This window comes from Bidens hawaiensis, unplaced genomic scaffold (assembly GCF_021521415.1).
Source record: "Bidens hawaiensis isolate Kalapana, Puna unplaced genomic scaffold, B.hawaiensis_p1.1 tig00008539_1, whole genome shotgun sequence".
NCBI lineage: Eukaryota > Viridiplantae > Streptophyta > Magnoliopsida > Asterales > Asteraceae > Bidens > Bidens hawaiensis.
In genome coordinates, this window is record NW_027491612.1 from 72584 (window position 1) to 144672 (window position 72089).

A 72089-nucleotide genomic window follows, 5' to 3' on the forward strand; every position below is an offset into this window, starting at 1 on the left:
TACCTAAAATGACCGTTGTGCCCCCCAACACTTTCGTGAACTTCATTAGCCTAGCGGTATCTGTAGCCCGAGCACCCATCACAAACCGTGGAGCTTCATTTGACCTATCTTCAGGATTTGACATTGACGGTTTCAACTTATTACCACTTGTACTAGCATTTGGTTTATTTACATGAATTCGGTCCTACACAAAATATTAGAAATTAAACAATGAAAAAGTAAGAATCTAACAAACAAACAAACAAACAAACAAAGTACCAAGTATAATCCCACTCATAGCAAAGCTATTGGCAGGGTATGTGGAGAATTAGGGGCGTAAACGAGCCAAGCCGTAGCGAGCTACTCAAGATTAGCTCGGTAAAAGCTCAAGTCGAGCCGAGCTTAAACAAGCATGAGCCTAAAAATAAGCTTGTTTATAAAACAAGTTCGAGCTCGAGCTGACTTGCAAGCCTAAACGAGCGAAGCCCGAGCCGATCTCAAGCTTAAAAAAACTAGTCACAAACCGGACTCAAGCTTTAGATATAAAGCTTGAGACGAGCTGAATCTCTCTCTCTCTCTCTCTCTCTCTCTCTCTCGTATGTTAAACGAACCAAAACCTTTCTTTAAATGGCCTTCATATACCAATATCAAATAAACCTAAATATCATTCATTACAAAGTTACCTCGCCAGGATCATCCATGTGCTTATCTGGCGGGCTATCGATTTCTGACGGGCTTCGACTAACACCAGGAGAGCCCAAGATTGCACCATCGGGGGGATCCGATCTTCTTGTTATCAACACTTTACCCGGGAAGCTACGACCTTTTAACAGCCTGTTTACACACAAATTAAATATAAAGCATAATCAGAATGCGACATCTTTGACCATCAAAAGTCAAATGTAGACTCTTGAAACAAATACAGTATAATGCAAGATTGCAAGCCCTAGAACTCAAAATCAATTAGCCACCCAGCAAACTAATACAAACAATAAATGGTACATCTAGTGGTAATATTACAAATTGAATAATAAGTAGAGTCAAAATACAACATGTTTGACCGTCAAAAGTCAAATGTGTACAAGCCCTAGAACTCAAAATCAATTAATCACTGATGAAACAGCAGAAGTAATTTATATTTTGATTTGCAGATTAATTAGAAAAACAAGCAAACAAACAATTCACACATTCACATTAATAATAAAAAGTCACCAGTTTTAACCTGCAGATCCAAAATTACTGATCATAGAACAAAAGTCATTCAATTGGATCCAATAATCAAACACCCAAATGGGTATTGAACAAGATCAGCTAAAAAGTAATAAAAATGAAAATTTTGTAGCAAAAAAGAAACATACATACATACATACCCTTGAACATCTCTTAGGGTTTGATTGAATCTTGAATCAAGGGTTGAGTTATTAGGGGATGTGAGATCTTCTGGTTGTTCTTTGCTGTGACTGTTGTTCTTCATGGTTTTGGTTTGATGGGGACAACCATGGTGGTTCTTTCTCTCTCACTCGGCCCTTTGTTTTAGACCCAAAAGCATTCATTCAACTTCAACATTGTCGTGGTTGATGCTCAATTATGATCCCTCATGTTTCAAGGAGTTGTTGTTAACGCCCCCTCATTGTATTTGTTGGTATGTAGGTTGTAGTTATACTTGTATAGAGGTGCACAAACCAGTTTAAAACTTAAAACCGGTTCGGGTTAAAACCGGTTTGGTTTGGTCAACAAAAGTCAAAACCGGCTTATGCTCGGTTTCGGTTCGGGTTGAAACCGGTTTCTTACCGTGTTACGATCGGTTTCGGTTCGGGTTTTGATCGGATTCGGTTCGGGTTTTGACCAGTTTTTGCCTGGTTTTGGTGGAGAAAATTACAAAACGGTTCCGAACCTACGGTTTCAATCGATTCCAAACCGGTTTCTACATAATCGGTTTCAAACCGGTTCTGTTTCGGTTCAGTTTTCGAGGCGGTTCGGTTAACCAGTTTATTTGCCCACCTCTATAGTTGTACACTTCTTGATACATCAATGAATGCTGGATTGGTCATGACTCATGAGACCTGTGTGTATGATTGATAATCAATTAAGGTCCCTCGTGTATGGATCTAGTTACAAATAGAAACAAGTTGTTTGATATGCATTGTTTTTATAGTTAGATTGAGCCAAAAATTGTTCATGTAATCATCGGTTGAGTTATCTTGAGTGGTTGAGCCTGATTTAATGGAGCAGATCGGTTATGCGTCAGTCCGTTGAGCAGGAGGACCAGATCTGTGGTTATCATACTAAAAAGAATCCTTTAAAATTCTCATTTATGGCTTCATGTTATATATTTTGGGATTCTATTTTGTTAACATTGCAAATTCACGTCAAAAGATAAATGTGACATTCGTCAATTTTCGATTCGTTTTCGTATTTGTAAACCTGACCCGTTAGGTCGTTTCGATGTATTAAATATTTTAATAAAGTGATTCTCGACATTTAATGTTCATTATTCGTTGTTCGTTGTTATTCAATTGTTTATAATTCCCGAGCCTTAACGTACGAATAAACGCATAAATAATCCAAAACCGAACACTATTTAATTCGATTATTAAGTTTAGGGTTAAAAGTGTAAAATTTGAAAACTTTATTTAACTTAGAAGATATTTATATTATCATTTAAAGGTTCTTGAAAGTTTAGAGGCTAAAACTGTAAATTCTATTTAAATTATAATATTATAATAACCAAACCCTACCCCGCCCCGAGTAAATATACCAAAATGATTCTCCGTCAATATTAAGCAATAACCAACTAATTAATTGTGATTCCTTACCGTAAAACACCCCGTAATCGACGCCGGATTTCACGGGATTCACCATTAATGCAATAACCGCGTCCACGCTTCTCCTACTAGTATAAATAGGACCCTAACCTTCATTATAACTCGCTCACTTCTCAATCCCCCTCTACACCGAATGTTCTGTAATTGGGAGCTTCTTTAATTTATTTTTCGGCAACCGGGTTTCGACCAAAACAACACGTTTAAAGGTAATTCTTATATGTATATTAACGGCGCGTGACCACTGAACAAAGCCCCTAAGTTTGATTGATCATACATGGAACCAATCTTCTCCAATTGAATCCTAGGGTTTCTTTGGAGAAGATGAAGTTGATTATTATGTTTATATATAATTCTTTCTTATAACTAAACGAATGAAATCCATAGTCCAACTGGTAACTCGTTAACGTCCTAAACAATTGACCCGGGTTCGAAACCCGGGTCAGCCGCGTTTTTTTTGTTGTTTTGTTTGGTTTAATATAATCTATTTATTATTATTATTATTATTATTATTATTATTATTATTATTGAAGGATCTCATGACCCAACAGTTTTGCCCTCCAAATGAGCTTATGAATTTGGAGGTTGAGTTTTGGAACCTTAAACAAGAGGGTGGTAAGCACTCTGCTTACACCTCTCGTTTCAAAGAGCTTAGTGTGTTGGTGCCGCATCTTGTTACCCCTACCTCGCGTGCCATCGATAAGTATATTAGGGGACTACCGAGACAGATCCAATACAGTGTTTTCAGTAGTTTGCCTAAGGAACTTGGCGACGCAATCAATCTGGCCGCTACATTAACCGACAACCATGTCAAAGCCGGGACTTTGACACTGAAATCATTCAAGAAACCGATCGAAAAACCTGCTGCTAAACCAAAAGAAACCAAGCCCGGACCATCCAAACCCGCTTACTCTTCCACCCATCACCGCGAAAGGAAGCGCAAGAACTACGCGCTAACCCAACAAGCCGCACCTCAACCCAAAACCAACCCTGCACCACCTTTCAAGAAGCCTTATAATGGACCCCATCCCCATTGCACCACTTGCCTTCGTCACCATTCGGTGAATACCACTTGCCGTCAATGCAACCGTTGTAACCGTTTCGGGCATTTTAGTACCACCTGTCGTGAAACCACCATAGCGGCTCCCCCGAGGGCCGCTCAGCCAAATCCCCGACCCGTGCCGTATGTCCAACCCGTTAACCAAATACGGGCTTGCTATAATTGTGGTGAGCTTGGCCATTTTCGTAGTGCGTGTCCACGACTCACAATTGTTAACACACTTTGGCTGGCTCCTGCTCCGCAATTCTAGCTCCAAGCCTACCAAGCCATTCAGCCACAAGTTCCTCAATTGATGGCTAATCAAGCTCCACCACTGCTAGCTATTCAAGCACCTGCACCTCAAGAGGCTCAAGCCGCTCAAGTCGCTCAAGCCGTTCAAGCTCCTCAAGATAACTGTGGGCGTGCTTTCATGATGAATGCCCACCAAGCGCAACAAAACAGCGATGTGGTGAACGGTACGTTTCTTATGGACGACCACTTTGCAACCATTTTATTTGATACCGGTGCCGATATGAGTTTTGTGTCTTTTGAATTTGAGTCCTTGCTTGCTAAACCTCGATCTAAACTTAAGAGCTCGTACACTGTTGAAGTAGCGAATGGTAAATCCGTGACAATTGATTCCGTTATTCGAAGTTGCAAGATGAATCTTAATGGCCACACGTTCTCAATCGACCTTATCCCGATGCAATTGGGAAGTTTCGACATCATAGTAGGCATGGATTGGTTGTCCTCTCACCGTGCTGAAATCATTTGCTTCGAGAAGATTATTCGTATTCCGATTACCGATGGTCAAACTCTACGTGTTATTGGTGAAAAGCCCTCTCCTTCGAGCCTTAACCTCATAACTTGCTTTCAAGCCCAAACGTACTTACGCAAGAAGTATGTAGCATTCATGGCTCACGTTGTTGAAAAGAAGGAGCAAAAGATTGAAGACATTCCGGTTGTTCGCGAGTATCCCAAAGTGTTTCCTGATGACGTTTCTGGTTTTCCTTCCATTCGAGAAGTTAAGTTCCGCATCGATCTTGTGCCTGGTGCAACTCCGATTGCGGAGGCTCCTTACCGTCTTGCACCCTTCGAGATGCAAGAATTGTCTACCCAACTCCAAGAACTTTCGGAAAAAGGGTTCATTCGCCCTAATTCGTCTCCATGGGTCGCACCTGTGTTGTTCGTCAAGAAGAAAGATGGTTCCTTCCGTATGTGTATCGACTACCGCGATCTCAACAAGCTTACGGTCAAGAATCGTTACCCCTTGCCTCGCATCGACGATCTCTTCAATCAACTTCAAGGAGCTTCTTGCTTCTCCAAGATTGATCTTCGTTCGGGTTATCATCAACTACACGTGCATGAAGATGATGTACCCAAGACCGCCTTTCGGACTCGATATGGACATTACGAGTTTAGGGTTATGCCCTTTGGGTTAACCAATGCACCCACGGTATTCATGGACCTCATGAACCGCGTGTGCAAGCCATACTTAGATAAATTCGTGATTGTCTTTATTGATGATATCCTCATATATTCTAAGTCCAAAATCAAGCATACAAAGCACCTTCATTCCATCCTTGATCTCTTGAGGAAGGAACAACTTTGCGCGAAGTTCTCGAAATGTGAATTCTGGTTGAGCGAAATTCCGTTCTTGGAGCACATAGTAAACGAAAAGGGTATTCACGTTGACCCCGCCAAAATCGAAGCCATTAAGAATTGGAAAATTCCAACCTCTCCTACCGAAGTTCATTCGTTTCTTGGTCTTGCAGGTTATTATCGTCGCTTCATTCTCAATTTTTCCAAGATCGCTTTGCCCCTAACCGCTTTGACTCACAAGGATAAGCCTTTCGTGTGGGGATCAAAGCAAGATGAAGCCTTCCAAACTCTCAAACGTATGCTTTGCGATGTGCCGATCCTTGCTCTTCCCGAGGGCAACGAGGACTTTGTTGTCTATTGCGATGCTTCTAATCAAGGCCTCGGTTGTGTCCTTATGCAACGAGGTAAAGTCATCGCCTACGCTTCACGGCAACTAAAAGTTCATGAAAGGAATTACACGATGCATGATCTCGAGCTCGGTGCTGTTGTTTTTGCGTTGAAAATTTGGAGACATTACCTTTATGGCACAAAATGTGTGGTATTTACCGACCACAAGAGTCTTCAACACATTTTTGACCAAAATGATTTGAACATGCGGCAACGTCGATGGGCCGAATTACTTAGTGATTACGACTGCGAAATTCGCTACCACCCCGGTAAAGCGAATGTTGTAGCCGATGCCCTTAGCCGAAAAACTCATGTGAAATCTATCTTGCTTCATAGTGTGACCGTCCAAACCGATCTCCAACTCGAAACTAAGCGTGATGGTTTGTTGTATTACCTTAATCGTTTGTGGGTTCCCAATCGTGACGATCTTCGTACTTTCATCACGGACGAAGCTTATAAGTCGCGATACTCCATTCATCCCGGTGCGGATAAGCTGTATTTCGACTTACGGTCCACATTTTGGTGGCCCGGTATGAAGAAAGACATTGCATTATACGTTGCAAAGTGCCTTACTTGCGCTAAAGTTAAGGCCGAGCATCAGCGACCATCTGGTTTACTTGTGCAACCGCACATCCCGATTTGGAAATGGGAAGATGTAACCATGGATTTCGTGTTTAAACTCCCAACCACTCGAAACAATCACGACGGAATTTGGGTTATTGTTGACCGTTTGACTAAGTCCGCGCACTTCGTTCCGATCAATGAAAAGTTCTCGGTTGATCAACTCGCTCAAATCTATGTTCAACGTATCGTGTGTCGTCATGGTGTACCCTTGCGTATTATTTCCGATCATGATAGTCGTTTTACTTCTCACTTATGTCATCCTTGCAAACCGCGTTGGGAACTCGTTCGGACCTTAGCACCGCCTATCACCCTCAAACTGATGGGCAATCCAAGCGAATGATTCAGACGCTTGAGGATATGCTTAGGTCTTGTGGTTTGGATTTTGGTGGAAACTGGGACTCTCACCTCCATTTGATCGAGTTTTCCTATAACAATAGTTTCCACACAAGCATCGGTATGGCTCCATTCAAAGCACTCTATGGTTGTAAGTGTCGTTCTCCGATTTGTTGGAACGAGATTGGTGAAACCCAAATCACCGGTCCCGAACTTGTCCAAGAGACCACCGATCGAATTGCGCAAATTCGAGAAAATCTTTTAGCCTCTCGTAGTCGTCAAAAGAGCTATGCGAATAATCGTCGACGACCTCTTGAGTTCAACGTTGGTGATCGTGTTCTTCTCAAGGTATCCCCTTGGAAGGGTGTTGTTCATTTCGGTAAGAAGGAAAAACTATCTCCTCGATATGTTGGACCTTTCAAAATTCTCAATCATGTTGGTAGCGTGGCCTATACTCTTGAACTTTCGCAAGAACTCGCGAATATTCATCCGACGTTCCATGTGTCGAACCTTAAGAAATGCTTAGCCGAGGAAAATCTCCACATACCACTTAACGAAGTGTGCATCGATGAATCTATGCACTTTGTTGAGAAGCCGGTGGAAATCATGGACCGCATGGACAAAGAGACCAAACGTAGCCGCATACCTTTGGTAAAGGTTCGTTGGGAATCTAAACGAGGCGCTGAATTTACTTGGGAGCGGGAAGACCAAATGCGAACTAAGTATACCCATTTGTTTGATACGAATTCTTTAAACTAATTTCGAGACGAAATTTTCAAAAGTAGGGAATGCTGTGACATTCGTCAATTTTCGATTCGTTTTCGTATTTGTAAACCTAACCCGTTGGGTCGTTTCAATGTATTAAATATTTTAATAAAGTGATTCTTGACATTTAATGTTCATTATTCGTTGTTTGTTGTTATTCAATTGTTTATAAATTCCCGAGCCTTAACGTACGAATAAACGCGTAAATAATCCAAAACCGAACACTATTTAATTCGATTATTAAGTTTAGGGTTAAAAGTGTAAAACTTGAAATCTTTATTTAACTTAGAAGATATTTATATTATCATTTAAAGGTTCTTGAAAGTTTAGGGGCTAAAACTGTAAATTCTATTTAAATTATAATATAATAATAACCAAACCCTACCCCGCCTCCCCCCCCCCCCCCCCGGTTACCCGTTTTCCCGGCGAACCTCCGGTGGCCGGAATCGGCGCCGGAGGTAGCCGAAACCTTGTATAACGCGTGTTTTAACCCCGAGTAAATATACCAAAATGATTCTCCGTCAATATTAAGCAATAGCCAACTAATTAATTATGATTCCTTGCCGTAAAACACCCCGTAATCGACACCGGATTTCACGGGATTCACCATTAATGCAATAACCGCGTCCACGCTCCTCCTACTAGTATAAATAGGACCCTAACCATCATTATAACTCGCTCACTTCTCAATCCCCCTCTAATACACCGAATGTTCTGTAATTGGGAGCTTCTTTAATTTATTTTTCGGCAACCGAGTTTCGACCAAAACAACACGTTTATAGGTAATTCTTATATGTATATTAACGGCACGTGACCACTGAACAAAACCCCTAAGTTTGATTGATCATACATGGAACCAATCTTCTCCAATTGTATCCTAGGGTTTCTTTGGAGAAGATGAAGTTGATTATTATGTTTATATATCATTCTTTCTTATAACTAAACGAATGAAATCCATAGTCCAACTGGTAACTCGTTAACATCCTAAACAATTGACCCGGGTTTGAAACCCGGGTCAGTCGCGTTTTTTTGTTGTTTTGTTTGGTTTAATATAATCTGTTTATTATTATTATTATTATTAAAAACTAATACTATATATATATAATTGAAACCATGTTTATGATGAATATGAAGCCTAGCTCAGTTGGTTAAACACAAAATTAATAACCTCCAGACTCGGGTTCGAAACCCTGGTCAGTCACATTTTTTTATATTATAATAGCAGTTTATTAATATCTATTTTATCTTTTTAATCATTAAAAAATCATAATAAATTTATAAAAACCTTTTCAAATTAAATAAAAATTATGTAAATTTATTATAAAATATATCTCACCATTTTATATGTAAAAAATCGAGTTTCTCGTTTTCGTAAGTCGTTATTAAAAATCGTTTAATAAAGGTAACGTTAACTTTAAATTTCTAGAAATCGTTTAGTCAACACAATAAATATAGTTATAACTTATAATTAATAGTTCAAGCTTTTCGAACATATAAACTTTGTTTTCTTGCCATTAAAGTGCTTAAATTGTACTAATAACCAAATTGCCGTTAAAACAAAAATAATAATATAATAATCTAAGGGCCATAAAATTTGTAATGAATTACTATAAAATGATAACTAACTTTTAAAATTATTCATGCAATTAATCAACTTTAAAATCCTGTTAGAATAGTCGTTAAAAAAGTCGTGTTTATTCTTATTTATAGTTCGTATGGATTGACCGCTTCGGTTTCCTTTGACGCTTTCGAGTTATCTTATTCCTTTTTCACTTCAATTACTAAGGTGAGTTTTCACAACCCCTTTTTAAATGTTTTAATGTTTTGGGGTGGCATATGTATCCATTATGAAATTCAAGTATTATTACTTCGATTACTTACAAACTACAATTCAATCATGGACTTGTGTGCTTATTTGTTTAATTGTTATATACGTGGAATTCAAGTGGTTGCCTCATTAAGTATGATCATACGCCCCCCCTTTGCACTCAGGTCCATTTGTATCGAGTGGAAAAGGGACCTCATTATCCAAGTACGTTGGTAGCTCCAACTGGAAAGGACCTTTGTTTGTTCTTTACACTCAGGTCCATTGCATCGAGTATAAAGAACCCTTATGTGCTTTTCACAAGTTTTCATGGAATTGTATGGTTTTTACGTAGTATTTAAACTGTGGAAATCTCACCAGCTATATTTATAGTTGACCATATTTTATACATATGTTACAGGTACCGTGATTAAAGGATGAAGGACTAGAAGACGCTTAGAATACCTAGGTTATTTAATAAACGAGACAATTGTTTTGATTATTGTTTATCGTTGAATTAAACTGGTATTGTTTACTTGATTGAACTTGTGTACTTGGCTATTTAATGAATTAATGTTATTATGGTCACTTAATAGTGCCACGTGTGTTTGAGCAATCTGTACATCACACTTGGACGTTTTCGCTTCATCCGGGGTGTTACAATAAAGTAGTTTGGTAATTTGTTTTGCATTAGTTACACGTTATAACACATTTCAAAAAGACTCGGGTTATAATAAACACAGAAATTAGTCCCAACTTTTTTAAATTTCAATAGTATTGTTATGTGGAGTTACATATTTTAGTTCTGCGTGTGTAACTATAAAAGGGAATCGCATTTTAAAACATAAGAAAATAGTAAATGAGAATAAATCAACTTGATTAAACATATGTGCATAAGACCAATCATCAACAAGAGGCGTGTTTGATTCATAATTTTTACATGTTACGTGCAACATACATACTAGCATAAGCTAAGTGAGTAGAACGAGTACAAATCAAGCCACTACATTCCAACACCCAGGAAACTCATGCAAAAAGTAAACTGCATATCCATTATTGTAACATATCGAAAATTTCATGTCAAGTTTGTCAACATTAAAAGTTGAGGGACCAAATTGTCACTCAACCAAACTTAAAGTCCAAGGTCAAACTTAATTTTCTAAATTTCTTATGAGACAGACCGTCTCATTATTATACGATTTGTCTCAACCTTAACTTGGATATTAAGTTTGTTTTGAGATGGGGTGTCTCATCCGCCTACAATTTTGTGACGACCCAATTATACGAACCGCCTCATCTTGTAACGGTCTGTCTCATCTTGTTATGGCCCGTTTCATCCTCTGAGTCAGCAAAAATGTGTCAAACTCGACCCTAACGTGTCACAAACGATTTGTGACTCATCAACTAAGCCAAGGACTATGAATAGAGGCAATAGTTTGTTCTTAACACTCACACAACATCACAAATTATTCTCCATCATTTTAAATGAGTATAAACGAGTGTCTTGAAGTTCGTAAGCAATAACAAATCAAGCAAAAGTAGTGCAAGGCAGTAGTGAGGCTTTGATCACTTTCCAATATTGTTACAGGTTATAACAAGTCATTTCTAGGTCGTGTTAAGGCTTGGAAGTAAGGTATAGTATACCCTCACTCGTTAAAAGTTCGTTGATTATATTTAAGTGAGTATCCAAGCTATTACCATTCAAACCTCGAGCTTAACTGGTTCCAAAAGTTATAATGAATGTTTTAAGCGTGTATAAAATCTTAGAACATATAAACAGTTGTTGTAATAATGTCAAAATGATTTTTAGTCTTAACGAGTCAAAGCAAAAAAGTTAGATGGACCGTCTAACCATGATACGGTCCGTCTCAATCCAATCTTGATATGGGTAAAAGAGTTCAAGTAAGAAGGCCTATTAAAAAATTATGTGGATCGTCTCAACCATGACACGGTCCGTCTCAATGAAATGGGTCGTCTCATCTTTGTAGCATCCGTCACAACAAAAGTTCAATCAGCGGGTCAAACTAAGATGATATGGACCGTCTCATCTGGATATGGTCCTTCTCATATTAAATTTTAATAATTTATTTAAAATTTAGTTTTAAACCTATAAACCGAACTGGTATTCATAAATGAGGCTTGAAATGATAAAAGCGAGCCAGCATGGTCTGCAGTTGGATCAAGCAGAAGATCCAGATATTTATATAAACCTATTCATGATAGATTAAACATCAGAAAACAGGAAGGTTATCAGAATAAGTTAACTGGATCAAATCCGAGCTATGAATACATTAACCTTTTCAAACAGAAACCAAGCAAGAAAGGTGAGAATACGCTATGTCTTTCATAAACAGTCAAAATGGTTGCATAGGATCGATGAATTAAAACCTTGTGATATAGTTATAAGAAATGAACACTTTGATTAAAGTATACATGTGTCTCGATCCATTTATATATGGTTCCTCAACAGATCTCTAAGACCATGCAAATCATAACATGCCTTTAAAGTCGGATGGGCTTTTTCAGAGTAATAATTTTATGTATATGTTTAATTGTACATGAGTACTTAGGGTAATTATCCCCAATTAAGTTGGGTACCTAACGAATACTTACAAAGGTATTATTGTTGATTTCACAAAGGAATTTGGAAAAAAAAATTACAGAGTCAGCGTCATTCACCAGTTGTGTGCTGACGTATTTTCCAACCCATATTACAGGAAATTAGTAAGTATAAACCAGGAAAGCAAGACGAGATGAAAGATTGGAGATATAGTCATTAGATGCTATCTAATGGCTCAGATGTTTGAATCATAAATAATGTAAATTATATTTTCTCAAACATGTTTTGTAATATTAAACTGGTATTTTAATCCCGACAATTTATAAATGAATATTTTATTTTAAATACTTCCGTAAAAATAACGTAACTATGATATATTTATAAAACCGACATCAACTACTTGTCACATGCCTAGGCCCCTGAGGGCGGGTGTGACAGTTATGCCCTAGTGTATCTATCTAGCAAGCATGCATGCCATTTTTGCCATATTTTTTGTTTAACTCACAATTTAACAATCTCACACTTTCGTGATGAAAACAACTATATTATAGCATCCAAGTTCATTCTAACCCTTAACATATGTTAAGTAATGGTTCTAAGAATTCATGACACATTTATGGGTTTATCATATCAATAACATCTCGGATCACAAACCATATGGTTCTTTTCAATTACTATCAACGGGCCACAAATAATGTGGCATTTGCATTGCTAATATCATGTCAAAAACCATGTAACTTCATTCAATACCTTTAATAGGTTACAAGCCATGTGACTTCACCCATTCAACTATTAGGTCATAAACCATGTGGCTCCTTTATACATTGATCTTAGTTCTCTTTTAGATATCCAATAATGAATCTAATGCATGCCTAAAGCGTGGTAGACCAATTGGTTCCAAAGACAAAAATCCTCGAAAGAAAAAAGGAGTAAATAATGAACATAGTCAAAATCGAGGTAGAAGTAATGCCAGAAAAAGAGTCTCCTAAAGAGACACTAGACATGATGGTTCAAGATGAACATAAGGTACCTGAAAATGAAGAGATCTCAATAAACTATATCATGTCTAGGAAGGTATGGACCCGAAACCAAGCCGACGTCGATGAAATCTTTTCATATAATGTAGCACTAGAAATAATGGAAAACAATGAGGATCATGAACCAATATCTGTTGATGAATGTAAACAGAGACATGATTGGCCAAAATGGAAAGACGCAATTGAAGCATAATTAAATTCCCTCACAAAACGGGAAGTCTTTGGTCCCGTAGTACAAACACCTAAAGGTGTAAAGCCTGTTGGCTATAAATAGGTCTTTTTGCGAAAATGTAATGAAAGGAATGAGATTACACGCTACAAGGCACGATTGGTAGCACAAGGATTTTTGCAAATACCTGGAATTGATTATGAGGAGACGTATTCTCCCGTGGTAGATGCAATGACTTTTCGTTATCTTGTTAGTCTAGTAATACAGCAAGGGATTGATATGCGTCTAATGGATGTTGTGACAGCCTACCTTTATGGCTCATTTGATACCGAAATTTACATGAAACTACCTGCAGGATTTAAACTACAAGAATCATGTAAATCAAGTTCTAGAGAACATCTTTCAATTAAACTAAACAAATCTTTATATGGGCTGAAACAATTTGGGCGTATGTGGTATAATCTCCTTAGTGAGTATTTGTTGAAAGAAGGTTACAAAAATGATTCTGTTTGTCTATGCATTTTTACAAAAAGATCAGAATATGAGTTTGTTATAATTTCCGTATATGTTGATGATTTGAATATAATTGGAACTCCTGGAGAGCTCCAAAAGGCTATCGAATATTTGAAAAAGGAATTTGAAATGAAAGACAAAGTTTTGTCTTGGGTTACAAATAGAACATCTTAAAGGTGGGATACTTATGCATCAAGAAACTTACATAGAAAAATTACTCAAAATGTTTTACATGGATAAATCACATCCACTGAGCACTCCAATGGTTGTAAAGTCACTTGATGTGGAAAATGACCCATTCCGACCACCGGGAGACGAAGAAGAAATTCATGGTCCAGAAGTACCGTATCTGAGTGCAATTGATGCATTAATATTCCTTGCGAGCCATACACGACCAGATATATCATTTTCATTAAATTTGTTGGCAAGGTATAGTTCATGCCCAACAAGGAGACATTGGAATGGGGCAAAACAAATATTTCGATATCTCCAAGGAACTAAAGATATGGGCTTATATTTTACTAACCAATCGAAAACAAGTTTGGTTGGTTTTGCAGATGCAGGGTATTTGTCTTATCCTCATACTGGCCGATCTCAAATAGGATATTTATTCACACATGGAGGCACTGTAATTTCATGGCGTACAGTGAAGCAAACAATCACAGCCACTTCATCTAACCATGCAGAATTATTGGCAATCCATGAAGCTATCGAGAATGTGTTTGGTTGAGAACTATAATACAACACATTCGTGGATGTTGTGGTATTTCGTCTGCAGACGAGGGACCACCAGTTTTACATGAAGACAACGCAGCATGCATTGCACGACTAAAGGAAGGATACATCAAAGGAGACATAACCAAACATATCTCGCGAAAGTTCTTTTTCACACATGATCTACAAAAGAATGGAGATATTATCGTTCAACAGATTCACTCTAGCGAAAATTTGGCAGACTTGTTTGCTAAATCACTTCCGACCTCAACATTCAAGAAATTAGTTTACGGGATCGGGATGCATCGACTCAAGGAGCTAAAATCATCAGGGGGAGAATAATAAGCGCTGCACTCTTTTTTCCTTAGCTATGGTTTTATCTCACTGGTTTTCCTAGCAAGGTTTTTAATAAGGCAGCATCAACAAGCGTATTTCATCTCGTGGATCGTCAAGAGGGAGTGTTATGAATTATCATTATTAGAGTGACTTTCCACAAATATGTACTATTATATTATGGCTCTCCATATACTTGACTCCTTCTTATGTAGGGGTGTTCATCGGATCGGATAACGGGTTATTCGGTTCAGATTCTTCGGATTTGAAAATTTTGGAACCCTATCCGTAATCCGATCGATCCGAATTAGGGACATTCCTATCCGATCCGAAATTACCCGAATAATCCGTATAACATATGTACAAACTTAAGTTTTATTAAATAAGCATACAAAACTAGAAAATAAAAGTAAAACAATACAAGAACAAGAACAAGAAAGTTAAGTAGTGTTAGAGAGTATAACGACCACATTTTTGTCTATGGTGTGTTAGGTTGATTGAACGAATAATGAAGTTATGGTTATAAAGTTATTCTAAATGTTAATGGACTTGGCTATATACACTAATAACATGTTATATATTCGGATTATTCGGATATCCGAATAATCCGAACTATCCGGAATTTTTTGAAATCCCTATCCAAATTCGATCCGAATCCGAATTAGTTATTCGGATCGGATTATTCGGGTTTCGGTTTCGGTTTTTTTCGGATTACAGATTTCTTGAACACCCCTACTCTTATGTTGATTATGTGTTTATTGTAATGAGCCTATAAATAGAGGCTTGTACTCCATATTGAAGTAATAATAAGATGTCATTCCCTTATTCTCTCTATTGCTAATAGATTCATAAAATTAATATGTTTTTATAGCCTTTTTCTTTTTTGTTTCACATATGAAATCTTTTTATATTTTTTTTGAAGTTGGCGCTAAGTGGCGATGTGGATTTTATTTTTTATTTTTAAATTTAATAATATTAATGTTTTTAAAATTTTTTAAATTTAACTACATATATTGCAAATTCCGCCCCTCACATCTTATCTTTCATTTCTTTCTTAACATACAAAAAAATCGGTTAGACTCGATTTGAAGATTTAGTGACCCAATTTGGGGAAAATATGCATAAGTGGCCTAATTGAAACACTTTTGAAAGTTGGTTACTATTCTATGAGATATTCCTTATAAAATGGATACACATATCAAAATATACATATAAAATGGGCCTTATACAATATAAAGTGACTACATTATACATATACATATAATATAAATATCAAGTAAACAACATGAATCTAAAATAACTCTGAATCAACCTGAAACAAAGCCAAAACATTAAAATTACTTAAGAATCAAACACTGCAATTTGAATTAACTTTGAACACTAAATTCCAAAAATACTATTGGGTAAAATTTTTGACCCGTTTGACATTTTCAATTTTCAAGTAACAATTTGAAATCTAAAATTTTCAAAACCTAAACTCATATTGTATTTCAAACAAAATATGCACTAGCTTCTTCTTTTTTTTTTAACCCCTTTGTAGTCAAAATTGTATGTATTAGCTTTGACCCATTTAGAACCAACCCAAAACAACTCAAGTTAACTTTTCTTTGACCCATTTATTTTGACCTGCATATGGCCTCCTTGATCTCCCCTCTTACAAACCCTGGCTATATGCCTCATCACCTCACATTTTCACAATCACGGGAGTAGTGGTAAGTCATTCCACACTTGAAACAGAGGTTGGAACCCAAAGGAGATTATCCAGGGTACTTCTTGTCATAGTTCTTGCACAACTCATACTCATCTTGAGCAAGTTCCATTGTCTTTTTGCCCTGTAGTAAACTCAGCTGCGGTCCATTTCTTCTTCTTTGGTGCCTCAACAAAATCACTTCCCCCATCATATTAGAGGTGTACAAAAAAACCGGTTTCACCCAAACCGACTCAAACGGCCAGTTTCAGGACAGTTCCTCTTAAGATTTACCAAACCGATTTTAAAACCGATCCGATTTGAAAAACCAGTTAAAACCGGTTTATAAACCGATCAAACCGACGTGACCAGGCCGCCTATCTTACTTCTAAACCTGTTTATAAACTGAACCGGTTTGAGTTAAACCGTTTTTGAACAGCCATTGACCAAACCGATTCAATTTATAAACCGGTTTAGTTTGGATTTAAAACCGGTTTTGTACACCTCTACATCATACCAGACAGAGTCAAAGGCAGTGGGCTTTCTAAGGCCCAACAAAATGCAAAGCGGGCCATGAACAAAAAGTCCACAAAATACACCTGCAGTAGCTAACAAACTCTCTCTTTCTCTCTCACACACACACACACACACACACACACACTTTCCAATCATCAATTCACCTTTTTCTCACTCTAGAACACACATACATAATTAGGGTTCTTTCATTTCATTTCTTCTCGCTACAAAATGCTCTACAATCATTTCTTCTTCAACTAATCACCGGCACCTAACACTAGATGACACACAAGGATCTGGATTATTATTATTATACTCACTTGTACCCTACAATTTGCAGCAGCAGCAATCATCTTCAGATCACACTTCTTCCGATCAAAACCTTCTGGTATGTGCACCTTACATGCTATTAATTTTCAACATATTCTTTACACTCCATTCTTGTTATTATTATTATATGCTTATGGTTATGATTTTAGGTTTTGTTTGGTTTTTAGTGTTTTAGGTTTTGGTTAATTATTCGCCTCCAATAGATAAGTGTTACTGAGCTTGACTCGCTTAAATTACACAGAGCTTCTGTTTTTATATTATTGTTAATTCAAAGTAGGCGAGCCCAGCCTGAGCTTGACTTGCTTAAATTAGACAGAGCTCCACTCGTCAGTAGTTTTTCAAGATCCCGCTCGGCTGCTTTACTGTTTATAATTAATTCTTGTATTCAATTATAACATAATATATATTATGCAGTTACTTTTTCATAACATTATATATATTAATTAGTAATTATGCGTGTGTGTATTATAAAATAAAAGTTATATAATTGACAGCCTCGTTTAAGCTTGCGAGCCGGCTCGAGCTCGATAACTTGGGCTTGTTTATTAAACAGGCTTACTTTTAAGCTCGAGCTCCAGCTCGGTTGAGCTTTTTCACGAGACGATCTTGAGTAGCTCACGGTGGCTCGGCTCGTTTGCACCCCTAATTGAAAGATACTCTAGAGGTCACACAAATTTTGAAACTTTGTTTACTGTCGATTAGTTTTTAATTATGATTTTAGATTTTGTTTTTGTTTTGGTTTTTAGTATTTTAGGTTTTCGTTGTGCTTGCTACAGTAGGTTACTTATTCGTCGCCAATAGATAAATTTACTGAAATTTTGACTGTATACTTTGATAAAATCCATGGATGTATACTTTATGACTAGCTAATGTTTTTATATTATAGTTAATTGAAAGGATTATGAGAGGTCAAACAACTTTTGAAGTTTAGTTTATTAGTTCGGTTAACATGGAATGAGATATTTTAAATAGTGTGTAAATGTTGATGAGGTTTTGGATAGGCGGGAAGAGTTGGTCAGTTTTGACGGCGATTTTAAAGTTCATTCAGTCTTTTATTGACAACATTTGATTGCGTAACCTCTGAGTGTGTTATGGATAAGAGTCGTTGGGGATTATGGTTTCCTAGCTGGCTAGTATTTCTGACTTTCGAAAATCTCATCGGCATTTATATCTTCATTGTGATGTTCTATTCAAGCTCTCCAGCCTGATGAAATGGAGTTCAAAAGTAGTATGACCTCTTGTGAATCTTTCAAGTAATTATAACATAGAAGTGGTAGTAATAAAGTATATAATATTCATGGATTTATTGAAAATGTTGTTGATAATAGAGTGATATGATGTTCGTTGTCAAAATATCAGTAAGTTTGCCCATCCTTAATTTAAGGGTATTTTGTATTTAAAGGATACTTGGTATGTAATGGGTTGGTTTATTTATAAAGACTTCCCCGAGTAAGTAGTTGTAGATAATGAGAAGCCTTCATGTTTTGGGTTGTCATATTTACCCTGTTTAATAGATGGGTTGTGCTCTGGTTGACATGCTTAACCAGTTTGATCTAACAGGTCGACCCAGAGTGTCAACTCATTTACGGCCCGTTTAACCATTTATAGCATAGTTGTCAATAGCAGTGATAGCGGGTGCTATAGCGCGCTACGTAGCGATGCGGCTATAGGCCGCTATATACTAAATATTGGTCATTTAGCGTGATTATAGCGGTATTTAGGTTTTTTTTTTAAATATAAAAAATTGTAGAGACCTATTTTTTAGGCTTGTTTATCGACCAAAGAGCTTCACCTTCCACAAGTTTCACCGTAAAAGCTTGTTTTGTGAATATAAACCCTAATTCTTTGCTTAAAACTTTCTACTCCTTTATCGCTAAATATGAAATAGCGGTCGTTGTTTACCGCTATTCGCTACGTAGCATATAGGTGGCACGTTGCTATTTACCGCTATTCGCTATTGACAACTATGATTTATATCAACTTCAATCTCTTTGTAACATATACACATAAGTTGATTACAACCTGCATACATGTCAACTCATTTAGATATTTCGGTTAAATCCGTTTTGACTCATTTGGATTTTTCATTTGACAGGGCTAAACCGTTTATGCAGTATCCATGTTCCCAGAAGGCTAGTTAATCTATGGATTCTGTAAAAGCAGCCACACTTCTCGAGGGTATCTTAATTATAAATTAAATTTTTATTTCATGATTTTTTATCATTAATTAACTCCTAAGATAAATTAATCTAATTGCAGGTTCATTGTGTTTTCACATCTTTCTTTTCACAATCTTATTATCATATTCCCCAAATGTAATTTCTAAGAACCTTCCACCCTCTTCTCAACTAGTTAGCCTTCCAAGTTCTGGAATCTTCCAACCTATAGAAATCTCTCCGTCCGTTTTACCAAATTACCCCTATATTGGGAGAGTATTACCACCAATGTACCCTTACTTCCCCAAAACATACAAACCGGTATTAACAGGTCGATGCCCATTCAACTTCTCATCTATTTCAAACATCATGGAAAAAACCGCAGCCGACTGTTCCGTACTTTTAGCCTCATATGTCGAAAACGTAATATGCTGCCCACAATTCGCTAGTTCACTTCACATATTCCAAGGGCATTTTAGTCAAAACACTGACAGTTTAGTTTTACAAAACACAACTGCTGATGACTGTTTTAAAGATATTGTGGAAGTTTTAGCCAGCAAAGGCGCGAACAATTCGATCCCGTTAATGTGTTCTTATAAATCATCAAATTTAACAGGCGGTTCGTGTCCCATTAAGGATATTTATACGTTTGAGAAAACGGTCAACACGAGTAAGTTATTAGATGCGTGTAGTGTGATCGACCCGCTTAAAGAATGTTGCAGATCAGTTTGTCAGCCCGTGATTATGGAAGCTGCGTTTCAAATATCGTCATCGGAAACGATAGTTGATAAAAGTATGAACACGGGTTTATCTGATGTTGATGTGTTGAATGATTGCAAAGGGGTTGTGTTTTCTTGGCTTGCAAGAAAACTTCCATCAGATGCTGCGGATACTTCTTTCAGAATATTATCTGCTTGCAAAGTTAACAAAGGTAATAGCTATAGTCTGGTGGTGAGCATGGGTCGGTTCGGTTCGGTTCGTTTATCGGCTTAAACCGAGTTATAATCAAAAACTTCGGTTATTGAAAAATCATAATCGATTGGTTTCGGTTAAGTCGGTTTCCAAAGTGTGGTTTGGTTAAATCGGTTGATTGCGGTTTTGAAGTTGTGGACATTTTTCCTTCAGTTAAATCGGTTTTTGTTCTATTAATTTGTTTTTTTGGCTGGTTAAATTGGGTCATTTGTACGCATGCGTGTGTATATTGTAATAACTTATATTGTTAGGGGTGTAAATGAGCCGAGCCGAGCCGAGCCTAAGCACGACTCTTTCGAGTTTTATTTTTAAAGCTCGAGCTCAGCTCGTTTATTTTTATATAATAATAATAATTAATTAATACAAGAATATATTTGATATGTTGAATAGACATAATAGGTTCATTTAGGCACGCGAGCCAGCATGAGCTCGATAAATGATGCTCGAGCTTTGGCTTGTTTTCTGAACAAGCTTATTTTTAGGCTCGAGCTCGTTTAAGTTTGGCTCGATTTGGTTTATGCTTGGCTTGATTTGAGCTTTTTAAGGAGCCGGTCTCGAGTAGTTCATTAGCGGCTTGGCTCATTTAAACCCCTATATTACACCTACATATGTATATATATCAGTGTAGTTTTTTTGGTTACATAAATACATGTAACCAAAACGAACCACCATAATCGGTTACTAAAAAATATCTAATATAATCATCGTTTTCTCAACTGGTTCTACTCAACCCAAATTTACAAATTGTTTGGCTGTTTACCCAAGAGATAATATAATTTTGGACCATATGCTTATTAATACGCCTGGGATGCAGTTTGCCCATTGGAAATGAAGGAGCCGGTTGGTGTAATAAAAGCTTGTAAGAATGTGGCTGCACCAAGTCCTTCATGTTGTAGCTCATTGAATTCATACATCGCGGGAGTACAAAGGCAAATGTTGATTACAAATAAACAAGCAATACTTTGTGCATCGTTTTTGGGGTCAATGCTACGGAAAGGTGGAGTGCTAGCTGATGTTTATCAACTTTGTGATGTTGACTTGAAAGATTTTAGTCTCCAAGGTAAATTAGTTTTTTTTGGAACGTGTTGAGTTACTGGCTGGGTCCACCTGCAGACACTTTCTACCCAATTTTTAAAACTTCTGTAAATATTTGCTAAAAGTAAAATTAACTTTTATGAATTTGAACATTTGACCCTTTCAATTTTTAGGTACATAAATTGAATTCTCATTGCTATTATTATTATTATTAATATTATTATTATTTTGCTGTTATTATTTTATAATGTTTCTGATATTTGTTTTTATTTTTTTGTATGCGATATGATTTTTGGGGCTGAAGTAGCTTCTGGAGGTGAAGGTATATTTTTTATGATTTTTGTAAGCAAGTTATATACGGTTCTGATTACAGGGTTCACAGTCCGTTTTGGCCGGTTTCAATGAAAACACAGGGTTGGCTTGTTTGGTTGTGTCAATCAAAACGATTTGGTTTGATGGTTAAAATTATTAGTTAGTATCAAAATATTTAAAATTGATAAAGATGGGCGGGTCATAACTATTATACATGCACATAACCACGCAAACCATAACTGTAAACCGTGAATCAAACTATATAAATCTGAAGCTGTTCAAATTAGTCGATTCCTATCTTTTTGGGTGGAATAATCGGTAAAAATGGTTCACAGTTTTTATTAATCTATGATTTGGATATACGTGCAGGGTGTCTACTTAGAAGTTTGCCTGCAGATGTGGGGTATGATAATTCAAGCGGGTTCAGTTTCACGTGTGATTTAAGCGATAATATTGCGGCTCCATGGCCTTCATCATCATCTATGGCGTCCTTCTCTCTTTGTGCTCCTGGTAATCAGTTTGACTTTTGGAATTTTTTACGCAACCTGTTTTGACTTTATTTTATACGTTTGATTTTTGTAGAGATGTCATTGCCTGCACTACCGACGTCGGATACAGTATACCATGGTGCGTGTTTTTTCTTGAATAATAAATCTTTTGAATGCTTTTATAATTTTGTCACAAAATGCTATTATTATTATTTTTAATTTTTGAAATGAATGTTAATGTGGATTGCAGGCTGCAATGGGTTGTTTTTGGATCTCTTGATGATTGTGGTTGTGCTTTTTGTAGTTCATTTGGATGATTTGTTGTGAGTGTGTTTTGAGTTAGAGACAGTTGGCAGAGTACGTGTATATTTTCAGAGTGGTTTTCAATGTATAGTGTATCCATTTATTATTATTATTATTATTATTATTATTATTATTATTTACTTTTTTAGTATAAGAAAATTAAAACTTAACAGAAGTTTAATCAAGATCATGTTATTTAGCACGTGAGTTTAACCCGAGCAAGTTTTAACTCTAGGAGTCAAGGCTAACGCCGGTTGTTGAGCCGCTTGTTTTAGTATTTTTAGCTAGGCCAAAAACTAAGTTTTATGACTCAAGTCAACTCAGTCCTTGCGAGTTGACTATTTCGCGATTTAAGAATGAGAGTTCAAAACAGTATGGTATCAAGGTACGAATACAATAGACAATAAGATGGCTGTTACCAAAGCCTATCAATTCATAAGCTAAATCTACTCAGGTTTTTATACGAGAGGCTACTTTCAACTTGAATTTGACATGAACATCTCTCTATAATACATGATTCAACAAAACTTAAAACACCTGAGATCATAATGTCCGTGATTGACGTAGCTCCAAACTAACTGCAGTGGGGAGAAGGTGAATAGCACCATACCACCATATACCAAATCTATAAAGGGGGATAGAGAGAGAATATAGAAAAAAGTTCATGAGATTGTTTATTGTCCATCTTAATAATAATATAAGGTTCCAGTTAGAGACACCTTCACACCCTTTAATACGTCACGTATAGGTCTATACGTAGCGTATAGTGTACGATCTGACATCTAGCTTGAACGACAGTCATAGGCTTGTCGTATCGTACCTTATACGCCGCGTATAGGTCTATACGTGGCGTATTGGGTTTGTATATTATGGAGCCCGCTCCCTCCCCTCCCTGTCCATCCTATTTTATTCCTTTTTTTTTCTACCTCACCCTGACCCTGACCCTGACCCTCACCCTCTCCATTCAACCAACAACAACCATTTATTTCCGGAGTCGGCCGAGGAGTACGCCGCTAACGGTCATTCGGACTTAAACCAGGTTTCGTTTTATCTTTATTTAGTACATGTTAGGACGTGGTTGTACATGTTAGGACAGATATTTGATGACTGGTTTAGTTTTGTTATGTGACTTTTGAAAAAGTAAACTATATTTTTAGGCACCGACCGTTATATTACACAATGTCTACTTACTATATAGACACCACGTATATGTTTTACGGTAACACTAGTTCGTCGGGCCGCTTAAACTAGGTTTCTCGTACTGTTACCGTTGTTTAAATTTTTATTATATTATTTCTATTAAAATATTAATATTATTATTAAAATGTTATTGGTATTAAAATAAAATATTATTATTGTATTTATTAAAATATTATTATTATGATTATTAAAATAGTATTATTCTAGACATATAATTATTATTATTAAAATAATAATTTTTATATTATTATTAGTATTAAAATATTCTTATTATTAGGTACCTGATGTACGTCAGAGATTCAGATGCGGGTGTCAGGCGCCGGCGCAAGACGTTTGGAGGTACATTCTTATAGTGTAATGTATAATATAATATAATATAATATAATATAAATATGTTATTATTATATTATATTATATTATATTATATTATATCATATTATATTATGTTATATTATATTATTTAGGTTATATTATATTATATCAAACGGGTGCGGGTTATGTTGGGTGAGTGCTGGGTTTTCTAGAAAAGTCCACCAGTTTTGTCTTGTTATGGTTTTTTTTTCTTTCTTTTCTTTTCTATTGTTATTATTAATGTTATTTATGTTTATTATTATTATTAATATTATTTACTTATCAATAATATATTATTATTCGAAATTCGACAACGGGTGTTCAGTTGCATGGCTTATTTGGGAAAATTGACAATGCGAAACAAACTTTCAATTTATTGGCTGGTTTCGTTATCGACATCTTGAAATTAGTTGTAGGGGCTTACTTGGGAAAACTGTCATTTCCAAACGAACTTTCAATTTCTTGCCTGCTTTAGTTATCGACATCTCAAATCTGGTTATTCGATTTCTTCAAACTTCAACTGTCTTAACCGTCGGTCACCACTGACAACCGTAGTTTTGTTCACTCAAACACATATCAGTCGTCACTAAGCTTAAGCTTAGGCTTTTTATTTCTTTAATGTTTAGTTGTGGGTATTGTAAGTTGATCATGTCGCGTATGTTAAAAGAATTATCGGCTTATATATACCCATACATATATATAGTAGATGTGCGGTATAAGAATTCATTGCTCGGACATAACCAGCACCAGATCGAGATATTAGTTTGATGAGTTTGAATCGCTCGGATCCGCGGTATCCGCTAACGGCAGCGATAACCGGAGCCCATACTTTGGATAGAGAAGTGGAATTCAGTCATTGCTCCAACATAACGAGCAACGGATTGAGATATTAGTTAGGACTTACCTGAACAGGTTGGCACGTATGCTAGCGTGGGTTTAGGTTCGGTGTTGACGATGACATTAACACATTTGCTTAAAGCTTTCGTTATCTCCGGCATAATACACAATGAAGGCACAAACTCAAACAACAATCCATACAATAGCATTATTGTTGTATGGATTGTTGTTTGAGTTTGTGCTTTCATTGTGTATAACGAAAGCTGTAAACAAACGTGTTAATGTCAGCGTCAACACCGAACAGGAGCCCAGCCAAGAAACCCCCACCCCATCTTTGCTGACTCGTTCGTTGTCCCAATCAGCGTCACGGTTTACAACTCCTCGGGGACGACCTAAGACATCGAAACCTACGGGAGCGGAGCTCACCTCGGGTTTCCTTTGATGGTTTCGCCAGCGCAAGTACCGGCGATAGAAATGTTTAGGAGCGTCATTCCTAGCTGGCCCAGCCGTTCGTCGTAGACATCAAAAACGTACGCCCAGATGGTAACTGCGGTTTCCGATCAATCGTCGTGGGTTTGGGGATAAACGAGAAACACTGGCCGGATATTAGGTGGGCAATGCAGAACGAGCTGGAAACGAACAAAGGGTGGTGGAGGGCGATGTTCAAGAAAGAGGATGACAGATTGTACGGCTGGGTTCATTCCAGCATTCCGTACTCCAACACGGTCAAACCGGCGCCGCCGAGTCGTTGGTTCAGCGTACCCAGTCACGGGTACGTGGCTGCTCAGACATACGCGTGTGTGTTAGTCAACCTAGCTGGCAATCAGACGGAATCTTACTTCCCATTGAGAATCGGTCCTGAATTGATTCCGGATCCAGTAGTTATAGGCATCGCTAACTGTGGAGGTGATCACTGCATATATATCAAGCTAGTAGGAGATTTTCCAATGCCTACGCCGAACCTTAATTGAGAAAGAAGCGCTGTACCAGCGGCCCTCGAATAGAAAACACTGTACGGACAACGTATGAAGGAGTACGAACAGATACGCAAGGGTTGGCGAAGGGAATCCTCTAACATAGATCTAGACAGCTTATAGAAGACAATGTATCGATGGATGAAAAGTCTATAATAATAATAATAATAACAACAACAATAAATAATAAATAATAAATAATAATAATAATAATAAATAATAATAATAAATAAAATTAAATACTAATAATATTAATAATAGATAACAATAATTAAGTAACAAATTAATATTAATATTAATAACTAATAACTAATAATAATAGTAAATAATAAAAATACGAATAATAACTAAATAATATAAAATAAAAATAATAAAAATAACAAATTAATATTAATTTTAATATTAATAACTAAATATTAATAATTAAATAACAAATTAATATTAATATTAATAACTAATAAGTAATAAATAATAATAAATAATAATAATAAATAAAAAATAGGCAGAATACGTCGCGTATAAGTTTATACGCGGCGTATTTGTGCCCCTTATATTGCTGGTCGGCTGCTCAACTGCCACTTTATTTCAAATTTCAAAACTCCGCCCGAGCAACCAAGCATCCGAGCATCCACACACGTGTCTATATTGGACCGACACCGACCGGAATACAACACGAGCCGAGGAGATTTGACCCGACACCGACACGACATGGAGGTAATTTTTTAATATTATGTTGCTGATGATGATTATGTTAAAATGATGATGATTATGTATTGTTGATGATGTGATGATGATGCTGTTGTGTGGATGGATAAAACCGTCGGCCGGAGTCCGGCCGTCGGTTTGCAGGGACTATCAGCGGCGGCGTATAGCCCTATACGCCGCCTCTAATATATATATTTTTTTATTATTAGCATTGTTATTATTTATTTTTTATTATTATAAATATTAATATTATTATTATTATTATTATTATAATAAATATTATTATTATTATTATAAATATTTTTTATTATTATAGTTTGGGGACGAGATTGAGAAGGAACTCGAGCAGGAGTACGAGCAGCAGATGGGGCGGAGCCGGGGCCGGGGCAAGGGGCTGGGCCGTGGGCGGGGCCGCGGACCCCACAGGGTGACGACGTGTTGGTCACCTACCCTCATGTGTAGTTCACTGAGGGTTCTGACGCCCACACACGATACATTCGCCTACGCCAGATGCACCCGTTTCCCAGCACGATTATATCCTGGTCGTTTTTGGAGTCCTGTGATGCTCACCAGCGGGCGGCTGAGTACATCGGACAGGATACGCCCTGGAGCCGATTGTTCAGTATGCCACTATCAGCCCACCGGGAGCTGACACTGGAGGTTTACTCCACGATACGCGTTACGTAAGTTTACTCCACGTTGTTATGTTTTTAATATATTTATTATATTATATAATAGTATGTTATATTATATTATATTATATTATATTATATTATATTATATTATATTATTATATATATTATATTATATTATATTATATTATATATTATATTATATTATATTATTTGAAGGCCCCGCACGTCTGGTACGCCAGAGATTCAGATGAGGGTGCTAGGCGCCGATACGACACTGTCGGAGGTTTACTTCCGCATGTTTTGGCAGGACGTCCATCTCTCCATGGAGGAGTTCGCGGTTGCTCTAGGATTATACACCGCACAGGAGGTACGCAGCCCGATATACACGGAGAGCATCCACTAGATGCCGGAGGATGACCTGCGGGTATGGTGGAGGGCCATCAGCAATCACGACTTCGGGGATAGGCCCTTGGACACCAAGTCCAAGGTCTCGGCTATTAGGGACCCGCTGCACAGGTATGTTATGTTATATTATATTATATTATATTATATTATATTATATTATATTATATTATATTATATTATATTATATTATATTATATTATATTATATTATATTATATTATTATTGTTAATAAATTATATTATCTTATATATAATTTATAAGGGACGAGGGTCCTTGATGGGTGGTGGGTACATCACCCAGCTTGCGATATCTCTGGGCCATGGAGACCTGGTGGACGGCCTGCGTATCGCTTCGACCCCTCCGAACGAGTTGGACCTCATTCGTTGCGGCGGCATGCACATTGTGCGTTCGTTCCCCGGGCCCAACGGCCCGTACGACCGACTGGTGTCAGGGGCGGGGGCCGTGTGCCTTACGTCCCGGTGCCTTTAGTCGAGCCTCCCCCGGTCGCAGCACCAGAGGTGGAGCTTGTCCATGAGCCTGTCGACGCGGGGAGGGGGCCGGCGGGGATTCGGACGATGGTGGTGAAGGACGTGAGGATCCGGGCGCATCTCAGGTACGTTTTAATATATTATCGTTTTATCGTTTCTTTTAATTCGTCTTCGTATTAAACGTGTTTTTGTTGTTTTGTTGTTAGGGGCCGACGCAGCATGTTTCACGCACATATCGCGCGGTGTGTTTGGGTCCCGCCACCGACGCTAGGTTGCAGGCCCTTGAGTTGGGGATGAGGCAGATGTCGCACCAGATCGACTGGCTTGTTAGCAGTCGGGTAGCGGAGCTGTCTGGACAGCGGTATACCGTGCCACCGCCACCCATTCCCAGTTTTGACCACGAGGCGAGCATGTCTGGCGTGAGACGCAGACGGGGCGACAACGTGGATGCCGCGGACGGTTCGAGGGCGAGGCGCAGGGGAGATGACGACGCCGACGTTGGCGACGCGTTCCGGGGCCTCGGGGGCCACAACGACGGCATGGGCATGAACATGGAGGATTTCCTGTAGATTTTTATGTTCTGTTGTCGTATTTCCTTTCACTTGTACAGAGTATCAATATAACAATGATTTTTGGTATATATATGTGTTAACTGTTTTTCATCGAAATAATATTAAATATTAAATAAATAATTAATATATAATGATAATAATAATAATAATAACAAAGAAAAAAATAAAATAAAAAAAAAACACAATAAGACAAAATTGGTGGTGTTTTCTAGAAACACCGATTCATACGCGGCGTATAGGTCGGTGTTTTAGCAATTGGGGCGGTGTCCCTAAAAAATCCGTAATATAATAAGCTTTTAATGAGCTATTATTTTATTTATATATATGAGCTAAGAAAAGAAATGGAGTATAAAATAGGAAAGAACATTATTAATTAATTAATTAACTTTTGGGTCAAATATACACATGATATAATACATTTGTGAACAAGGGCTTTCTTTCTACAAGAACCACAACGCAATCAATCGGTCTGTGACTGTCTACTTTGTCTCTGTTGATGCTGAAATCTATCACACCATACACCCATCATCAATCCTATATTAATATTAATTTCAGTAAGCTTTCCTTTATTTTCATCACCATCAAATCCCGTCAAAAAAATTCATGTTGATTGCTCGATTGTTGAGATATCATTCATGTTCAATTACAACTCTAGGGTTTCAAATTCATGTTAACTGTTATATTATTAGGCTATTTATATTTGTATATCTCCCTTTACTGATTAATTACATTACATATATTTCCCCCCACCCAAATAATCAAATCAATTACATATTTCCATTCCTAAAACATATATATATATATATATATATATATATATATATAGAAAATGGTTCAAATAAGAAAATGGTAAGTACCAATATATTTTTGACATTTGGCATTAAAACCTATGATAAAAGAATAATTCTAGGAAACTATGTCGGTTATAATGGTGAAAGAGTAATTCTAGGAAACTATGTCGGTTTTTGGTAATTTTAAATCTCAACCCTTGGATCCCCTAATCTAGTAGCCCATAATTATTCTTACCATTCCTAGGAAACATTGTCGTTTTACAATAACCTATCCCTATATATATATATATATATATAGGGAGAGGATCAAGAGAAAACTCACCTTTAGAGAGAAAACTAAAAAACTCCTAAAAGCATCTAAAGAATTATTTTTAATTAAAAATAAAAAAATATTTTCAAAATTCTGTTTTAGCCATTATTCTTATATTTTCTTATATTTCACTTGAAAAATATAAAAAAAATAAAAAAAAACCCCGCTGTAATGCACATACGTATTACTGTGCGATACCGTTGTATTACACATGTGTATTACTATGTATTTTTGAGTTTAATAGTGTTTTATTGCATTTATTCAATATTTGTGTATTGTATATGTGTAGTAGTGTTGTATTATATGAAAAAAAAATAATAATAAAATAAAAGTCGATGTGGTGCATATGTGCGTTATTGTTGTATTACACATACGTACTAATGTGTATTCGATGTGTGTATTAGTCTTATATTGCATATATACAATAGTGTGTATCAAATATGTGCAATAGTGTTGTATTCTATGCAATACAAACACTTTTGCATATATGCAATGCACACTATTACACATGCGCACTATACGGACGAGGTTACCGACAAGTTTTTTTTATTTTTTATTTTTTTATTTTTTGAACCAATAACAACATATAAGAATAATGGGAAAAAAAGAAACTTCAAAAAAAAATTTAAAAAAAAGTTAAAAATAGTTTTTTAGAAGTTTTTAGGAGTTTTTAAGTTTTCTCTTTAAGAGGAGTTTTCACTAGAACCCACCCCTATATATATATATATATAGGTAGGATTAATATCAGTTGAGAACTCTTAAATTATTTAAGAACTTTAAGGAACTCTTAATAACTAACGTTTTTTATAAAAAATTTTGTATGTTAATGTTATTTAAGTGTAGTTTTATCACTTTTGACATCTATATTTACGATTACAATTATGAAAATTAGTTTTTTTACGCATATCTATGTTTTTTTTACACATATGTAAATTTTTATCACATAAATTTTACACATGTATAACTTGTGATTTATATATGTAATCAAATTTTTTTTTGTAAATATGATAAAACAAGTCTCAAATAATGTTAATATATAAAAAAAGTTAAAAAAATATTTGGTTTTTAAGAGTTCCTAAAAGTTCTTAAATTTTTTTGAGTTCTCAAATGAAACTAACCTATATATATATATATATAGATAGATAGGGGAGGGTTAACGTACAAACGAAATTAACGTGCTAAACATGAGAATCAAGTAAAGTAATTATATATACAAGTAGAGTAATTATGTAATTACACCATAGAGTAAGTGTAATTACATAATTACTCTACTTATATATATAATTACTCTACTTGATTCTCACGTTTAGCACGTTAATTTCATTTGTATTTGATCCAAACCCTATATATATATATATATATATTACAGGTTAGTTTCATTTGAGAACTCAAAAAAAGTTAAGAACTTTTAGGAACTCTTAAAAACCAAATATTTTTAACTTTTTTATATATTAACATTATTTGAGACTTGTTTTATCATATTTATAAAAAAAAATTTTTTGATTACATATATAAATCACAAGTTACACATGTATAAAATTTACGTGATAAAAATTTACATATGTATAAAAAAACCTAGATATGCGTAAAAAAACTAATTTTCATAATTGTAATCATAAATATAGATGTCAAAAGTGACAGAACTATACTTAAATAACATCAACCTACAAAAATTTTTACAAAAAACGTTAGTTATTAAGAGTTCCTTCAAGTTCTTAAATAAGTTAAGAGTTCTCAAATGATACTAATCCTATATATTACCTACATATATTTATTTATGTCAACGAGTCTCAATCCGGCAATGTGTTCCACATCATTGATTTCTTAACACGTCATGAGTCTGAAAGGCGCTACCATGAGTCGGACGCCTTTCCGACTCATGACGTGTTAACCGGCACCGGACGTGTTGTCGGTGCCGGGCAAGCCATTAATGATGCGCGTATTATGCATTAATCGGAGTCGGACGCGTAACTGACGCCTGACGTGTTAACCGATGTGGAACTCATGCTGGATTCGTACTCGTAACAGGTAACCGACAAATAAATATGTAACATATATGTTTTAGAAGGAGAAAATGTGCAAATATCTTTTTAGTAAAAATTAGGGTAAAATGGTCATTCAATAAATTAATTTTAATAAAATGGATATAAATATGTAATATATATGTTTTACAAAGTGGAAATATGTAACTGATGGTCTTAATTAATCCATTTGCTTATTTATGTGTTGCAGTGGATTTTGAAGTGGATGATGATGATATTAATGGTGAGGTATTAGTTAGTTCTGCTGACGTGGCAGGCAGGACTATTAATGATGATGATGATGTTGATGTTGATGATGATGGTATGGTAGGATGTTCAATCGGAGGTATGTTTCAGGAAGATCATGATATCAAAATCGATCAAGATGATGATGAAGACGATTCAGAAAGAGGTATAGATCCGTTAGATTTGACTCAATCGGTCGACATGTCACTTTTAGGGGATGAACCGCATATAGGTCAGGAGTTTGAATCAGAAGCAGCAGCACACACGTTTTACAACGCGTATGCTACGCGCGTGGGATTTGTGGTTCGTGTTAGCAAGCTTTCTAGGTCGAGGCGCGATGGGACCGCGATTGGCAGGGCGCTTGTGTGTAACAAAGAGGGATTTAGGATGCCAGATAAGCGTGAGAAGGTTGTTAGACAAAGGGCCGAAACGAGGGTTGGTTGTAGAGCAATGATTTTGGTTAGGAAAGTGAGCTCGGGAAAATGGGAAATTACTAAATTCGTTAAGGAGCATACTCACCCATTGACACCTGGCAAAGGGCGCCGGGACTTGATCTTTGACCAATATCCGGTTTGTTGATTTCTTACTCAATCTGATTAGTTTTATTTGCAATATCTTTTATGATGCTGCTAAATATGAACATTATTGTTTGGTACTGCATTCATGGCATATTTTTGCATCATAAATAAATGGTATATTGGTTTTTATTAATCCCAACTAGTGTCTTTTGGTCATTGCTGGTCCCAACTAATGAATTGGATACTGATGGTCCCAACTTTTAAAGTATTTGTTCCTAACCGTCCGCGAGTAACATAATCCTAACGTCGTTAGTTTCAGGTGGCCGGAAAAACGTTTTTGGCCGGAAAACTCAATTTTTTTCCCGAAAACTCAACATTTTCGTCCCAAACATTTTGGTAATTTCGTATCGGAACTTTAGGAACCTTTTTCTAGTAAAAGCTCCAATTATTGAGGTTGCCGGAAACCCTAGAACCATCATCGGAATCGGTTGATGGTGCTCAAATGGTGGTAGTTGGTTAGCGGTGAGTCAATTGGCAGTGGTTGCGGTTTAGGTGTTGTTTTCCAGCAACAAATTTGAATTTTACGGCCAAAAACGTTTTCCCAACAACCTGAAACTAACGGCGTTAGGATTATGTTAGTCGCGGACCATTAGGAACAAATACTTTAAAAGTTGGGACCGTCAGTAGCCAATTCATTAGTTGGGACCAGCAGTGACCAAAAGACAATAGTTGGGATTATTAAAAACCAATATACCTAAATAAATAGTAAAGCTAAATATTTCGTGTTTGCAAACTCATGTTTTGCATATAGAGTGAGGATTTTAGATCAAACAAATACCATGTAAAGTGACATGATTAATGAAAATTATAAACCAAGATTCAAAAAATTTGTTTGAAATGGAAAACTGGACTAGGTGAAATAGATCATGATTAATCCTATGATCTTCTTAGGAATAATATGTGGAAAAAGTGTGACAGGAACAACGCACAATATTTCTCATATTCTAATATATAGTTTTGATGCTTTTGCTTTTAAAATTACATTGATATGCGGCCATAATAGTAACTGGAAAGGTATCTATTAACCCTAAAACGGGCACCTATAGTCTTAGTAGAACCGGACGCTAGATGTTTGATAATAGCTTATAGATCTTTTTTATGTTAGGTAGGTTTTATTAATGTTTATTAATCCCACATAGATCCTATACTCCCTCATTTATGTTACTAAGATACAGTAATTATTAAAACATTAAAATTACTATAAGAATCATCAGTTCTATAGTATTTAATTAAATACCATAAATATAAAGAATTACTTGCAAGTTGCAATCAAGGATTCACTAATTAACGTCAACACCGGTGGTTGTACTGCCATTAAGTTAACATTAAACCTTAAATATTGATGTTCAAAGATATTCATAAAAAAACTTCTTAAAATTTACATAAAAATCATATAAGCCGGTGGCGGTGGGCATACACACAAGTTTTTAGCGCAGTAGTTAAAACTTATTTAGTGCCTATGGCGGAAGACTTGCATAGGTGTCCTGTAATCACTTTTCATAATGTGGCAACTACAAATATGATTTCTGCAGAAACATCATTACATGTTTTCTACACGTTTAAGAGGAAGAAAAATTCTAAGCTCTAAAGGTTCATACTATTTATCTGACATATGGGAATTAGTTTGCATAAGATCAAGATGGTATACATTATGAAACTGTATATTACCAGCATAGTGGTGTGTGTGTGTGTGTATAATATATGCTAAATCATGATCTGCTTGATCTGTTTTTCCCCTGTCCTGTGTAGACATTTGGTAGTTCTATTAGTTAATGCTTGCTATAGTTGGTTTCATGCCTTAGCTGTTGTCCAGGGGTAGTAAACGAGTCATGTTCGTGGGTTGATGGATCAAACCTGACATGAAACTGAAAATCGTGTCATATACACGAACACGAACATGACCCCTTTAATCCGGAAATTTATTTCTATTTTTATCTTTTGCAGATTAACATTAGAATTACAAATTTACAACCAAAAATAAAATGTGTATAAAAAGTAGTTAAGGTTAAGCTTCTCTTTTAACTTTTCGCACAATTATGTGAATTATGACACAAAACACAATTTTAAAAAGTTATAATAATAAACTGGTTATACGGGTCAACCTGAGAATCTGTGAGGTGAATTTCACGTTAGGTCGCATTTAGAGGCCTCGTATGCTGATGATAATCCAAAAACGTCGATAATTTAAAATTTCCTAATTAGATGTTGAACGAATTGAGTTATAATTGCATCTCCCTGATGTGTTTACACTCGTTTATTGTAGAACGAACATGATAAAATTCGGGAACTTTCACAACAGCTGGCGATCGAGAAACGAAGAAGCGCAACATACAAAAGACACCTGGAAATGATAATTGAGCACATTGAAGAACACAATCAGTGTTTGTCAAAGAAGATTAAAAACCTCATAGACAATGTTAAGGAAATGGAGTCTAAAGAGATGCAATCTCATAGATAGTTTTCCTCTTTTTACTGATAGCAAGAACAAAAAAATCAAATTATTCAGAAACTAGTATCATTTTTGGTGTTGCTTGCTTATTTACAACTTTGGTTACAGGTACACATTTTTCTTTTCAAGTTAGTTTGTAAAGTTTTGAATATTACAGGGAATTCAAGGGTGCATACAATGTTTTTGTGATGTCCTTGAAAAATTCGTTGATAATTAGCTTCATTTTAAACTTGAATTAAATTTCCATCTTGCTAATGAAACAACAATAAAGTTAGGGAAATTGGTGTGCCTTTCATATTGATAACAAGAATAACGTTAGAACTTCTTTTATTTTCTATAGGTTGCGTGTCTACATAGTTGTGTTCCTCTCTAAGTGGTATATTGTGTGACTTGATAATAGACTTGTATAGAACGCCTTTTCTTTTTGAAAAATTTCATGATTTATGATTTCTTTAGATACGCTCTTCCTAGTTTTCATTTCAACCGAGCTTTTATATGAAAATTGTTTGATGTTAATTTGATTGCAAACTAGTTTTGTTTGCGTGTTAAAGGTTTTGCTCTGTTTGTTGACCTCAATCTCGTCACAAGGTTTTGTAATCCACCGAGACCAACAATTGGTGTCAGAGAGAGAATCTGATTGATATAACAGTTAATTTGATTCGGACTTTGCTCTCTCTGTCTGACATACAACTAGAAGAAAAACACTAAAAGATACGGACTTTGCTCTCTATGTCTGACATACAACTAGAAGAAAAACACTAAAAGATACGCGTCGTTGGAAAGATTCAGTAAGCTATTGTGTAAGCTTGCACATATGGGGGGATATGAGATTGTGACCAAGTACAAATCTTCTGCCACAGTTGCTTTGATTCAGAATGCAACCTACAGCATTATCACTCACTTGTCTAGCGAAACTAAAACGTTAAATGGCACGAGTTGTAGAGCTAAGACCTTTATGGGGTGGTACTTATGTTTATATGATGATAAACTTTAACTTGATCTTGAAACTTGGTATAAAAACAGACATCAAGGCAAGGTAGCTTGAACTCAATCAATTGTTAGGGTGGAGGGTGTGGAATCCTAACCCAAAGTACCCTAAGCCCCGACTAATCTTGCACTGCCACATCTCTTGACTGCCATAATGGATGGCCGCAGCCACAACACATCCTTTTAACTACCCGAATGTTTTAAGCCTAAAGATTTGTTCTATTTTTTTTGTTTTTTTAACTAAAGTTATATTATACAGTTAGTTAATTATCATTTTCTAACTACAAATAAATCATAGACTATACAATTAATTAAAAATAAAACACACTTTAGTTTATTATATGTTTTCTTTTTCTTTTTTTTGTTCTAAAGAAAAAAATATTATATATTATATATTTAAACAAATGAAAAACTCAGTGAAATGTAGGCGGCAGTGTTCACTGGATACCCGAACCACCCGTGGCCACTACCGTAAGCCCACACCATCCACCCTTAGTATGCATGATTGACGTGTTTTTATCATCAAACTTTACACATTCAGGATTTTCAAACTATACTGTCAAAATTAGCATTTTAAAATGTTGCATTTTTTTACGACAAAACATACATGGTAAATGTAATTAAATGCTACAATTTGAGGGGGTCATCTTGTCTGATATATTCGGTGGTGTAGTAATTGTGAAGAGGTCTTTATAGGAAATGGTTGACACTATTATTCACTCCTCATTCAGACAATGATTGCCTTTGTCTTGCCGGCCAAGTTACTATAGCGGTATAAGAATATCAGTGTCGCTTGTCCACACCCCTACACTTGTAGCATTTAATACTAGTGTTTGGGTGATACCAATGTTCGGTTGTCTAGGAACACTGCTCGGATCTATTAGTTTCTTTGGTCATTTTCGGAGCTAATGTAGTCATCATGAGATATTTTGAATACGTTTAGATAGGGGTGTTCATCGGATCGGATAACGGGTTATTCGGTTTATTCGGTTCGGATTGTTCGAATTTGAAAATTTTGGAACCCTATCCGAAATCCGATCCGATCCGAATTAGGGGCATTCCTATCCGATCCGAATTGAATTCGGATCGGATTCGGATAATCCGAAATTATCCGAATAATCCGTTTAACAAATATACAAACTTAAGTTTTATTAAATAAACATAAAAAACTGAAAAATAAAAATAAAACACTACAAGAACAAGAAAGTTAAGTAGAGCGTATAACGACGAAGTGTTATGACAATTTTGTCTATGGTGTGTTAGGTTGACTGAATGAATAATGAAATTATGGTTATAAAGTTATTATAAATGTTAATGGACTTGGCTATATACACTAATAACATGTTATATATTCGGATTATTCGGATATCTGAATAATCCGAACTATCCGGAATTTTTTGAAATCCATATCCGAATTCGATCCGAATCCGAATTAGTTATTCGGATTGATCCGATCCGAATATCCGAATAAGAATTCGGATCGGATTATTCAGGTTTCGGTTTCGGTTTCGGTTCGGATTTCGGTTTTTTTCGGATTTCGGATTTCTTGAACACCCCTATGTCTAGATATCTTAGGATGATTGGACGCTGAGACTAACAATTTAGTACTATTGGCAACAACAGTGTTGTTGCCAACAATGTTGTTGCCAATGCTTTAAACTTTCTTTGGTCAAATAACTTTAGTCATAGATTTCTCAAGTCATGAAACCTTTTCTTCTAAGGTTTATCTTGATGAAGATGCCTTTGATGCAATGTACTCTGCAAAATGTATAAGCTTTTAGCATTTATAGCACCTCTAGGGTTCTGGTAGTTAGAACACCATGTGTGTAAGTACTTATGTTAAACAATTAGGGTAACACAACATCATGGCTCCGTTACAAAATGTATACACGCTCCCGTCTAAGTATTTTATGTTAATCAATTAGGGTAACATAATAATTTGACCATTCTAGCATACCATACAGTAACGGAATTTGAACATTTAAATTGCGAGGCCAAAAACATTAACACATAAAGTAAATGAGCAATATTTATACTTTAGCCAAAGAACAAGGGTTCGGGGCCTCTCCTCGCCCCTTGAAAGTTCAAATGATAGTCTTAAATCTTAATAAATTCAAATAAGTAAAATAATATAATCAATAAAAAGACCTTACGAAACAAAATAGGTTTCTTTCATTTTAGATAAACTAATCATTATATAAAAGAAAAAATAGTAAATTAACCATAGAATAAACAAAAATACATATCTGGAAAGATTTTATACTGAATTAAATAAACTTAGTAACTAAAAGAGTTACTTAAAGTTACTATATGACCGAAAAAGTACATTTGACTTTACATAAGTGTATACTTTTATTACTAGCTAGGCCATAAGCTTAATTAAAAGTACTCACCCCATTATTTGCCTATCGTCTTCCTCACGTTACTCCGTAACCATACCTGCAAACTTCACACAACTCTCTTCTTATTTTGTGGCTACTCTTCGCTTCAGGTCCAATTACACAAACAATCTTGGACCCACTTCTATCGCCCCTATTATATTCCGCCGTGCACTTTCTTACAAAATGACTACATTTTTGGCATTTATATCAACTCTAGGCTTCTGGTAATTATAACACTATGTGCCCGGCATTTATGTTTAATTAATTAGGGTAACACCATAATTACCACACTATCGTCATCATGCACCCGCTTACATAATGTATACGCGTCTGACAGTTACAACACGGCTAGGCTTTTGGCATAATGTATACGCTTCTGGCAGTTACAACACTGTGTGTGCTGCACTTATGTTCGTTTGATTAGGGTAACACAATAATTTGATCATTGTCACATATCACACAATAATTTGATACTTCAAACTAATTCAATCAAAACAAATCCAAAATGGAGGTCTTAAAAGATGGCATATAAACACCCACTATCCCATCTGACAAAAGTCACCTACATTAATCAACCACCAACTACCCAACCAACCCTATCTACTCAATCCTTGGACCCATGATTGTTAGCATCTGTATCAAGTTCTTTTGAGCTTCTTGCTTTTTGCTGCTGATGGAGGAGCAACTGCTGCTGCACCAGTTGGTGTTTCTGCTGCTGTTTATGAGACTGAATCTGAAGCTGCTGAAACTGTTGGGCAGTTAACATGGTGTTCATGGCCTGGTTTTGGGGGTAAAACGGTTGGAAATTCATCATTGCTCCACCATTTGCAAACCCGGTTAAAGTTTTCAGATGCTGGATTTCCTCTTTTAGTGCATCGTTTAAAGCTACACGCACCAACGATATTATTAAACAATATGTGATGTAAACAGTAAGATATCGCTTAACAACTACAATGGTAAACCTAAATCTTAACAAAAATGACACTTATTTATCCATTTTTAGAATATAACATTCATTCGTAAGGTAAGATATGCTTAAATAAACTACGACAGAAACCTAAATATTTACAAAAATGACACTTTTTTGTCCATTTTTTAAAATAAAACATTAATAATAAGTAATTTAATATACGTTTAAAAACCTACAATAGTTACCTAAATCTCGGCAAAAATGTTCATTTTTTAGAATAAAACATTTGGTATCTCTAAGACAATATCTATTACTAGGTCATCACAAAACATTAAGATAATGACTTATTTACGAGTCGATTAATATTGAAAACCTTACCATCTTGCAAGTGAACCTGTTGCTCCATGGTTTGTAAACGCACCCTCAATTCATTGTTTTCAGCTGTCATGCAACCCGTATCTCTCTAAATAAAACAAAAATAAGGAAAGAGAGATCATGTTGTCAACCACAAAAATATTATCGATCATTATTATTTTTTTGAACGTTAAAATCATAGTCACAGAAATCGCTACTGCCGCGAATTTCGTATTGGTACGAAATGTACCGGATTGGAGCGAACCGCGTTCCCGTACCGGAGCGAAATCGCTCATACTGCCGCGAATTGCGTACCCGAATCGTGTTCCCGTACCGGAGCGAACCGCGATTTATGTGACTATGGTTAAAATATAATAAAGACTCATGTTAAATTTGATTACAAAAACTATATTATGGCAACAATAATCAAAAGCCGTTTTCAGATAAAAAGGGTTTGAAGGGTTATCTGCGATTAAATAGATTCTAGATGACTTTCAGCCCACTTGACCTAATTGACCCGTGTCCTAGTTAAGTAAATATTTTAGCGAAAAAAGATAAAAAATTAACCTGCAAAAGGGTGAGCTGAGCCGACAACGAGGTTGCTTCAGTTTGCAATGTCTGCACTTTCCTTTCAAGCTCCGCAATGTATCTCATCTTTCTTTCCTTAGACCTTGCAGCTGACTGCCTATTGGCGAGTATCCTAAAAACCAAAATTATAACAGTTAGCATATATGGAACAGTTTCGGGTTTTTTAGTTTCGCCATTTGGGTTTGGAATTTTAGGGCAAAAAGGGGGCCCAAAATATTGAATTTGGATTAAAACTTTGGTTATTTAATGATTAATTCATTATTGCCCATTTGAGACTAAACCTTTTAAAATACACCACTAATTATTTTTTAAAGATTACTTAACATTCAATAATAAAAATTAAAATTCATAAATTGAATAAAAAAAAGACGTTTTTTCCCAGTTTTTACGAGTTCGGTTCGATTATAAACGTTGGTTCAGTTTGGTTCAGTTTTTAAGACTTCGGTACATGCAAAACTGAAAACCTAATCAAAACTTCTGTTTTTGAAAAAAATACAACCAAACCCTCGCTTTTGGGTTGAGTTTTGTTCTTTTGGTTTCAGGCTGGTTATTTGCGCTAACAAAATGATTGAACCTAAAGAGTCTAGTTCAAATCATAACACTAGAAGTAAAAAGCATCAACTTTAGTTAATTTACCTTTTTGCCCTCTTCGGGTCAACAAGAGCCAACTCAGCAAGCTTAGCAGCAGTCATAGCTTTCTTAGGTTCAGAAGGCGTTTCTTCGAGCATTTCAGGCTTAATCATGGTCGACCCATCCATCGACTGACTGTGCTGATGCCTAACTCGGGGCCTCTCACTCGATCCCGAGTCTGCAGCCTCAGCCCCAGTTCCCAAATCCACTGAAACTTGATCCGCAGCCGAAGACGATTCACCAACCGAATTGATCTTATCCATATCAAGATACATCGAAAACAACTCCTCTTCAGTTTCATCTGAAAACACAGGCCCATCAAACCCACCCACCACACCAAGATCGCTATCAAAGCTAATATCATCGGGTAGAGTCAGAATCTCCGAATGGGCCCGTCTATGGCCCAAATTCCTAGGCGGGTTATCCGGCATTTTGCTGACATCATGACTAAAACGGGTCGGGTCAGTAGTGGTCAGTCCAATCGGGGGCAATGGAGCTGATCCTAACGGCTCTGACTTCACACCGAAACTGTTACCAGACGGCGGTGAATAAACCGAGTGTCGTCCGGATGGCGGAAGCGAAATCCCACTAGGGTTTGGTAACTTATTATTATTACCATCCTTCTCCATTTACAAATTTCCTTAACAGATTCTTGTTCAAAATCAAAACCCTAATTTTAAAAAAGACCAATCATCAAAATTAGCAAGTAAAAATCAAAACCCTAATCCAAAATTGAGAATCTTGATTATCCGAATACTTAAACAAATCGTAAATCGAAATGCGGCTGAGTTGGGTACCACAACAGTTGAATGAATGCAGGTGACTAATAATCATAAAGCAAAGATCTTGATGAAAAATTAGAAATGTTAAAATCAAAACCCTAATTCAAAAAACACCAATCATCAAAATTAGCAAGTAAAAATCGAAACCCTAATCCAAAATTGAGAATCTTGATTATCCGAATAGTTAAAACAAATCATAAACTGAAATGCTGGTGAGTTGGGTATTACAACAGTTGGTGAATGCAGGTGAATAGTAATAATAAAGCAAAGATCTTGATGCAAAATTAGCAAGAAAGTGTGTGCAGAAAGACAGAGAATTAATTAAAACAAGTAAAAAAGGTGGGAATTCTTACTACTGTAGATCGATGCCTATGAAAGCTTTCGATTGCGATAAAAGGGGGAGAAGATTGAGTCAAAAGCTTTGGACAGTGGTCTTAAACATGCGAAACCAAGTTTATTATTTATATTATTATTATTATTATTATTATTATTATTATTATGTGACATCTTTTTGATATCTTCCACATTAAATAGTTTTCTATAAATTGTCTTCTTTTTTTTTTCTAATTTTTTTTTATAATAGTTTTAATTTTAAATACTGGTTTGGGTGGAGAGCATGAGGGAGGCGGTCTAAAGCCGAAGGAAAATACAAGACAGATGCAATAAGAACCGTTCAACGACATTTTTTTTGGTGTTTAATATTTTAGATGGATGTTCAACCAACAAAATATAGAAGGTGTTTAGAATTTTTGGCAACTTAATCCAGGCTGATCTGGTAAGAAAAAGAGATAGACGTGGTAACATCTTTGCGTTTGTTAGATATGCAAAGGTAAGGAATAAAGATAAAGGTAAATATTCTATGGTGAATGATGGGCGAACTAAAAGTGGAGGAGCAAATATTGTCGTCAATCTCGTGAAGTATTAGAGGAATGATAAAATTATATAAAAATAAAAAATTGTAAGAAACGTTATTGGAAAATCTTAAAGGTAATTTTTAAGAAATATGGTTGTACTACATACTGAGTAATTAAGTAGCCGACACTTATGAGTCACAATTTTGTAATAGGGTATTAAAGTGTGATTACAAATACACGTTCCATTAACATCCATTTTCATCACATTTGTTTATAATCTAGTGCGAGAGTTAATATTTGTTGGACGTAATTTCGGACTCCAGGTCAAATTCAGTGAACTTGAAAGACCAATAATGACAAGTCGGTCATAGTTGGTTATGTTTCCTAATTACAACATGTTTCCTAATTGTTATGTATTTATAATAGGTAATGTTTTGGTTAGCAAGTTAGATTAGTCTATATAAACCGAGTTATGGTTAGACATTATAGTGAAGAATATGATGTAACCGAGTTAGGGTTCATCAAGAGTCAAACCGAATTAGGGCTTCAGAGTCTGTAATCAGTTTTTTGAGTTATATTTTTTGATTAATATAAACGAGAGTTAGTTGTTTCATTCGTGTGTTGATTATCGATCCGGGACTTGAATTGGTATCAGAGCTAAGTTCAAGAAATCGATAATCAAGGAGATCGACGATCAAGAGTTCCAACGGAAGAGCCGTAGCGGCGTGGGTACTGTTACGACGACAACGAGTAGGCTGTTTGGAGTGTTGCAAAGAATTATTTAAATTGACCAAAGGCTGTCAAGTTTAGGTTTTGTGGCAGGCTGAGCGTTTGGGGGCAAAAGGATTTGAAGTTCTGTTTTATTCCGATTGTATAATTTGTTGAAGTGGGGTTTTCTTTTGTTGAAAAATATAGTCAAAACGAAAGGCTGAAGTTATTTCTCTTGAGGAATATTATTTGAGTACTACGAGAAATCCCGAAAGAAAGAAAGAATTTTGGATTACTTTTGGTTACAAAGAGTTCAAGGAAAACTAAAAGAAGTCGGTTTGATTTTTTTTCATCTTTATTTGGTTCAACAATTGGGTTGATCACTATAGATTGTTTTTATTTGGGATAGACAAGTCGGTTTAATTCAAAGCTCATTTTTTATATGGGTTGAATGAGTTATGTTTTGTCCAAGATTTTGATTTGAACGATGTACTCGTGTTTTGATTTGGGAACAAAGAAGATCAAGAAGACTGATGTTCCCTCTATTAGATGACCAGAATTGCAACCAGAGGAGTGGACATGCGAGTTCATACGGCCGATGGAATGGTCGGGAACAGGGTCATGGAGGTAGTCGAGTTCGGGAGAGTCGAAAGAACACGATTACAGATCAAGCGGTGTTCCGGAAGAATCAAGGTAAAAGAAGACAAGTTTGGAAACAAAGATCCACCTGTTTCGAGTCGAAAATTAGGGCGGTGATTGTTGGACGTAATTTTGAACTCCAAGTCCCAAGTGGGTGAACTTGAAAGACTAATAATGACCAGTCTGTCATAGTTGGTTATGCTTCCTAATTGCAACATGTTTCCTAATTGTTATGTACTTATAATAGGTAATGTATTGGCTAGTAAGTTAGGTTAGTCTATATAAACTGAGTTATGGTTAGACATTATAGTGATGAACATGATGCAACTGAGTTAGAGTTCATCAAGAGTCAAACCGATGTAGGGTTTGAGAGTTGTAATCAGTTTTTGAATTAGATTTTTCTGATTAATATAAACGAGAGTTAGTTGTTTAATTCGTATGTTGATTATCGATCCGGACTTGAATATTGAATGCACATGCGTGTGAGTTGATGAAAAGGTTTTAATAGATAATGATTGACGTTAATCATGTTTATTGCTCAAGCATTAATCAACCAATGGATGTTTATTTCTTTTTGACAGGGATACTGTAGCGAGGCACAGGATGTAAGAATAGTCGGTGTGCCACATGTCTTTATACCTACACTGTGTAGCAGTTAATACTCTCATGTAATAGAGTTGTAGTTGTCCAACACCTTGTCACATGTTTTGGTGGATACCAATGTTCGGTTGTTTATGAATGGTCATCGGATCTATTGTGGTTCTCCTCAGATCCATTGAATATGTTTGGATATCTTAGGATGTTTGGATGTTGAGACCAACAAGTTAGTACTGTTGGTAGCAGTTGTGTTGCTACCGATGCATTAAGATTTCAGCAAATATCCAACTCAAGTAATGGATTCTCCAAGTCGTTAAACTATTTTCTTTTAAACTGTATATTGATAATGATTCCTTTGATTCCATACATGCCTTTACAAAATGTAAACGATTCTTCCAATCATTACCTATAGGCTTCCTGTAGTTAGAGCACCAAGTGTCTTGTATTTATGTCTAATCAATTATGGTAACATAATAATTTGTCTATTCGCGCATACCATGCTACTGCTAATATACACTCCCTTACAAAATAGATGCACTTCAAACCATTCAGTAGCTTTAGACATCTAAGAATTATAACACCGTTTGTCATGAATTTATGCTTAATTAATCAGGGTGACAAAATATTTGACCATTTTGCATACATACTACCACCATCATGCACTCCCTTACATAATGTATACGCTTCTGAAAATTATAACTCTCGTGTTCTGCATTTATGTCTAGTCAATTAGGGTAACACGATAATTTGACCATTTTCGCATACTATACTTTTGCCATTATGCACTCCCTTAGTAAATATATACTCTTTTAGAAATTGTAGCACCTCTAAGCTTCATGCAATTACAGCACCGGATGTCTCACATTTATATTTAATCAATTAGGGCAATACAATAAGTTGACTATTTCGCATACCAACTACCGCCATCATGCACTCCCTCACAAAATGTATACGCTTTTGACATTTATAGCACCTCTTAGCACCCGTGTCTTTTATTTAGGTCTAATAAATTAAGGTAACATAATAATTTGACTATTTTCGCACTCCACAATACCATCACTATGCACTCCCTTGCTACATGTATATGCTTTTAGGAATTATAGCACCTCTAGGAATCGTGCAATTATAACACCGGGTGTCCTGCATTTATATTTAATCAATTAAGGTAACACAATAATTTCCATTTCGCAAAACATACTACCAGCATCATGCACTCCCTCACAAAATGCATATGTGTCTGGAAATTGTATCACCTCTTATTTATGACAATTATAACTCCCGTGTCTTTTATTCAAGTATAATCAATAATCAATTAAGGTAATACAATAATTTAACCATTATCGCATTACCACACTAATGCCATTATGCATTCCCATACTAAATGTGTACGCAGTTAGAAGTTATAGCATGTTAGGCATGCAAGCTTACATACGAAACGTCGTTTTGAATAAGAGTTTTCAAAAATAACTGATTTTATTCTTCTTATTACTTATTTCTTTCCATTAATATAGAAAATGATAACTATATCCTCAATTCTAAGTCATCGTCTTCATCTCTGGATATCATCATGTTTTCATGATAACCAACACTCCCATGAAAATATTAAATTTTGTTTTTTTAATTATGTATTATATTTTACTAGAATTCAATTATTTAGATCATATATATTTTTTTTATAAATTACTTTTGGCATGAGGAAAAGAAAATATAAAACTCTTATCTTTACAGGTAAGTTTTTAAAATGATTATTTTAATATCAATTTACTGAAAACATAAATATGCAAAACTAATCAACAATGCTAGCAATAAAAGTGAAAAACCTGTTTCATTAGCTACTAGAAAAGTTTGTAATTAGTGACAACCACAATTTAAAAATTTGAATAACTATACACAGGTGTGAATATAGTTGCTTTGGGAGTAAAAAAAAACTTTAAAATGTATATCAAATTTCAAGTTAAACTGACTTCATATTCATTTTCTAAAATAACGTGTTGGCTTTTAAGATCGATGACGATGAAGTTGATTTGCCAGATATGATTCTTTTGAAGGCGATGACTCATATTAGAGATGGAATTAACATTCCTATATTTGAAGTAAATAGGAATTAAAAGAATAGAATCAGTTATTTTTGAAAACTCTTATTCAAAACGACGTAGTTTTGATGGTTTCGCATGTAAGCTTGCATGCCTAACAGCTTCATATTCACTTTCCCCTATATATATATATATAGGATAAGGATCCTAGGAGAACCATTGATAAATTGAGAACTTTGAGAATTATTTTGGACCACTAAAAAAACCATCTAAAAAATATTTAAAAAATTATAAAACGAAAATTTAAAAAAGTAAAAAAACCAAAATTCTTATATTTCATTTCAGTTTCATAAAAAAAAAACGGAATTTTTTTTTCTTTCTAATTCGTATTATATCTATACACATATGTATACTTTCATTTAATCTCTAGTTACGTAATGTACACACATGTGCATTATCATTTACCTTAAATTATGCATATGTGTATAGAAAAAAACATGTGTGTACATATTATACATATATGTATAATAAAAAAACCGATTTTTTTTATTTTTTATTCGTATTATACCTATACACATATGTATACTTTCATTTAATCTCTAGTTACGTAATATACACATATGTACATTATCATTTACCTTAAATTATACATATATGTATAGGAAAAAACATGTGTGTACATATATGTACATATTATACATATATGTATAATTTAGCTAAACCGTCAATTTTTTTTTACGTTTTTTTTTGTTTTAGAAACCGGGATGATAAATAAGAACTTTTGTTTTTTTACTTTTTTTATTTTTGTGTTTTTTTTTGTTTTATAATTTTTTTATTTTTGGGTTTTTTTGTGATCCAAAATGGTTCTCATAGTTCTCAATTCTCAAAAAGTTCTCACATGATCCTGATCCTATATATATATAGAAAATAGTTCAAATAAGAATAAGGAGTTTCCTAGGAATGGTAAGAACCAATAGATTTTTGACATATGACATTATAACCTATGTTGCAAGAATAATTCTAGGAAACTATGTCTGTTTTTGGTAATTTTAAATCTCAACCATTGATTAACATGATCCAATGGCTATGATTTATTCCTAATCTTCCTAAAAAACTACTTTTTAATACTAAAAAGAAGTAGTTTTCTAGGAAGATTAGGAATAAATCTTAGCCATTGGATCATGTTAATCAATGGTTGAGATTTAAAATTACCAAAAACCGACATAGTTTCCTAGAATTACCCTTTCACCATTATAACCAACATAGTTTCCTAGAATTATTCTTTCAACATATGTTATTAATGCCATATGTCAAAAATCTATTGGTTCTTACCATTACTAGGAAACTCCTTATTCTTATTTGAACTCTTTTCTATATATATATATATAAGCTTAAGTTCATGCGAGAAGTGATCTTAATGCAGAAGTGCGAGAAATCAATATGGACTACTAGTTTATAGGTTTAAAATGTTTAAAAATAAATAACAAAGTTTTAATGGCAACATTAAAAATCTTCTCTCTTCATTTAATACAACCAATAAACCATTAATTTCTCTCTTCACTTAACATAACTAATCAAATTAATATATTTAAAAAAATATAATGAATTATTCTATATAATTTATATCTCTTCTCTCTTGATTTTTTTATCCTACACATTAATCATACACCATAATTTCTTTATATCTATAAACAATTTTTCCTACTCAGTATAACGAGTAACTTTTTTAATAGTCACTAATTAGTACATATTTTTTTTCTCATTTATCATAACTATAAACACCATAATAAAAAATATATATATATCATATGCATGCGTCCATTAAATATCAAAAATAAGATATATGAGTTAAATTAATCATAAAACCAACATTAGTTTTAAGCACAAACACGTATAACATACACAAAACATGCAATCTACATATGAATATCAACATCAGCACTTATATAAACTACACAAAAATACATATAACCTACATGTGAAAATTAGATTTTAGCAAAAATATACAACCTATTCAAAAACATATAACCTATACTTGTGTTTTTGCATAACAAAACATGTAATGTACACATAAATATCTAACATACATACGAATATCAGCATAAACAAGTATATATAAGCTATACAAAAATATATATCACCTACATATGTGTATGTTAAAATACAACATCCAAATGTTTTTGTTAATATTAAATACACACGTATAGGTTTGTGAAGTTTTATGTAGGTTATATATAATTGTTGATACTTAAATACAAGTGTAGGTTTATGTTTTTATGTGAGGTGTATATTTTTATTGATATTTAAGGTACACATGTGTAGGATATATAATTTCGTATAGCTTATATATATGTGTGTGTGTGTGTGTGTGTGTGTGTGTGTGTGTGTATGTGTGTGTGTAGGTTGCATGCTATTTTGTAGGTTATATGCGCTCTTATGCTTAGAACAAGCGTAGGTTATATTTTTTGTTTTGGATTGTAGGTTGAATATTTTTTGTTATATTATAATACAAGCATGTGTAGGATATTTATTTTGTATTATTCATCATATTGTAAGTATGTGTTAGTTTATGTAGATATATTAATTGAGAAAAAATATGTATTGATAGCTATGAATAAAATCACATGTTGATGGATATATATATATATATATTGGGTTAAAAGAAATTATAATGTATGAATAAGTTGTATTTGTGTAGGATAAAAAATTAAGAGGGAAAAAAGAAATATTTTACACAAATAGATGAATTCTTTATATTTTTTAAAATATTTTAGTTTGATTGGTTAAGTTAATTGGAATGAGAAATTAATGCATTTATTAGTAATATTAATTGAAGAAAATAAATATTTAATGTTGCCATTAATACATTTTTATTTATTTTTAAACATTTAAAATTATAATAAACTAGTGGTCCATATTAATTTCTTACACTTCGCAATAAAATGACTTCTCGCCTGAACCATCCCCTATATATATAGTGGGTGGCCCCTGTTTCGCGGTGGGTTCGTGAAAATTAAATCTAACCTGACGGCATGATAGTGATTGTATTTTGGTATTGTTACCATTATTCAAATAATAATAATAATAATAGTAATTTCTATTATTATTAAATGTGTATTATTATATGTACTTTATGTAGTGAACTAAATATGCATTATTAATAAAAAAATGTATTAATTATTAGTATTTAGTAATTTACAAAAGATAATTTTGCCATTTGAAGTTTTAGATACATAACGTGAATGCATCAAGTGTTTTACAATATGCATCAAACATCGTAACTCTTAAGCTTAAAGGTTATAACCCAACATACATAACACCGATTATATTTTGGTATTATTTTGAATGTGCATTATTATATATACTTAATGTAGTGAATTAAATATGCATGAATAAATAATTTATTTTAATTCTTAGTGAACAAAATATAAATTTACCCCATGAAAAAGTTTTATTACTCAAAATGAATGCATCATTGGTTGTACTTTATGCATCAAATGTTATAAAATTATTAAACTTAAAAAGTTTTTAAACTACTGTTCTCAAACGCTTTATAATAGGCAAAATAATCCCACCTTTTTATTTTTGTGCAGTTGACCGATGATAATACAATTTCAAAAAAATCTTGTTGCGGTTTCACCTTTCGCCTTACTTTTTTCTCATTGGACCCCCAATAAGAAAACTTAACTCAGTTAAGTTTTCAGATTTCAAACTGTTTTTTAGAGCTTTTGATCAAAAGAGCGATACGAGTCGATTGATGTAAAACTTATCTCGAATCGGTGCTCTAAACAATTAGATTTTTGTTAATTGAAATTGCAAACACTCGAATTCAAACATTGTTTCATCTTTTTGAAGCATCGTTTCGAGGTAAGCTTTATAGCAACTGATTCTGATAAAAAATGTGAGATTATTAAAATCCAATATGTCTTTATCAGTATAGTTATAAATTAATAAATAAAACAGTTCAAAATCGGGGTTTAAAAAATGAATACCCAACAAAGCTTGACATAACTGTAAATATACCGATCGTGTAATAGCACAGTCCAGTAAGTTCAGATATCGAATCCGTGGATACCATGGGTGGCACTCAATACCGAACCTCTATTGAGTCATAGCTAATAATATTTTGATAAGTTTTAAAATAACTAATCACTTAAAAATAAATAACTAAATAAAATCAACTAAATGGAAACTCGAACTAAGATGAACCGAAAACACATGAAGACATAAAATATGGCGAAACCGAATTAATCAAAAAAACCGAACCGAAGCATTAACCGATGGTTAACTTTTGTTTTTTTTTTGAAAAACCGAATTTTCGGTTTCGGTTCGGTTATCCATTTTTAAAAAATTGAAAAAACCGAACCGAACTAATTGATGGTGATGAAGATTATGAATACGATGAAGACTGGGACTAAACTTTGAAAATGAATAAGATGATGAATGAAGATTGTGGCTAAACGTTTAGTGTTTTTGTTATTAAGAACTTTGTTGAATGTTAAGCTCTACTGCTCAAACAATATTGTATTCATATAGTTCCACGTAACATGCGCCTGCTTTGTTTTTTGAATTCAATATATATGTGTTACTCTAATACGTTCTTACAAGTTTAAAACCATCATTTTCATTTTTATTTTTTGCAATGTCTACACAAAATTGGAAAAAAAAAACCTTGACTATAACTGAACTGAAACCGAAAATAACCAAAAATCGATCGGTTTGTATATTCAAAAAACCGATGACTTCGGTTTTGGTTTTGCTTAATCACCGAACCGTTCTCAGCCCTATGAGTCAGAATCCTATTGACAACTGACTACTCTCAGGATTTACCGACTCATACAACACCAATATTCAGAAGGTGGACACATTTGGAATGCTAAAGACAATTAGACCTTTGGTTTGTCTCACTGACTTTACTATACGCACATCGGGATAAGGTTTACTAAGGTAACTGACAAACAATTCTCCAGTTGTCTCAATGTCACGTATATCCTCTAAAGCTGGTACTAGCATCTTTAGGGACAAAGAGGTAACCTAATCTAGACCAATCTATAACTCTTAAGTCATATAGAAAATAAACCCGGAAAGACACTGCTTGTGGTCATGGAACAAATGTTTAACCCAATGATGAGCCGAGATAACAAGACTTCCTATCTCGACCAGTCTTAGAAGATGCAAACACTGATATGTGACAGGTTACTAATATGAATCCTATGGCAAGCTCTACCCAAGGTTGCAAAAGTCGTTAGGCGGACCCTAGGCAGTCGACTGGGGAGTTGGGTGTACTCGGATTACTCGGGGAGTATTCGGAGAGTACTCGGACGTGGTAAATATAAAGAAAATTAATTTTTGGATATTATATATATGTCAAATATCATAAGTTTACAAATATTTATAACAAAATATATGAATATCAATATAAATAAGAGAAATGTATTTTTAAATAATAAATTATTCTAAAAATTTCTAATCATTAGTTAAGAAAATGATATTTGTTCTTTAATATTATAGAAATAAGAATAATGTTCTATTTTTTTCTAATTCAAAATCGGCTCAAGTTCACCAACTAGATGTGAGTCTGGCTGAGGTTGACCAACTTTGATCGATTCTTAGTAACTAGGCAGAGTTACAGAAACTCGACTCGACGACATACCTTGTAGCGAGTATTCGGAGAGTACTCGGCTTTGTAAACCTAGTTTTACAACATTGGCTCTACCACAAATCAATCAAGGACACAAAGTACTTGATCCAATGCGAATCCCTAACCAGACATGATACACACTCATGCAATCAAGACAACATGAGATTCAAATCAATAACCAATATCAAAATTCAACATATAACACACATAATAGATCAATAAGAAGTGAGTCTTTCAACAATAAATTGTCATACAATCATTAAAAATCCAAAAAGTAATCAAACAATGCCAATAATCATCCAAATCTAGGTAGTATATGGAGTATAGCTACTTATAATAACAACAAATGAAACAGTCAATTAAATTTTGAAATATTGTAAGCAAACAGAAAGCAAATATCAAACTGAAAGTAAAACACGTAAATTGAATGTGCATTCTTGATCTGGCTTCACAAGTTTATTTGTTTACGCTCGAAACTAAAACGTGGTACCCCTGAATGAATTTGTTCGTATCATCTTTATTTTCTTGTGGCACACGCCACCCACCAAATCCCTTCTTCATTCAACCTACGGGCCCATTAGAATTAACTTAGTAACCACATAATTTATTTGCCCAACACAATTATTAATTCTCGTTACACAGTCACTTCATAGTTAGAATTGAACAACACAAAAGCGCGTTTAACCAAACATCACTCATGTACTCGTCCACCATATACGATAAAATTCAGTCCAACCCCGTGAAATTTCAATATCAATTCCCATGAACAACCGACCCTCATGTACGTATGTCCATAGTGAATGTGCTTGGATCTGGTTTAAAATGAGGCTGTCAGATTGGGTTTGTAGGCTGCCGAAGTGTTGCGGGTTAAGAGAGTCATCGAATATGATGATGAACAAAGAACAAAAGCTTACGAGGAGGTCCTTTGACAGAAGCTAAAGAGTGGTTATCATACACATACAAGTTGTATTTGGTGGGTAGTTTACAACTCGTTATGGTTATGATACAACCAACATATGTGGTTACTAAGTTAATTCTAATGGGCCCGTAGGTTGAATAAATTATGTGGTTACTAAGTAGTTGCATGCATCGTAATAAACAACGAGTACTGCATAATTGTTTTAGTCGTGACGAGTAGTTTACAACTTTTCGAGACACGAGTAGTTTACTAAACTAACCATAACGAGTTGTTTTGTTTACCAAATTCATCGAATCGGTTAGTTTTACAAGAAACTAACTAGACCGGTTAGTTTAAAATCTCAAATGGTAACTACGAGCAGTTCTTTCTTATACATTCCCAATACGAGTAGTTCTTCCGTAAACATTCCCAATATGGTAACAAACTATTAGTAGTGGATATGTTTACGGAAGAACTACTCGTATTGGGAATATATAAGAAAGAACTACTCGAAGTTACTATTTGAGATTTCAAACTAACTGGTCCAGTTGTTTTTTGTAAAACTAACTGATTCGATGAATTGGTAAACAAAACAACTCTTTATGGTTAGTTTAGTAAACTACTCGTGTCTCGAAAAGTTGTAATCTACTTGTCACGACTAAAACATCTATGCAACACTCGTGGTTGTTGATTACGATGCATGCAACTACTTTAGTTGTGACGACTAAATGCTTAGTGAACTTACTCGTCACGGTTAGTTTATGGTCACATGGCATGTTTTGATTGGATCTGCAAACTACTCATGTACTAAAATAATCTACTCGTCACGGCTAGAGGTGCACAAACCGGTTTTTTTAAAAAAACCGGTTCGGTTATTAACCGGACAGGTTTTTTTTGGCCCGGAAAAAAACCGGTTCGGTTAATAACCGGTTTTTTGCTGTCAAAACCCTAACCGGTTAGGACCGGTTTAGAAACCGGTTAGAACCGGTTAATAAACCGGTTTTTTTTTTTTTTTTTTTTTTTTTTTTTTTTTTTTTTAAATTTCGCGGTTTCAAATACGAATATTTGTTTTTTATATTTTGTACTTAATGAAGACCATTATTTTTTCACAGTATAAACAAACCGGTAACTACAAGGCAAAACGGTAACTACAAGGCAAAACGGACTGACCGAAGCCATTCTTTGCTTTCGTTGTTAGGGTTCTTTGCTTGGAAGATGAGTATGAGTGTGTGTTGGTGAATGTGTTTTCAACAAACCAAAGATTAAAAACACATAACTTTCATTTATAGTTTTTACATTAAAAATACAAACATTAAATCGTTATCGCATATTCGTAACTCAAAAATACAAACATTAAATCATTAACACTGAAGAAATCTCTGCCAAGAACTGTTGTTCATGATTTAACTCAAAAATACAAACATTAAATCGTGAACTAGCAGATGCTCCTGTTGTTCCCAATCGCAGTTTGTATTTGCCTCCATGTTTGCTGTTTCTTTAACTAAATTAGAAAAATCCAAATCAACAAGTAAATAAGAGCACATATTAGGAAAAAGAATGCTTAGACACGATTACATGAACAACTTGCTGTTTCTTACTCATGATTTGCCTCCATGTTTGCTGTTTCTTTAACTAATTTTCTTCGCTACCCGATCCCGAGCTATTTCTTAGGTAATCGTCGTACGCGGCTTCTTCATCGGTCATTGGTTGAGTGTGTCCTTCATTGACCTCGTCTTCATACAAGCCCGCTTCATACTCCATTTCCCCCTCGAGTGAGCGTTGATGTTGTGCCCTATCTAAAGAGTCCAAGTAATCCTTGTAGCAAATCGACATCTCTATAGCTGGTGCAGTGAGTCGAGTCCTCCTAATCGATATAACCCTGCCAGAAACAGAAAAAGCAGACTCCGAAGCTACCGTGGAAGCTTGGACCGTTAGTAAATCTTTGGCCATGGCGGCGAGGATCGGAAACTCATCCTCCTTACCTCTCCACCAAGCCAGCAAATCAAGACTTCTAAATTCATCCGGAGTCATGTGTTTCACAAAGTTGGTACCACCATACCTTCCAAGTTCACTGCTTGGGGTGTTTACCTTTTGACGTTTACCGGCGTCTTCCCAAATCATGTAGTACATTCCCATTTCAAGGTCGGTTTGGGATTGGGATTGGGCAACAGCTCTTAACGAGTCATGAATTTGGGAAGACGACCCGTATTTTGTAAGGTAGACATCATACATGTTTGACAAGGTGGTGTTGAAAGCATTCTTTAAAGTTTGGCTATAATAGGGGTTTTGATCGTCGTTTAACCCTAGCTCATCACAAATTTTTTCTATTAAAGCTTCAACACCACCAACATTGATGCAAGGGTTTAACGCAGCAGCACATGTCAAAACAGCGGGTAGTTCTTGAAAATATTTTCTAAATTTTTCTTTCATTTTTACACCCATATCAAAATAAGGTGCACCCCTACAATGAAGTTCACTCAACTTTGTGCACATGACAGCAATTTTTGGTAAAGCAATGGGGCTTGTTGGATAGTAAACCCCGGATAAACTAGTTGTGCAAGATTTAAAAAATTTGAAGGACCTCCGTAACGATCTCAATCAATAACCAGTTTCTAGGATCGTACGGTGCACATTTACCCCTACTTGACAAAATTTGATGAAACGCAATTAATGATTCTTTTTGTTGGATGGCTTTCTCAAACATATTACAAGTCGAGTTCCATCTTGTTCGAACCATTGACAATTAGCTTCTACACAAAATTTTTTGTATCTTGAAAATGTTTTATTGTTGCTAAAAACATCTCGTAACATTCTTTTAAAATTGTTTCTTTGCGTTTCGATCACGTTTAACCCATCTTGCACGGCCAAGTTGATAATATGTGCAATGCATCGGCTATGAAAAAACGCTCCATCACAAATAGGTTTATACTTTAATTTTAAATGGCCAACCGCGGCCGTATTGTTGGACGCGTTATCAAACGAAATTGAAAAAATTTTATGTTCAATCTTGTATTGTCGAATGACTTTATCCAAGATTTGAAAAATATTTCTACCCGTGTGCGGGTAATCAAACAATTGAAACGCAACGGTTCGTTTCATCATTTGCCACGACTCGGGGTCAACCCAATGAGCCGTCACACAAATGTATGAGTCGGGCGAACCATGAGGTACCGACCACACATCCGTTGTTAAGTTTACACCAGTTTGTAAGTTTGAAAAGTATGAAATTAGTTCGGATTTAGCGTTTTTCCATGCTTTAAGACAATCTCTTCTAAGGGTCGAACGACTTACGTGTTGGTAGCGTGGTTGAACATAGTTTTGCATCATCTCCGTGAATTGAGGGTTGTCGAAGTGGTTGAAAGGAAGTGTTTGTTGAATCACAAAGTTTGAAAACTGTTGACGTACCGCTTCAACGTCGTACGTAAACACCGCTCCTTGATTCGTCATCTCCGGCTGCGAACTACTTCCCGATTCGTCCTTCAAGGCCTTGCAAAAGGGCCTTTGTACATGCGCTTTTAAAGTGGAGTTTGCATCTTTGCCATAAAACTTCAAACAATGTTTGCATCGAGCTTTTTGGCTACCGTTAGACATTTCGCATAGGTCGAAATGTTGCCAAACATCATGGTTTCGTTTCGTGGGGATGACCCGAACGACCGTTTCTCCCGTGTTCGAGGCACCCATGTTGACGGATGAAGCAGCACTTTGGGAGGCCATGATAATCGACTACGAAATAAGAGTGGTATACTCGAGTATGAAATAAACGACTACGAAATAAGAGCGTATGGAGTGGTAATGTGGTATAATTGAGCGTGAGATAACAAAATAATCGCGTATGAAATAAACGTTTAGAGCGTTTGGAGTTGTATAATCGAGTGTGATCTAACCAATACCCAACCTAAACTATATATAGATGTTTGTGAGGGTAAAATGGTAAAAAAAAAAAAAAAACGGTCCAAAAACAAAAAAAACGGGCATATAGCCGTTATAAACCGGTTTTTTTATAAACCGGTTAACCGGTTTTTCCATAACCGGTTAATAAAAAAAACCGGTTTTTTTATTAACCGGTTAACCGGTTTTTCCATAACCGGTTAATAAAAAAAACCGGTTTTTCCATTAACCGGTTCGTTAACCGGTTTTGGATCTAGAATTTGTAACCGAAAGACGAACCGGCGGTTTCTAAACCGGTCAAACCGGTTTTTAAAAAACCGGTTTTTGTAAAAACCGGTTTTTTTGGCCATCTCTAGTCACGGCTAGTTTATAATACCTATTTTTAGAATTATTTGAAAATTATACCTAAAAGTAGAATTTTGTTTTCATAAATACCTATTTTAGGAATTTTTCCTTTGATTATTATTACTATGTTGTATTTATTATTATTATTATTCAACCTTGCACCTCACACCTTAAGTCCATTTTAGAGTCAAATTGTTTAAACTCATGTAGTACCGTGTATTAGATTTAGCCCTCGTTTTATTCGTCGCGGCAGCAACGTTTGAGAAATTAGTCTTGACAATGAAGCATGCTAATTCGGAGACTAGTGATCAACATTCAATAACTATATTTATTATATTGAAAAAGACTTGTTTTGGAATGTCTATAGATGACGTAATGACTAGGTTTCAAAAAATGAAAACATGTAAAGAGCAATCGTAAGGCTATTGTATTTCGATTATGTAGTTATAATATGTACTTTTAATGATAACTGGTGTATTTTTATCATGCTTTTGAAGTTTTGGTTTGGTATTATGGTGTTTTCTTACCGGGCCCAACCTAACCCGAAAGAAAAAAGATTTATATAGATATAAAATTTCGACCGGTTCTAATGCCGCCACTTCATTCAACATTAACACAACCGATTTTGATAACATAACAACATAGGAAAACAACAAACACAAAAACATGCGTGAAAAATTTTTAGAAATACATCGACCAACAAACTAGATATCCACGTTTCCGATATGACGATATTATTATATATGCAACCGGGGTTAGCTTTGTATCCTTCAAATAAACACCAATGCTTTCAAGAAAACCACCACTAAGGCCGAAAAATCCATCAAATGAACAGTAATGGATCCAGAAATTTTTTTTATAGAGGTTGGAAAACTTTTGTGTCAGTACTCAGTTGCTCATCGCAATATAAATTTTTCTTCGGTCCGGTTTGGTTGTACGGATTGGATCAAATCGGTATATAATTTCTTTTGCAATCCGCTTTGGTAGTTTAAGTCGGGTTAAATATCACCGGGTCATATATAAAAAAGATAATCACACAACATATCATATTACCATATAACCAAAAAAAATATATGATACGTCATTAGTTATTCATAATTAAAATATAATATATTTATAGTTGTTTTTTTATGAGTTTTTATTTTTTGGTATCTAATCATAACATCATTCATTCGATATTCATATATTAAAAAAAATATATAAAAGCAAAACAAATGCTTATTAAAAGTTAATAAATCATATACGAAACAAATAGGCAAGTAATTTTGGGCAAAAAAACATGCTGACTTTTATTATATATTAGGTTATAACTTATAAGTAAGCTAACTTAGAATAAATAAATGTTTTGTTGTCATTATCTTTATATTCACATGTCCTATTAAATTTTGGTAAAATAATTGGTGGTGAAAGAGAGTTAGTACAGATCCATTACATCCTTAAAATGTTAAATTAGGTCATCATTTTTCTTTTCTTCTTTAACTGCAACATGAGATACTTCTTTGTGTCGGCTGCCAGAAAATATGGTTGGTTTACTTTTTTCTTTTCATCTCAAGTTCTCTCTGTTGGTGGTCGTTCTCAAATCCACAGAGATCAGCGTCAAATTTTTATAGGGGTCAACCGGAATTTTAACACATATATATCACTAAAAAAACTTTCTCACAGGGGTCGGCCGATCCCCTACCACTAATGTAGCTACGCCACTACAAATGAGCCATCCTCCCATGCTACGGTAAAAGGGTCACCTCTTACCGTACCAAAAGGCCCGTGGGTTTTTTTGTTAGTCCTGAACGATATTGATGATATTATTATGAAACCAGGTTTAGTTCCCCTTGACAATGCAACTGTTCCACTAATGGCATTAATTTCTTCATCCAAATCCAACGCTAGCTGATCAGCAAATAACATAAAAGATCGATCACATTAAATTAAAGTAAACAATCCAAATAAAGAAACTTTACTATAAGTATATATTAATGTTTGTTCTAATAAGGAAATGCTTACCTCTGAAATTTCATCTCCATCCTCCATAGGATCACGACCCCAACCACCGATCTTATCAGAAGTGTATGCTATGTCTCCATATACTGTGGTGAATATTAGAGAGTATATGAGATCGCCATGATCAATAGTTATATTCTTCAAATGATGATTTTTTTCAACTTGGAAAGACCATTTATTTTGAGGACTTCCCAAATGAGGATTTTTTCCCCATGTTCCGATGCTCATGATGTCCTCATGGGCTTTCAAATAGACACCAATGCTATCAATATAATAGCCAGCAAGGCCATAAAATCCAACTAATGAGCCACTGTCCCAAGGTAAGGTGAACACAGAATCGGTTGTTCCACCAAAAGGTCCATGGGTGGTCTTGTTCGTTTCTAAAGATACCGATGAAATTACTGTAATATAATCTTTAGTACCGGTGGTTCCTTTAGACTATGTGTAGTGGTTTTAGATAATTGTTTAGTTAAAATGACACCTAGGTGTCATGTAAGCAAAAATGAATTTACCAAAATTTCTTTTAAATCAAGTGTAGTGGTTTTAACTAGTTGCAATTATTACTTAATCATTTTTTATATACTTAATAATTTATATTTTGATAAACATAAACATAATAAAGTAAATAATAAAACCACACAGTAAAACGCTAGAACATTTTAATAAAATAAAAGTTACATGTACAAATAAATATAAAACGATGCTTGAAATAAGAAGACAAAAAAACAAATGATACTTGAAATAAAAAAAACAAATCAAACTTGGAATAAATAAATAAAAAAGCCCAAAACTTAGTTTTTTGAGCATTCCCTATGTATAAATAAACATGAAAATAATATACTAAAAATTATAAAACCTTCTAAAAGTAGTTTCTTATAATCGGACCATTAGATATGCCGAGCCAAGCCCGGGCTAACGTGAATTCTTCGTCACCAGTCCACCTTTCGACACGTTTTTCAATCGTCACGACTTGTTTTTTCCTAAGCTTTCTCTTGGAAGAGGTTGGTAATGTGTGTTGAGGTTAAGGTTGTGGTTGGGTCTCAGGCATCGATTGAGATGAGTGTAGAGTCTTGGCTGCAGTTTGGTCTTAAGTATGCATTGAGAAGAGAAGAAGAACTCGGGTCCTGGTTGTGGGGTAATGGGTAAAGGTCTCGGTTATGGGGTTACGGATAGAGATTGGTACACGATTTCGTCCGTGTTTGCATTGAACTAGTACGGGTTGCTAGGCTCATTCACGTTGTGTATGTTTCCTTTTGTTTGGGTCAAAAGCGTTCATTGCGGGGATGTTTTGGTTGTTCGTGTTCAAGATTGCAAGAGAAATATAGAGAATAATCGAATATAGAGTTGTTTTTAGTGTGATAAAAATAGTTAAAATTGTTGGTTTATATAGTCTAAAAATTGTAATTTAATTTATTTCTTTATTTGATTTTCAAAATAAGATAAGTCTTAACTAATAGAAGATTTTGGAATTCAAACATTCTTGAACTTAAAATTTTATTTCCTCTGTACAAAATTGTAATTCAACTTTTGCAAATTATTTTCAGGTTTCAACCAAGGAATTTTTTATTCCTACCAACGGTCGTAATATATTAATTGTATTAAGCCCCTAACGCCGGTTAAGGGTATGGCGGAAAATTCTATATAGCCAATATTATTATCATCCGTAATGGTTTTGGCATTAATTTAGGCAGCCACCTCATCATTTTAGAGCCAAAATGTTACACTACTACGTGAAGTCTTAATTCCAACTAGTTCCTCATCCGAGTCAAACGGGACCTGATCAATTATTGCGAGAAGATCATGTTTGTTAAAGTTTAAGTATATGTTTGTTGGGAGAGTTCATTATACAAGACTAAATTATTGCTAGAACAAAAAGAAAAAAACATAAATTGTTTAATTTTTCTATCTATGGTTAATATTTTTATAATACTTTTACTTTTAATATACAAACTAGTTTTAACCCAGGCGATGATATACCCAAACGTTGTCGGTCCCAGGCGTTGAGCCGGTAAGTCGACATAAATTTAGTTGGTTTCGGTTAAATGCGTTATGATACCGGAACTTAAAACCAAAGATAAAATAAAAACATATAAAATTTAAGGTGGATCAATTGAGTAGTGTCAGCCAGAAAGACTCGGGCGTTGAGAAGATCCGAGCATTGCCAATTCCGGAAGTTGAGACGGTAAGTCTACGCAAATTCGACCGATTTCCATCACATTGGTTACGAACCGAAATTAAAACAAAATACAGTGAGTCTACGCGAATTTGTTCGGTTTCTGTTATATTTGTCACAGTAACGGAACTAAAATAAGAAAAAAAAACAAAAAAAAACAAAATTCAACTACAAATACGGTGCCGCCAAGTGGCCCAATCGGCATTTAGTGACACCAAAGTTCGTAATTTATATAATGTCTATGTTATATATAGAAGAGTAAAGTGCCATTTTCGTCCTTGTGGTTTGACAAATAATGCGAATTTAGTCCAAAAAGTTTATTTTTTGCATATGGACCCTCCACGTTTCCCAATTCTTGCCAATTACATCCAAATCGCTAACTCCGTTAAATTGAATCGTTAACTTAGGCGTAGACATTTCTTTTCACTCTTTTATTATTACATGAGTACAGTGCCAAAATCGTCCCTGAAGTTTGGTCACATTTGGTAATTTCGTCCAAAAATATTTTTTTTCGCAATTAGACCCTCAATGTTTCCCAATTGTTGTCATATTCGTCCAATTTGTTAACTCGGTCTAAATTTAACGTTAACTCAGGGGTGTTACTGTCTTTTTACATATTTATTTACATTGTTATTATTATTACGCTGAGCTAAACCCCTTACATGACTAAAAATAAAGAAGAATAAACAAACGGATAATATATGGATTCAAACATAGGAATCGTGAAATGATATGTCATCAAACAAACACATAATAATAACAATAATGTAAACAAACATGTAAAAGGACAGTAATACCCATAAGCTAACGTTGAATTTAGATTGAGATAACAATTTTGACGAAATTGGCAACGGTTGGGAAAAATTGAGGGTCTACTTGTGAAAAAAAAAATTGAACGAAATTCGCAAATATGACCAAACCTTAGGGACGATTTTGGCACTTTACTCATATAATAAAGAAATAGTGAAAAGATATGTCTACCCCTGACTTAACGATTAAATTTAACAAGGTTAGTGATTTGGATGTAATTGGCAAGAATTGAGAAACGTGGAGGGTCCATATGCCAAAAATTAATTTTTTGGACTAAAGTCGCATTATTTGCCAAACCATAAGGATGAAAATGACACTTTACTCTAAATAGAAAAACATAAACTTATTTGTTTATATGTTACATATAACCTATTTATGTATGCTTTTAGAATCTATAATATATATAAACGAAAATCCTAAAATCCTATGTGTCGCGATGTGGTCGTTCCCCTTTTTTTATGGAAGCCACCAGATTATTTGATTTTTTAAATGGAGGCATCTCATTGATTTAACCCAAATTCATGGGTATGGGTTACCAAAACCAGGAGACTCTTAAACGGGTTATAACATCTCATTAAATTAAAAATTAATCTTACCAATTATTTGATATGAAAATCCTATAAACTAGGGATATACTAAAATTTAATATTCAATTTAAAAAAAAGACATTATTTATAATTAATAAACAATTTTATAGTAAAAAACATAAGCGGGTCATGGGTCACCAAATCCAGATTGCTTTTAAACGGGCTATAATATATCATTTATTTATGAAACCCTTTCATCATCAAATCCTAAGTATATTATTAACTTTCTTGCAACAAAGAAAATTAAAATCTAAATATACATATATAAATATTAAAAACGAAAAATGTAAAACAATCCCCGTAATACGGGGGATAAAATCTAGTGCTAATATAGATGAATAAACATTGCTTTTTCACATTTTTAGTATTTAAAATTAAATAATGCCTGATTTTTTGGTTGAATTTGAATCATAAAAGACATCGGATAACTATTTAGTATTAGTATTAATGTCACATTTTAACTAAAGGTACGTATTAATCAGTAATCGGTCAATATATTCGGTCATTACGTTTATAGTTGCGTCTTCTCCATCGCGCCGTTTCACAACTTTTATATATAGCCAGTTGAAGGACAATTATGTTAGCATGTGTATATTTAGTTTACAAAAGTGCAATTTGTGTTCATTACTTTGTTCTTAATTTGTTCCTATTTGATTTCTCTTTGTGTGTATGCTTCTTGATAACCAACAATTCTTTTCTCTTTGTTTTCGCAAAAAGATAGTTTCTCGCAAAAAAAAAAAAAAAAATTTAACGTACCTCGGATACTATTTGTCTACCGTTGAACCACCAAATTTTTCGAAGCGTTCAGTACGCCTCCGGCTTCAGTGGTGAATATGAGAGAGTATATGACATCATCACCATGATCAATGGTTATTTTTTTCAGCTTCTCACCTTGCTTAAGTTCAAAAGACCAGTAGCTTTGTCTTCCCCAAGTTCCTACCCGAATGATTCCCACTCCTTGCCTGTACGGAATGCTCACGTTTTGTAGGACTACTGCCATACTTTATCAAAGAGAGATGGGACCACTGATTATTAAGTGCTGTTGGGTGACAACTTAAATTTAGTATGAATTTCAGAACATAACATAACATAAATATTACTTGAATTTGGCTAATTATTTAAATGATCCATACCTTATTAGCTTTTCACTTCTTTTGATCTAAACTGTTTGATTTGAATGTGGAAGAAGGCATAAGGTCCCATGCATTTATATCCAAAATCTGGTATGCATGGTGTGGTCAATAATTCACTAGAGAGAATATGAGTGACATAACCTATCTTACTTGTCTTCTTTTAGTGAATAATTGAGCTCTTTTAGGACACATGTTCAATGCCAATATATTTTCATTTAAAACGTTTAATATATGCTTGAGTTGTTTATTATTTTTGTAACCTTTTGTTTTATATAGTTTGTATATTCAATCCCACAGATAGGAACTCTTGGTTCATAAAAAAACCCAGTTCATACTTTGGTTTCCGAATTTTCTCTATGTTATAAATTAATGTGAAATCATGTCGGTTATGCATGATTCTCACAACACTGAATCCCTTTCAAGGCCACCTATGATTGTGCAAGGCTCGTACAACATATGGAAGCAACGAATGTTGCACCATCTTTCCAACCAAAATATAGGTTTTGGAGGTTGATTGTTTTTGGACCACATGTTCTGGAGACTATTGATCCAAAAGACGGCAACAAACAAATTAAAAGGGATCCTAAAAATTAGTCAGAACAAGATTATCAGAAATTTGAATTGGATTGTAGAGCTCATGCAATGCTTACTATGACAAATTCAAATAAAGTTTTTGCTGGTTTGCGCCATTGTAAGACTACAAAAGAGTTATGGGATGCATTGAAAAAACAATTCGTTGGAATACCTGAGGTACTCGAGAATACCCTGGATATTCTGATGTTGATCAGTTCTTCACGTTGGTAATGAAAAACATGAATATTATGATAAACCTATAACTAAAACATACCTGTTACAGCAGAGAGAGTAGCCACGACTGATGAGAATGCTCCAGACGACATGATAGTCAGCTTTGTCGAGTTCCCCTTTAGAATGTATATTAGTGATGGGGATTATTTCTTTAGAAGGAGAGAAAAGGGGTCACGAAATTCTTATGTGAGGTTTTAAGGTTTATGTTATTATGATGTTAATAAGTTTCTCCATATATTTATATACACCTAAGGGGAAACCTTTGATTAGCAAGAAAGGGTAATATGGTCCATTAACAATTACCTAGCTAATATAATAATAAGGTATAGTTTAATTATTTTGAAATATTATTATATAAATTATAATGATGGCCATATATAAATATACACATCTGTATATTTATTCTTACATTCTCCCACTTGGCTGAATAATCATTTATTATGAGCGTTAGATTAGTCTGCAGATTTTAACACTCATTTTAGCTTTAAACTCAAACTGGAGCAGAGAAATACAGTCATTGAATTGAACATCAGCTCAAGACCCCCTTTAATCATACTGCAGTCCTTATTTAAAACCTAAGTAGTTATGATCAAAATTTTCAAGTAAGCCCTTCAGAATATTTGATTTGTATACTAATTTGACTATATGTCATTACGCATGTAGAACATATTAAAAGACGTACAAAATCAAAAATGTTGAGGAAAATTAATATTAGTCAATTAAAATTAGTCATTCATATAACGATATACTATTATACATGGTCATAAATAATCCCGTCTTTATTATAAGTGTTTTCATAAGACTTATGGGTAATAGACCTTTAGTTATAGGATCCTTAAGCATATCATGAATGTATTCGATATGAGAATTTAGTTTCCTCAATTCGTTCATAAACAAATAATTTATTTCATATCAAAATTTAATGCAGCACCTCTCGAACTGCTATTGTTTGAGAAAACATGGTAGCTGACTTTATCACAATAAGTCTTCAATATATAATTTATATGGAGTTAATAAACTTATGAGTCCAATGATAAATTTTCATCAACATTTATTGACAATTGTGTTGTGATTAATCAACATATTATGCAATTATAACTTAGATTGTTGTTATCAGTTCATTATGACTCCTCCATCAGATAGATTTATCTGTTGACATAAGAATATATCCCGAAAATTACATTATATTATCTTTAAGTGTAACAAAATTTAGAGTAATCAACCGTTTTGAATTCTCACTTCTTCTTTTAAAATATAGTCTTTCGTTTTCTTTAAAGATACTTTAATACTCTTTTAGATGTTTCACATTAACCTAGACATATCTAGTGTGTTGCAATTTAAGTAATATCTGAATGAGTATAGACTTGAACTACATAACACTTCTAATTAATGAAGCACAAGGAAATAATCTCAATGACCCTATTACCCTATAAAGGAGAGCAATATTGTTTGTTACATGTGTAAGGAACCATTTAGAGTAAAATTATGGAACAAGACTAACGTACCTTTGGGTTTATCTCATAATGTTATGATATCTATTACGTAAGGGATATCTATGAGATCTATCATATCAAAGTATGTACGAACAATGCTTTGACTTATGTAACATACACTTGTCAAAAGAATGTCATCTATACAAGAACAAGTTTGTTTTAGTTTCTCCCACTCATCTTGAAGTAGGTATATTAATCCACTTGGTTCTTGATGAAAATAATTGTATAAATAATTTCATCACATTTTGATATTTGCATTTACCATTCATGGATTTTATTGACTTACACAGTAAGTGTTCTTAGACCTTCAGTTTAGACCATTCAAGTTGATTTACGAACATGTAAATATGCAAGTCAGTTGTTAAGGAAAGTTGTTTTAAATGCTCATGTTATGTAGCTCTTAAATATTATAAGTTACTTGAGCAATGATGATTCTCAAAGAAATGTTTGGTAATATAGGTAAGAAGATTCTTTGATGATTTATTTCCTCTTGAATTTAACCTTTAACAATCAATCGTGCTTCTTAATGTTTTAACATTTGTATTAGGATTTAGTTTAGTTATGAACAGTACTGTTAGGTGATTCAACCAAATCCTAAATGTTATTCTGACTTATAGAATTTAATTTAGATTGCTAATAATAGCTTTATTCCATTCAAAAGATTGATTTATATTAATGGTTTAATTAGAAGAGGTAGAATCAGTAAACTTTCCAACATTCATTTCAACTTTAGTTAAGGAGGCTATATAATCATCAAAATCAGTAGGTTTTTAAAACCTAGATGACCTCCTGAGTTAATTATTGGGTTTATTAGAATTTTCAGTTTTATGGATTAGCTCTTGTTTAGGTTGCTATCATTTTCGGGATTCTAAGTGTGTAAGAGTTGGTGCAGTTTGGTGTAGAAGAGGTGTAATAGAAGTTAAATTCGGAGTAAAATTAAATGACTCTTTTCCCCCCACCTCTTGTACTTCTGACAAGTCATTATAAGGAATTTTACTGCTCCCACTAACCTTAGAAACCTTTAGGAAATTGGCATGCTTAAGGTCAATATTTAAAGACCAATAAATTCTAATAGAGAAACAAGTTAATAATGTAAGTTGTTATAGTTTCTCTTGGTGAGGATTAGTTTAGAAAGAAATCTATATGCCCACATTTAAGAAATAATGAAACTTTTGTAAGAGTAGTATTAAATTCTAAGGAGATAAATTTGATGGAACAGTGTTACGATAGAGCAGTGTCTTATACAAGAGGTGTAAATTGAGATGATATCAAGTTTTCACTCCCCACCTCTTGCAAATTTTGCAAGTTATGATTAAGACACTTAAGGCTCCCACTGATCTTCGATATCTCTAGGAAAACTACATGAGAAGTTTCAATAATATATGTGATGTCGGAATTTGTCATACATACGTTAGACCTGATTTGATTTCCTTAACGCCCATATGTCATAAGAAACTTAAGGACACATTTAGTAGAAATCATATTAAGTATATATGAATGGATCTTTTTAAGACCATGGAACATAGAACACATATGATATACAAGTAGATAGTCTATTAATAATAAATTAATTATGTCTAAATATTTCTGTTTGAATAAGTTCCATGAATGTAAGTGAAATATATAACTTCCGGTGGACCCATACTTATTTCTTAAGCCAAGTAATGTTTAGGGCATCAAACACATGATTTAAAATTACTTAGAATGAGATTATATGAAAAAAATCACCCTCATCAACCATGTCATGATTTCTCATGAAATTTGGTTTTAATGGATGAATTTTATAGGTCCCATTTGTCTTTTGTTAAATTTTTATTTGCATGATAACAAAAGTTGTGAAAGTATATAGTATCATCTAGTTCTATTTTATAAATGTTTCAATCCAGATGTTGATAACAAATAATATGAGAGTTTAAGGTAAGAGTGACTTTATATTGGTTATGCAAACCTTGTAGCTGTCATAATTTAGCTCAAGTATTGATACTAAAATCTGATTAATATCCAGAATATTTAAGGTATCATAAAACGTAATTAGAAGACAATATATTATGGTTCTAGTAACCTTAACATTTAAATTTGTCACTAACACTCATGTTAGTTATTTGTTGATATCAGGTAAACATAAAGAACTAGACTCAACCAATCATGTGTTAATGAGAATATTAGGATTAGCAGATTTAAATATCATTAATATACAACTATCAATTTTAGCTAGTTGTTCTTTTGAATTATGGATAGTCTTGTTGTTTATGCCTAATCTAATTACATATTTTTGCAATGAGATTTCTCCTTAAATAACTTAAAGCTGGAAGTAATACTTGTATTTTGTCTATGAACCTTATAATTATCCTCTTTTAGGTTTTAGTGGTAGTCAATTGAATAACATCTTATTTCTAGTGCCAGACATTTCTTTTCTTGTACATTTGTTGCTGATCAATACATTCATTTTTCTTTGGTACTTCTGAGTGTTATAGTCAAATTGTACTATTGAAAATTTAGCATGTAATGTACTAGAAAATTGTACTTATTTTTATGTGTGAGCCCTTAATATTATGGGTCATGATATTATACATTATGATGTATTCAGTAATTCCATTTAACCTTATAGTTAAAGTTTTTATGGAGTGCATGAATCTTAGGAGTTATTTTGATTAGTCTTAGGAAAAACTAAATCTAGAATAACTCTAGTGATAACATTTATTTAAATAAGTTCTTGATTATTATTATCATAAGAGACATTATGATTGACTCATCTCATTTGTTATGCTCTAGTTTTTAATATAATGATTGTTATTAGAAAGAGCAGTAGGATAGTCACATCATGTCTTAAGGGATAATTAAAACTGAGAAGAGCTAAATGTTATTGAAACTCTTTATGATGTAAAACTTATATAATGTTTTAATATTAGAGTGGATGATTTAGATGAGATAGTTATTTATAGAAGAAAATTATAGTGAGTAATGTTATGGGATATTAAAACAATACAGATTAAAATTTATAATCATTAGATTAATGAAGGATCATTAATGTGAGGATCATTATATTTTATTGAAGATGTGATATGTCTATTATTAACATAAAACTAATAGACTATAAATAAAAGTTCTACTTAAATAAAAAAAATAAATCACATTTGGGCAGAATCAAATTTTATTTAAGTATATGTGCAAAACAATTGTAACACATCACCTTTGGACAGAAGTGAAACAATCATTTTAATTATGCACTAGTTAGTTTTGCTTGATTTAAAGGTAACACATCACCTTTGGGCATAAACAATACATTTAAATCATGTTAGGCTAAACTAACACAACTTTTATTAAGACTTGAATGATATGTTAGATGTAATGCATCACCTTTGGGCAGAAGTTTACATCAACAATTTATTCAAGTTTAAGCCTTTCTATGTTTTATAAAATTAATTAATATATATTTATATTTTAAGTGTCTTACAAAACACTAATTAATTAATAGCAAACCAACTGTTACCTTTGGGAGCCCCGAAATTTTTTTTCGTGTTTTCGGTTGTATGAGATCTCGAAATTATGAGTTCTTGGTTAACACTTGAGTTTTCGGTTTTTATTTGGTTTTCGGTTTTTAATTAGTTCTCGGTTTTAATGAGATTTCGGTGTTAGGAGATCTTGGTTTGACCAAGATTTTGGTAAGCACTAAAATCCAAAATATTTAACGTAATAATATTTTGGTCCAAATTCTTAGAGATTAATTTATCTCCAAGATTTGTTTAATTTTGAAATTTATATTCTTAATAATTATTCAAAATTTAAAAAATCTTTGGATATTTGTTTATTAAATTATTTTAGGAAAAACACAATCATAATCTGAATTTTAACCAAAATACGTAATATTTTCGAAAAACCCATGACGAACACGAAGAACACCACCGAAAAACCATAATGTTTTTAACAGGTTTTTAATGTGAAATTGGTTATACGATTTTTAAACAGTTTATATACAACCAGATTTCAATAAGTTAAAAAATTTAACGATAATAAAAAGAAGAATTAGGGTTTATCAGATTTTAGTCCATGTCTTTCGGTTTAGATCCAGATTTAGGGAAAACATAAAGAACTGATTAACCAACCTAGCTCTGATGCCACATGTGATCAATTCTACACGTTGGTAATGGAAAACATGAATATTATGATAAACCTATAACTAAAACATACCTGTTACAACAAAGAGAGTATCCACGGCTGGTGAGAATGCTCCAGACAACATGATAGTCAGCTTTTTCGAGTTCCCCTTTAGGATGCAGACAACATGATAGTCAGCTTTTTCGAGTTCCCCTTTAGGATGTATATTGGTGATGGGGATTATGGTTCTTGAGAAACCGAAAATATGGAGAGAAAAGGGGTCACGAAATTCTTATGTGAGGTTTTACGGTTTATGTTACTATGATATTAATAAGTTTCTCCATATATTTATGTACACCCAAGGGGAAACCCTTGATTAGCAAGAAATGGTAATATGGTTTCCATCAACAATTACCTAGCTAATATAATAATAAGATATAATTTAATTATTTTGTCTATTATTATATAAATGATAATGATGGCCATATATAAATATACGTATCCGTATATTTATTCTTACATCTGACACAACACTATGAATCATTTTTCATCTTAAAGGTGGAAACTACAACTCAATAATTTGAAAGGTTCACTACTTTAATTAGTATACTAGGGATGATTGAGACCACATATTCAAATATTGCTCTCAATAATAGATTTATGAGGAAACTACTTGACAGTTGCTGTTACACCACAACCTAACGTCGGAACATGCCGGGGCACGACATAATTTGTATCATAGCTCAAAGACACTAAAATAAATATAAAGTGTCAATATCTAATTTATTTATTACAATCATTGTACACAAGAGTTTCACAAATCAAAATCATCCCAAAACTATTACATTAACTAATACATATAAATTGTGCTTTATTTTATTAAACCTAAGGTATAACTAATGTTTTGCATCTTCAATTATCCATGTAGCTACATGCAATATGTGTACAAATAGATATATTTTGTCAACAATAATGTTGAGCAAGTAATCAAAAGTTTTGAGATATATATATATATATATAATGATAAAAATGACAATTCCTTGCGATAATGTGTATTACACTAACTAGCACAACATAAAATAAAAGTGCCTTTTCAACATGCCACTAGATTCGGACATGTTTACTCAGATAGCGTATGATCATACTATGAGGATGATAATGGGGATGAGGATGAAATACCAACCAATTATAAAAATTGTAAACACAAAGTCATATAACATTTTGCAACTAATCAAGTAATATCATAATATGCAAATAGTTGAATTGTATTTGAGTATATACTTGTATAATAAAGTTGTGTACGCATAAAGTCTCCAAAACAAAAATAGAAAACGGTAGTGTGATTATTCACCTTGATTGGTGAATGAAAAGATCTGGTCTTTAGTTAAGCTTGGGTGAGTCCTAATGAGTATTCCCTAAATCCAAGTAGTTAAGGCTTTTTTAGAATGTGTTGGATAAATAAAGGTCAAAGAATCATATATATATATATATATATATACACACTAGGTTAGAACCCTTGTGATACACGGGTGACTAAAAAATTACAAAAAAAAAATGAATTTAACAATATTTTAATAACATACCTTATGGATTTATATTGTAATCATCAAGTTAATGGATATTTACATAAATCTTTCGTGATAAAAAAGGTAAAACTAATAAAAACAGTTTAATAACACAATAATAAGATATAAACAAATTTGTGTGAAGTATATG

At 34.2% G+C, this 72089-nt stretch overlaps 5 protein-coding genes and 1 pseudogene across 6 annotated transcripts in view; 3 read left to right on the plus strand and 3 right to left on the minus strand.

Moving 5' to 3' along the window:
* The window catches only part of LOC143529386 (uncharacterized), a 5353-nt gene extending 3858 nt beyond the window's left edge, over nucleotides 1-1495 (minus strand). Inside the window, exons 1-3 of the mRNA XM_077025198.1 lie at nucleotides 1350-1495; nucleotides 663-813; nucleotides 4-184 (exon numbers count right to left, since the gene is read on the minus strand). Coding sequence (XP_076881313.1) covers nucleotides 4-184; nucleotides 663-813; nucleotides 1350-1453 — 436 coding nt within the window. The 5' untranslated portion in view covers nucleotides 1454-1495. The remainder of the gene's footprint in view (nucleotides 1-3; nucleotides 185-662; nucleotides 814-1349) is intronic.
* A 12401-nt stretch (nucleotides 1496-13896) lies between these two features.
* LOC143529402 (secreted RxLR effector protein 161 pseudogene) lies at nucleotides 13897-14364 on the plus strand (annotated as a pseudogene).
* A 2803-nt stretch (nucleotides 14365-17167) lies between these two features.
* On the plus strand, nucleotides 17168-22576 carry LOC143529416 (putative GPI-anchored protein At1g61900). Of its 2 annotated transcripts, none has more exons than XM_077025221.1 (8): nucleotides 17168-17272; nucleotides 19310-19392; nucleotides 19474-20301; nucleotides 21157-21402; nucleotides 21682-21699; nucleotides 22059-22199; nucleotides 22272-22316; nucleotides 22428-22576. In XM_077025221.1, the coding sequence occupies exons 2-8, from the start codon at nucleotides 19359-19361 to the stop codon at nucleotides 22502-22504; spliced, it is 1389 nt and encodes a 462-aa protein (XP_076881336.1). In that variant the 5' UTR covers nucleotides 17168-17272; nucleotides 19310-19358; the 3' UTR covers nucleotides 22505-22576. The 2 variants fall into 2 exon arrangements, with proteins under 2 accessions (XP_076881336.1, XP_076881337.1); XM_077025222.1 differs by having other exon boundaries at nucleotides 21685-21699.
* Nucleotides 22577-31940: 9364 nt separating this feature from the next.
* LOC143529403 (uncharacterized) lies at nucleotides 31941-35221 on the plus strand. The gene is made up of 2 exons (XM_077025211.1): nucleotides 31941-32585; nucleotides 34857-35221. The coding sequence occupies exons 1-2, from the start codon at nucleotides 31941-31943 to the stop codon at nucleotides 35049-35051; spliced, it is 840 nt and encodes a 279-aa protein (XP_076881326.1). The 3' UTR covers nucleotides 35052-35221.
* Nucleotides 35222-38988: 3767 nt separating this feature from the next.
* Nucleotides 38989-42106, minus strand: LOC143529387 (putative transcription factor PosF21). The gene is made up of 5 exons (XM_077025199.1): nucleotides 42028-42106; nucleotides 40899-41562; nucleotides 40242-40374; nucleotides 39699-39783; nucleotides 38989-39295 (listed from the first exon to the last, which is right to left on the minus strand). Exons 2-5 carry the CDS (start codon nucleotides 41519-41521, stop codon nucleotides 39015-39017), a joined length of 1122 nt encoding a protein of 373 aa, XP_076881314.1. The 5' UTR covers nucleotides 41522-41562; nucleotides 42028-42106; the 3' UTR covers nucleotides 38989-39014.
* Nucleotides 42107-58969: 16863 nt separating this feature from the next.
* LOC143529404 (mannose/glucose-specific lectin-like) overlaps nucleotides 58970-72089 on the minus strand; it is a 19777-nt gene continuing 6657 nt past the window's right edge. Inside the window, exons 2-3 of the mRNA XM_077025212.1 lie at nucleotides 59279-59713; nucleotides 58970-59164 (exon numbers count right to left, since the gene is read on the minus strand). Coding sequence (XP_076881327.1) covers nucleotides 58970-59164; nucleotides 59279-59713 — 630 coding nt within the window. The remainder of the gene's footprint in view (nucleotides 59165-59278; nucleotides 59714-72089) is intronic.

What these genes read in the sequence shown, in the direction of transcription:
- LOC143529416 (XM_077025221.1), top strand. Translation starts at nt 19,359, where the DNA reads ATGGATTCTGTAAAAGCAGCCACACTTCTCGAGG. An exon ending in AGCAGCCACACTTCTCGAGG is followed by an intron (nt 19,393 to 19,473) that starts GTATCTTAATTA and finishes ATCTAATTGCAG; the next exon opens with GTTCATTGTGTTTTCACATC. An exon ending in CTTCTCTCTTTGTGCTCCTG is followed by an intron (nt 22,200 to 22,271) that starts GTAATCAGTTTG and finishes TGATTTTTGTAG; the next exon opens with AGATGTCATTGCCTGCACTA.
- LOC143529403 (XM_077025211.1), top strand. Translation starts at nt 31,941, where the DNA reads ATGGTCTTAATTAATCCATTTGCTTATTTATGTGTTGCAGTGGATTTT. An exon ending in TGATCTTTGACCAATATCCG is followed by an intron (nt 32,586 to 34,856) that starts GTTTGTTGATTT and finishes CGTTTATTGTAG; the next exon opens with AACGAACATGATAAAATTCG.
- LOC143529387 (XM_077025199.1), bottom strand. Translation starts at nt 41,521, where the DNA reads ATGGAGAAGGATGGTAATAATAATAAGTTACCAAACCCTAGTGGGATT. An exon ending in GACCCGAAGAGGGCAAAAAG is followed by an intron (nt 40,375 to 40,898) that starts GTAAATTAACTA and finishes TTTGGTTTTTAG; the next exon opens with GATACTCGCCAATAGGCAGT. An exon ending in ACAGGTTCACTTGCAAGATG is followed by an intron (nt 39,296 to 39,698) that starts GTAAGGTTTTCA and finishes TGGTGCGTGTAG; the next exon opens with CTTTAAACGATGCACTAAAA.